This window comes from Amphiura filiformis, chromosome 14, assembly GCF_039555335.1.
Source record: "Amphiura filiformis chromosome 14, Afil_fr2py, whole genome shotgun sequence".
Lineage (NCBI taxonomy): Eukaryota > Metazoa > Echinodermata > Ophiuroidea > Amphilepidida > Amphiuridae > Amphiura > Amphiura filiformis.
Window position 1 is genome coordinate 57963881 of NC_092641.1, and position 64733 is coordinate 58028613.

Below are 64733 nucleotides of genomic sequence, written 5' to 3' on the forward strand. Positions count from 1 at the left end.
AATTCACATGATTGTTCAAAAAATAAGAGCCTTAAAAGAGGAAGGTGTTGTGTTAGAATATTGAAATGGTTGGCAATGGTTGAGGAAATTTACAATTCATCACGAGACTATATAGGTATTCAATGTTTCAAGAGGAGGGAAAAGAAGATGCGTGAATGCAGGTGGAAACTAATTCATACAACGCGGCAATTAGGAAATTATGGAAAAATTATAGTCATTAAGGACATTCAGTGTATCAATACTCAAAAATCCATAGGCGTAGATCCCGAGGAGATGGGGATAAACCCCCAATATTTTGCCAGGGGGGGTGGTCCATACAATCATCCCCCAATGTTGATGCTTGTATGTGGGTTTCTGACCAAATTAACCTCATATTTGGCCATTTTTGCCCCCAAAGTGCAAATTTTTCGCGCTTCGCACGAATTTAATCCTTTTAGGCACCACATTTCAACAGTACCATAATCCTCATTATGTCACCAAACGGTGCTAATTCAATCCGGTGTACTTCAAGACATTTTTTTCCAACCTCATCCCCCAGGGTCAAAAAGAAATCTACGCCACTGAAAAAAATCAGAAGTGCCAGTGAGGAGAAAACAACCTGGAAAATCTTGAGGAAATCAATTTAAAAGAAGAAACATAAAGCACTGAACAAGTTGTAAAAGTAAGGAAATGGACCCAAATGAACAAGAGGGTAAAAACTTAAAAAGGCAGAAATGGAGAAAACGTCAGCAAGTTAAGGAAAACAATCAATATAAATTGATTGTGGTAAAGGAATTAACAAGGAAAAGTCAGAAAAATCAGAAATGCTAGTTGCAGGACTTAGGAGACTTTGATGGATGTGGACAGTATTTTCATAACAGTGTTAGTAACTCTCTGATTCACTCAATCTAGTATACACAGAGCTCACTTTACACATGATTTTGCTCACCGAATGCAACTAGCTGAGAAAGATTTTCGAGATGCTGGACAGAAGAGTAGTGACAAAACACACAAAGCTCCCAAGATTTTGTCATCAAGTCTATCAAACTAAGATCAGATGTGCTTTCTGACATCAAATTTGGGAAGAAGTTGGAAAGGGTGGCTTGAGGCAATGGAGTAGTGCCTTGCAGGGCAGAGCCCCCTGACAAATATGAAAGAGAAAATTGGGGAAGGGGTAAGGAAAAGTAAAGGGGAAAGGAGACCGTGTCCCACCAAAATTATGTGCCAAACTAAGGTGAAATACCACATTTTTGCGCGCTACGCACGCACATCGTCCCAAAAAACCCTAGTTTGAAAGCTCCAAGACTTAACATGTAGAGTCTCTCTGAAAAAATGCTATGTTACCATTGTCGTCTTTTGAAGTGTAGAATAAAGATATGTTATGTCTGGTTATGATTGAGGAAATCTTGAGCCTAAAAACCTTGCTCCTGAGGAAGAAATCACAATTTGCACCCCTGGTAATCTGAGAAAATCTCTACTATTCCAAACAATTCCGGTATTGCTCAATCATAGTGCATTGCATAGTGTTAACTGAGGAATCCCTAAGAATATAAAGTAGATGACGTCACGGGGGAATCACCCACAGGAAGGTTTGTAATTTGACAGAATGGTCTATTAATAGATTTTGTGTTTTCTGGAGTATGAAAAGGTGGAAGCCTGGGTTTGTTCTTTGCAGAATATCATGAGAGATTGTAAACCTTCTACGTTTTGAACATAGTTGTGCTTCAAAAAGAGCATGATGCAGTCATGTCTACAGTAGAATTCACCTCGACCTTTGCAGGACTTAAACCCCATTAAAAGCTATTAAACCAAGATAACACTCATTGAAACAGCTCAACTGATTAAATCGGATCTTCTCTGGCTGTGCACATGTGTCTGTTTTATATGTGCGATATAGCAATGAGCTGCTATAATACAGCTTCAGTTGGGTAACCGATTATAAAGGAAACGCAAGGAAACAATGGTATGTAGACCTTTGTTCACGAAATGAGACAATGGCCTGCTTTTTGTTAACCAGCATTCTTGAAAATGAGCAACATAATGATTGTTGACTTAACACGGTTTGGAAATAATTTCTTCATATTTTTGGTGTTATCTGTCGTTTACATATCCTTCCTAAAACACAAAAGTGCGACCCTTTGTCAATCACCTACAGTACCCAATTTCGGCATACTATATAAGAAACTCATCATGATGATTGCCAGAGAATAGTTTAAATGTAGCTTGTACAGTTTTTTTGTGGCATCCTTCAGAAGTGAGCGGTCCGATACCAATATTTTCGGTCAAATCTCCATTCACATTCAATTAACACGGGGAGTTGGCTAGCTATGCCTTGCCCTCACTCATATTTGACAAAAGTGCGACTATTTCTGAACATCTAACCTAGCTGTAATTTTAGGTCATGTTAGAGAAATATATTTGCTAGAAGTTTGGAGAATAAGTTACATATTGGCTGGTTATTTTTCACACAGTGATGTTAACTAGGCAAGTGCCCATTCTTCCAACATACATCATTTGTAGAGGTCACGCGTCAATGGTGAGAGCACTGTGTATTGTGTATAGGAAAACGGACAGTAACTGCAGTATGGGTACATTTGGACCAATTGCATAGCCAATAATGTGCTATTTTAATACAGCAACGAAGGAGATTTCGAAAGACCTGCAGGAGTCTGGTTTATAAAACAACACATCTGTCAAATACAGTGGAGCAGTGCAGAAAGGAGCCTGTTTCCTGGAGAAAGAGTGATTGATGAAAGAAGCACCATTTTTTGAGAAAGCAGCTCAAGGAGGTAAATGTGTGGAGAAAGCAGCGCAAGGAGATCATTGTTTGGAGAAAGCAGTACCATTTTTGTGTTTTGATTTTATACGCAATTAAGGATATATATATATATATATAAAATAATGCAAGTGTAGAATGGAATTCGCTGATTATCGCAGGACAAGTGAACAACAGGATATATATCAGCCGTCAAGAACATTGTCAATGAACAAGATAATCATCAAGAAGAAGACTGTTGGTGAAGTACTGATTAGTTAAAATTGTGATTGTGTGATTATTTTTGTATTTGTTGTCATATATTGTACCAATTATATTTTACTCTCAATTAAAGACTTAGATTTTGTTAGCTGAATCAAACAGTGTATTTGTGTTGTGCATTAGTGTGAATTTGGGGAAAATGTGATTTTGGCCTTGAGTCAGTACGACTCGTAAGAATATACTGATGAGCCATTATGACTGAACGCAATGATGTGTGATGCTATAAATTGGTTCACATATAAGGCTACATAATTATATCTTTTTACAGTATTTTCATTTTGTTAAATTTGTTGATTTATTTAAAGGAAGTCTCCGGCAATCACAACATTATGCCTTATATGTTAGAAAAATAATTATCAAGCACGAATCATGTGGTTTTATTTAAAACAAACTTAAAACAAAATAAAAACAGCCGTCTCTCACCACGCGATATTCACATTTCCCGGGTACCGAAATTGCCTGTGGCAATGGCGTCTCAGTAACACAATGAAGGTTGACGACAGAGCAGCACTGTGATAGAATACAGCGCCTCCGTTTTTATTTCTTGCTGTAAAGTGGAAATAATATATGACACATATGATAAGCAAGCCAAGTGTCAATATGAAAATGAAATGATATGATGCAAATTACATTGACAACAGCAATGAAAAAATATTTCTAGGTTATGTTATAGTACTTTTTCAAACAGAACCTCATAACATAAAGTAAAGACTTCAATGTTAAAACTGATATTCGCCATTTTCAAACTTATTCCGTTTACTACCAATTAACATCTGCCCTATTAAAAAAGCTAGCAATTTAAAAGCTTTTTTAAAAGCTATCAATTAAAATTGATACTCTGCTTTAAAAATCCAATATATATATTTGTGAAACTATGATAAAAAACTGCACATATTTTCTTATTATGTTATTTATAATTGGATATATCTCAAATCAAGAAACATGGATATATGGCATTTTTTATTTGAACTCATCACTTATTGATGATAAATAAAATGGTGATGATAATATACATTTGATTTTCTTATATTTTTTAATTTTGTTTTGTTTGTTTGTGATTTACAGTACCAGATATAGGTACTCAAGCACCACCAACTGGAACAGGTATGTTTCTGCTTAATGTGTTACTCTCTCTTCTTCTCCTGCACCCATCCACTACTACCGGGACTCACAGCCACTTGTCTTTTTTTTCACACCCCTTTCCTGCATGTTTCAATGACAAAAAGATTCCATGATATAATGTCCCACAAAAGAAAAAGCCAATTCCACTCCCCCTCCCCATCCTAGATCCATTCTCCCTCTTCATCCCAGATCCACTCCCCCTCCCCATCCTTGATCTGGCAATGAGTGCGGAGGTCAGTATGCGATTCTTTGATTACAGATCAGTCCTCAAAAAATTCAAAATCCTTATCTGTGCTTACAAAATAAATTGTTGGTGTTTAGGATTATTGAAAAAATTGTGTGTCCAAAAGAACTGAAATTGTTTACACATGATTTGGGCATGTTGAGTTTGGGCTCTGTCTTACATTACAGTTCCCCTGATTGGTTAATATAATCATCTGAGTAACCAATGGAAATTGAGCTTTTATCCCCTTCAGCCCTACTGACTAATCTTACCATGTCTCTGATTGGCTCAATTAATGATACAAACCTCATTTTAACCAATCAATATAGTTCTGAGAGGCCGACTAACCTTTTCTCTTATGTGTGTACAAAAGGTGTGAAGTATGGCCGACTTTCTTTCATGCTGGAAGAAATTGATGATGTACCAGCTGTTTGGGATGATAAATATAATGATCTTACCGACCCGGATACAGTAGCACTTATCAGTGGTCTAGACCGTGAGGTGTGTAAAATAAATGATTTATTGAACACCATACATGCTGAGCCAACCACATACTAAAGAGTTCACAATTGTAGGTGACAACAAACATTTTTTTGAATATTAAAATCAGATTGTTTTGCTTAAGTTAACCAAAGTGGTTCAACACAATGCCTAAGCGTTTACAATTCCAATTATGAATAAAAATTAAACAAATTGTCACTCAAATGTAAAATATTGTTGATGTAAAATCTTGAATAAATCATGTGAAATTTTTCAAGTGTGATATCAGGCAAAAAAAAGTCAAATAAAAGTCTCCATGAACTTTCACTATCTGACCATTAGTCTGGTGCTGAAATAGGATATTTTGTCTTGACTCAAAAGTAGTATCTGCACATTGAACATACATGGTGCACTGGTAAATGAGCAATTCCAGTTGAAATCCATACACTTCCTATGAAAGACATGACTTTAATCTTCCACACAGGGGTGTGAATTTCAAATGGGATTATCTGAATGAGTCACTCCATTTGAAATCTACACCCCCTGTGTGGGAGATAAACGTGATGTCTTCTATGGGGATGTTTTTCCAACTGTTATACCATAACTAAACCATTGCCAAAGTTGTGCTTCCCCCCACCCACAATAATTGTCATTGTTTAATTTTCCACTGCAGCTCACCGATATCTTCGGCCCTGCATTCTCCAACTGCTTCCAAAACGTACGCATTGCTGACCTATTCGAAGCCCAAGGGGGCGGCATTGGTGTCGTTGCCGGTGTGGAATTTGTCAGTCGAGAATGTGGTGTGAGTTTAGAGGATATCCGTAGCGAGTTCTTTGCTAATGTTGACAATGATCAGAAGATCGGCGGTTCCATTTATGAATTGGACAAAGATTATTTGCAGGAAACCAATGTAGAAGGTGCGTAACACCAAATAGGTCTGTTGCAGTTGACATCCATATAGCTCATATTAAAGACACGTCCTTAATCTTCCACACAGGGAGTGCTAATTTTCAAATGGGTGACTCTAATTGAAATCTACCCCCCCCCCCTGTGTGGTGGGTTAAAGATTGGGATAGCCCAATAATATTGCCATATTGGATTATCAGAAATTTATTGGCAAAGACTAGAAATGCTGCCTTTGAGCTTTAGGGGTACTGAGGATTGCACATTAAACACAGAAAGCAAGCATAGAGGTTGGAAAAGTGTTTAGGCCACAACACACCTGACACTATTGTTAAAGCCATATTGTAACAAATATACCGTGCAAAAATCAAAACTTTATGTGCCGTAGTTGTGTCAAAATCCGAGATTTTGAATAAACCGTCTTAATAAGACGGTTTATAGGATAGAAATGTTAGTCGAACACGTATGCAATGTTCATAACACAGTACGTACACGGCGTGCGGGACAGTTATACACATACATCCAGGGACGGATCCAGGAATTTTCAATGGGGGGGGGGCGCCCAATTTGAGGTGTCTGAGGAAGTGAGAAACTTTTGGAAAATGAAGATCCAATTGAAGCCATTTGGTGGACTATTATTGTGTGCAATTTTAGTTTGTAAAAGCCTAAAATATGCGAAGGTATAAGGGGGAAAAGCCCCTTTGGAGATTTGTTTATATATTCATACCTTAAAGTCACCGATTTGCAGCAATTTCTGAACACAACGCCGCTTTTGTGTGCACCGAGCCACTGCCGCTGCCGCGGCTCGGTGCCCCCACCCCCTAAATCTGCCCCTGACATGAAAGGATCGTACCGTATTACGACCGCAGGAGCAACACGCATTGGCGCTGGTAGTATAATTCCAATTTTCTTTGCTTTACCCCACTTGTTCGACTCGAAATTAAAAGGGGACATCTGACAGTAACAGCTAACATTTTGTGGAAAAGAAATACTAATCTATTTTAATAGAATGTTACAATACCCTATGGCTTTATCCTTCTGGTGCACTTTGTGATTCACAGGCACACCCCGGTTGTTGCAGATTTGGATGTTTGACAAAGATATCGTCCAGTTTGTATTTGTGGGCTGTTGACACAGTAGCCTGTTTTCTTATAAAGCTTAAAAAAAATAAGCTGACTTGCCGGTATCGTCCGACCCCAAAAATCTGAAAAAAACACGGTCGCTTTTTTTTGTTTGTTTTGAAATTTGACTATAAGGAAATATCATATTTTGGTTTATAATATTCAAGTATGTGTTTTATTTATGATAAACTGCAGTATAAACGCATAAAACATCACTTTTCTTGCTGACCTAATTTCTGCATTTGTTTCCTTAATTTTGGCAGCGTAAATATACGTAAAGCGCATACTATCTATATTTCTCTAAAATTCTCTATGCGAAGTATTAGCATCAGGTTGTATTTTGCAAAATAATAGCCTAATTGTCCCCTGGCCCTTCCAGCTGTTGATAGCATTTTAAAACGAGGAAAATTGTTTAGCTGGCTACACAATCATCCTTGTTTTCAGTTTTCCGCTTCGCTAATTCCGTTAGCCGAGCCAAAACGCCATCATCAACTGGAAGGAGCCAATTATAAGAAAACGCTACATGTGTAAAATTGCCCAACTCGAACATTCAATGTCCGAATCAACGGAAATCTACAAACTAAACTTTTGTTGTTGATTGAACCATACCCTAAGAAATCAGAAGGTTATGTTAAAATCACGAAATACCCCTCACTTAGAGAGCGTGGCTTAATGGTTATGATACTTGGGTTTGAGGCACGAGGGTGGTGGAAATTTGGTGGGTATTGACTTGGGGGAGAAATCTGACATTAATTGTCAACATATCGTTATGAATTCGGCAGAGTGACGAATCGAGAATTTTGAGCAAGTTGAGTTTTTGTATGCTTATGATTATGTTTCAGGTTATCTTTTATTTCCAGCAAAAATTAATGGTAAATCTTACTCACCGACATAGTTATTGAAATTTTGATTTGGACGAATCGCGCCTAAATGCGATAAATGAATTCGGCAGAGAGACGAATCGTATACTTAGCTGTACAAATCATGTTGATCTAGAGTATTGTATAGCGGAAAACCCTGAATTTTCTATATTACTGTAGGTATCTTCTATCCAAGGATACCAAAATAAGTACAAACATTCCCCACATAATATTGCTGTGGTTTAATAATGTGAGTACGCGCCCGTGAACTTGGAAAAATCCCGGAAAATCATACGCAAAATATAAGCCAATATTGTTATTTTTGCTTTAAAATCATCCAGTTTTGCTAAATATTACAGGGATGACTATTTATAACTTATATAGCAAGTTAAGTCTACATAGCCTTAGGACAACCAGCAATTTCTACACAAATGCCCCAAATCAAAAATGCGTGCTTTGGTTTACACGTAGTTGAATACGTATTCAACCTCTCTCTGCGCAGTGATTGAGACATTTTAGATACAGCATAAAGCCGAATAGCTGTTAAAACGCGTTTAGAGGGATATATCGATTATTTCAGAACATGCAAATATTGCCAATAATTCGTGTTCATTCACTTCTATAATAAACATTTCAAATGAGTGCTCACGAATGTTCTAAATTTTTAGAAGGACCAATGGAATGGTACCAAGATTTTCAAATGCCGTTTACTCAGAACAGCAATTTTGCGTATTCGGCACTCTGCCGTGTTCATAACGATATGTTGATTAAAATGTACCATGGAGGTTTTTTGTTTTTACATTTCTGGAATTGGATGATCAACTCAAAAAGAACAAAAAAAAGGGAATACCGTCATATAGCCTATTCCCTAATCCCTAGCGTTCGCTTATCAAGCGTTGGACTTGCCCACTTCACTCGCACGGTTTAAGTTTTTTTAACGCACGTCTGTGACCCGCAGGCTTGGACGTGCATGAAATACACCGGTTAGTAAATGTATCAAGTTAAGCACATGTTGAATTTAGCCAAAATAACCAACCAAAAGTCACGAATATTTAAAAAAAAAATCGACGTAATGATAAGACAATTGTTTGGATTAATGGGCAATAAGAAGATATATTTTACATATTTTACACTCAAAAAACAATCATGAGATTGTCACTTTTGCCAAACGATTTTAGACGTGCAAGTCTTGATGAAGCTGTTGATCATGACGATAGTTTTGAGACAGAATATACCCCCTCCCCCCAAAAAAGGCCCTCCTTGGCAATTAGAAAATACTGTTGTGACATGATGCTTACATCAACGTCGCGGACGCAGTCTTAATTTTCAAATGTCGTTTATTCTTTTCAATTCAATTTAATCTCGAGATATGTTTAGTTAACAATGAAGGGGAAAATCACAATTGTGCCACTTTTAATAGGGAAGAGAGCTCTACATGTAAATCAATGATAGCATCAAGTTTATCAAGAATTCATTTGTGAAATCAAAAGAATATATTAATTCGGCACATCTTTGTGCTTCTTTCGCTGCTTGTAAGGTATCGGCAACACTGACTGAGCGAGATCGGTTGAAATGAGGTTTTGATATACACCATTTAGTAGAAACATGATTTGCGTCATAACATAATGTTTGGCCAGAAATCCAAGATGGCCCCCATTTGGTAGAGCGTAAATGTGATTTTTGAATGAGAGCAGAAGCATAAGTGTGTCATTTCCTTGTCTGTGGTTTAGACGGCCTTATCCTGGGTTTACGTTCCGTACCTGTGGCTAAGATGCCTTAACCTTAGCATATTGCAGTCTAAACCGAGATAAAGCATCTAAACCCCAGATAGTGCGCCGTAACACCAGATAAGGGACGTAGACCCCCCGATAAAGCAGCCCAAATCCCAAATAAGGCGCCTTAACCCTAAATAGGGACATAAACCCCAGATAAGGCATCTAAACCCCACATAAGGTGCCTTAACTCTAGATAAGGGTCGTTAACCCCAGATAAGGGTCGTAAACCTCAAATAAGGCATCTGAACCCAAGATAAGGCGCCTTAACCCCAGATAAGAGACGTAAACTCAAATATGGCAGTCTAAACCCCCGATAAGGCGCAGTAACCCCAGATAAGGGACGGGGGCAAGAGAGCCATAAGTGTGTCATTTCCGCCTTATCTGGGGTTCATGTCCCTTATATGGGGTTTAAACTGCCATCACTTGGGTTTACATCCCTTATTTAAGGGATAAGGCGCCTTGTCTGTGGTTTAGACGGCCTTATCCTGGGTTTACGTTCCGTACCTGTGGCTAAGATGCCTTAACCTTAGCATATTGCAGTGTAAACCGAGATAAAGCATCTAAACCCCAGATAGTGCGCCGTAACACCAGATAAGGGACGTAGACCCCCCGATAAAGCAGCCCAAATCCCAAATAAGGCGCCTTAAGCAGTCAGAACAAGTAGTGGAGACACAGATTGGTTCAAGATTGGAAGAGGCTTACGACAGGGCTGTGTGCTATCACCAAACCTATTTAACATCTACTCTGAAGACATAATGAGAACAGCTTTGGAGGGTTTGAAGGTGGAGTGAAGTTTGGCGGTACAAGAATTACTAACCTGAGGTACGCCGATGATACCACTCTTATTTGTAGCAGCAGAGTAGAGCTGATTGATCTTTTGAAGCGCATCAAAGAGGCCAGCGAAGAAAAACACCTTCTCCTGAACACAAAGAAGACAAAAATAATGGTTGTAGACAGAGAGCGGAAAAGTGATGAGTTTGTGATAGATGGACAGCAGATTGAGGAGGTGAAGCAATTTGAATATCTGGGTTCAATGATTAACAACAGTGGTGACAGCACAACTGAAATCAAGAGAAGACTGGCTATTGCAAGGACAACTGTGCAGGGCATGTCAAGCATATGGAGAAGCAGAGGCCTATCCATTGACCTCAAGGTACGCCTACTTCGTGCAACTGTGTTTTCAATTGCCACTTATGGATGCGAGTCTTGGGCTATGACCAAGAATGATAGGAAAAGAGTAGATGCTTTTGAGATGTGGTGTTACAGGAGGCTTCTACGAGTGACATGGAAAGACAGGAGAACAAATTCCTGGATCCTCGACAAGATTGGTACAAGTCTAACCATCAGAAGCGGCATAATGGAGAGAAAGCTGAAGTACTTTGGCCATATTGTCAGGAAACATGGAGGTGTAGAAAAACAGATTTTGCAAGGGGCTATGGAAGGCAAACGAGGAAGAGGACGTCCACCAACATCTTGGACTAATGACGTGAAGCTGGTTTCTAACCAGGGAATGCAAGGTGCAACGCACTTGGCATCAGATCGAGTGAGATGGCGTACTCTTGTGAAGACCACAGCAGCGCTACACAGCGCCACCTGACACAGAGAGAGAGAGAGAGAGAAGCCTAAATAGGGACATAACCCCCAGATAAGGCATCTAAACCCCACATAAGGTGCCTTAACTCTAGATAAGGGTCGTTAACCCCAGATAAGGGTCGTAAACCTCAAATAAGGCATCTGAACCCAAGATAAGGCGCCTTAACCCCAGATAAGAGACGTAAACTCAAATATGGCAGTCTAAACCCCCGATAAGGCGCAGTAACCCCAGATAAGGGACGTACACCTCAGATAAAGCACTCCCAACCCCAAATAAGGCGCCTTAACCCTAAATAAGGAACATAAATCTAAGATAAGAGAAGTAAACACCAGACCTGGCAGTCTAAACCCCAGATAAGGCGCCTTAACCCCAGATAAGGAAAGTAAACCCCAGATAAGGCATCTTAACCCCAGATAAGGCGTCTTAACTTCAGATTAGGGACGTAAACCTAGGATAAGACAGTCTAAACCCTAGATAAGGCATCTAAACCCCATATAAGGCGCCTTAACCCCAACTAAGGGACGTAAGCCCAGATAAGGCAGTCTAACCCCAAGATAAGGCGCCTTCCATCAGATAAGGAGCGTAAACCCCAGATAAGGCATCTAAACCCTAGATAAGGTGCCTTATCCTTAAATAAGGGACATAAGCCTTAAATAAGAGAAGTAAACCCCAGACCTGGCAGTCTAAACCCCAGATAAGGCATCTAAACCCTAGATAAGGTGCCTTATCCTTAATAATGGATGTAAACCCATGTTAAGGCAGTTTAAGCCCCATATAAGGGACATGAACCTCAGATAAGGCGGAAATGACACACTTATGCTTCTGCTCTCATTCAAAAATCACATTTACGCTCTACCAAATGGGGGCCATCTTGGATTTCTGGCCAAAAATTATGTTATAACGTCAAATTAATGTCAGATTCGGAATTCTTGGGGTCGACTTACCCGAAAAAGTGTCTTTGTACACGATTTTTGGTACTGTGGTTCAAAACTTTTTTTTTCAAGATGGCGTCCACGGCCGCCATCTTGGTTTTCTGGGTAAAAATGAGGTCATAATGTCAAAGTAATGTCAGATTCAAAATCCCAGTGGTCGACTAATGCAAAAAAGTGTCTTTGTACACGATTTTAGGTCCTCTGGTTCAAAACTAAATTTTTCACGATGGTGCCGGCCACCATCTTGGAATTCTGGGTGAAAATGATGCCGTAATGTCAAACTAATGTCAGAATCGGAATCTTTGTACTCGACATATCCGAAAAAGTGTCTTTGTGCATGATTATAGGTTCTCTGTTTCAAAACTTACATTTTCAAAATGGTGGCGGCGGCCACTTTGGATTTTGGCCTCTAGCGAAAAATGCCGGGATTTTCGCGAGGGACATGGATGCTATTTTGTTTCTAAATGGTCCATAGAAGTCGAATCAATCGTCAAACCTTACTAGCCAGAGAGTCACCAAATTGAGTTTTTTCACTTAACTATATATTTCTTTCTATTTTCACAGAGGTGTGTGGTAATGACTTTAGTTGTTTCAATGGAGGCTATTGTAAGCCCAGTGATACGGTATACTACAGCTCTTGCAGGTACGTAGAATTGTAGAGTGATGGTGACTTATTCTTTGGTTCGACTCAAGTTGTTCGGTAGTGACATCAATGCCGTTTTGCAGTTGGCTGAAGGGGTGCCGAAAAGGACTAGTTTGATGTCACTGTCAATCAAACTCCCAATTAGCTTTGATTGGTTAGTAGCGCATGAAAGGAAGGTTGATTCATCTGGTGGCTTCATAAGAGAAAAAATCACAAAAAATGGCCAAAAAATACAATACTTTTACAAGGCAAAAATCAACTTTTCTAGGCATTGTTGACATCTCCCTTCAGGAAAGAAAGTGTGCTATTACTAAGGCCTAACTTTTGAGCCGCTTTAAATGTTTGAAGGTGCAAAATTAACCATCAGGCACGTTACTTTACGGCCGCATTCAGAAACTCGATCATCGCACACTGAAAACATAAACTAGTCAGGCCAGGGGCTATTTTAACGTGCCTCCTGGCACGTTCGTGCAGTGAGATTAAAAATCCGTGCAGTGAGAATTCAAAATCCGTGCTTAAAATATATATACGCCATTAAGATTCAACACTGTGTTTTGGGTCAAAATAAAGTAAAATTGCTAAATTTTGCACGCTTTGCGCACACTGCTGGTCCATCAAATACCAGTTGTCACCTTTATTTTGAGCTAAATTAGTCTGAAATTGAAAATATCCCAGTAGAACTGACACAAATTATGCTCATATTTCCACTCTAAATGTTAATGCTTCAGCATCTTATTATGTTCTGGTTTGAGGCCAGAATCATGACAATTGTATTTTGGGATGCTCTTTGGACTAATAACCAGAGAGAGAAGCGTGTTATGGCTTAAATAAAGTGTAAAGCCTACGCATGAATCGCCAAAGTCGCATTTGTATAATTATCGAGAAAATCGGTCCGCGAATTAAAAAGTGGGCAGAAACATTTTTACAGCTTTGAGAGCAAGCCAAAAACAGTGAGAGCGCTGTTTACGGGCTTGTACCGGGAAAGCGAGGTGAAAGACTACCCATGCATTGCAACATAATGTTAAACTTTTATCAATTTGTAATCGACTGGTTATTATCAACTGTTTGAGATATTGCCCAAAAGGCCTCAAAACGAGCGAAGAAAACTGGCATTTTTGAGTGTATTTCAATGGGGGATTATTTTAATAATAATTATTTTTAAATAAAAGTAGTGTGTTCCCGTATAGTGTCAAAATTGACACGTTCGCTCGCTTTGCGCGCATTTGTCTTGGTAAAGTAATTTTAGTCCATGTAGCAGTACATTGTGTCGATTTGGAAATATTTTTGTGCTCCCCTTGGCCCGATGGACCGACGAGAGTAAAAAAAGCAAGGACGCAGCCTGGAATGACATGTAGGCGATAATGATATAAAGTCGGATCGATTGAGCCCATATTTATTGGTCGAACTATCATTTTAAAAATTTTGGACGAGTGGTAGCCGAGTCCAATATTTTAAAACTCATAGCGAGACCAATATATATATATATTGGGCGTAAAACATCAAATTTTATCATTATTATGTTTTGGATCAATACTTTCACACACTTGAATTCGTCAGAACATAATAATGAGGCAAATTGATAACCCCTCCGGCTCAATATCGGGAAAAAATCGATAAAACATATTTTACAGTGGATCTGGACCTCTTCTTTTAGGCCCATTTAATATGACAAACATTCACCATAATTATGGAAAACTTGGTGTGAAATAAAAAGGCTTAACAATGACAAATACGCCTTTTCTGAACTTATGCTCGAGGAAGTCTCGTCCTAAGTCCAGAGACCCTAGTGCATAATATACTGTGAAAATAGGCCAAAGGCATTCCGACAGATAGAGTTTATACAAACACCATCGATATGCATTGGGGGAATGGGGAAGGTTGAGCTCATAACCCGGTTAACCCGCCAAAGTCTGGTCTTAAGTCCAGATACCCCAGTGCACAATATACTGTGAAAATGGGCTCCGATGGTGACAATCTTGATGTTTTTCCTCAACGACACTTTTCATAGCTATATACACTAATAGTCCTGCCTGTTGCCTTACATAAAATCTGATTTAATTGTCAACTGTTCAACACGTATGTTCAAGTGCAAGGAACCACATCTGATTTCTTTATACGAAATCATTTACGGGAGATATTCATCATTTTCTACCCTGTATCCAAAGATTTTCGTCTGAATATCAAAATCGTGCATAGGACATTCACGTGTACCGATCCCGGGTATTGATTTGAGTATCTCTTGTGTACCAAGTAATTAATAGCCAGGCGATGTCGGTGTGCCAGGGTTCCCAGCCACTCAGAAAAATCAGGGTAAATGAAAATCCATTTTTCTAGACAGGGAAAACTAAAGGTATTTTAATGGTCCAAGAGGGGAATTATTATTTTTGTCATTTTGGCTTGCATTATGATATGTCTTGCACACAATCATTGGGCCATTCTAGTTGAAATCCATATGCCCCCTGTGGAAGACAGACCTTAATCACCTGCACACAGTGAGTATGAATTTATAATGGGGTTACCTGAATGGGGTTACCTGAGTCCATTTGAAGTATACACTCTATGTGTGTAATATTAATTAGGTCATCTCTTTATAGGGGATGTATGGAATTTTGCCTGTGAATGGCCCCATTTAAGGCAGGGCCGTCGCTAGACCATTTTCTCAGGGGGGTGTCGAGAAATAAATTTTGCTGGTATATAGCCTGATTTTCCTTTTGCTGGCACATGATTGCCCGGCGCTTCGTATAGAAGACACCCCTGACCCCTCCCCCACAACTGTAACCCAAGCTGCCCCCAGAATCCCTTTACCGGGAAACTAAGAGAACGAATTTTTGATAAATTGCGAGCGTAGCGCGCGAAAATTTGCTATTTCAATGCTAAAATTCAAAATGGGACCGAGCCAGGGGCAAAATTTCCAAATCGTCCCACTGATCTGCTACTAAACGAACATTATCTGGACAAATGCGCGGGAAGCGCGCGAAAAAATTGCAATTTCAATGTTAAAATGAACACAATGAGGACAATTATTGTCCTAAAATCGTGCTAAAGGAAGATGCATAGACCTTTCTTTTGGTTAATTTAGTTCCAGTATTTTGATCCAGCTCATAAGCTTTATGCTTATTCCAAGCATCAGAGGAGCTGCTACTAGCATTCATATTTTTGATTTACTTAATAGAAAGGATGGAAATATAACTGTCATTTTAAAGACTTCGTGATCGTGTTCAAGTTTGAGATGAAAAAAAGAAGGAATTTTAATGGGGTGTCTCGCAGATCTACTCACTGAATGGGTTTGCCAAAATAAATGCGAGCGAAGCGAGCAGCAATTTTGGCATTTTAATACTAACTGTTCCAAAAAAGGGCTTAATTTTAGGTCTAAAATAGACCAAAAGGGAGATGCAAATCTTTAATTTTTTCACAACATTTCTGTCGACTAAGCAGGGGAGGGGATTGACTTGTCACCCTGCCTATAGCCAGTTGTGTAATTTTCTTTTTTAAACAAGGTGGTTGGGTTGGAAAATATTTCTTGAAGTGAATCCAGCATATTCAAGCTAAACTGGTGAAGTAGACCTATGGTACAAAAGTGGAATAAATTCGCGCGGAGCGCAAAGATTGGCACTTTTTAGGTTTATATAGCCAAATATGAGGTTAATTCGGCCAGAAACCCATAATACAGGTGTCGGTGTCAACATGTTGGGGTGATTGTATGGACCATTTTGGGGGGATTTATCCCCCATCCCCCTTGGCTAATCTCCATTGCTGCCGATGAAGGGCGCGGTGCGGAGGGGTCATGGGACACATGGGACACATAATGTTGTCGATCTTGCAAAATCATTAGCTCTTTGCGCACATCATTGTAGCTAGCCTTGTAGGCCCATATACCGGCCCAATAGGGCCTATTACGAACTGAACGTAGTTTTATCCTCTCTCTCGCCTCCCCCACTCCCCCACTCTCTCTCCCCCTTTCTCCCCTCTTTCTTCCCCTTCTCTCTCCCTTTCTTTCTTCCTTTTTCTTTTTTCCTTTTTTTTTTTTTTTTGGAGGGATCGCCAGGGGGGTGTCGCACCCCAACCCCCCCCTATGGCGACGGCCCTGATTTAAGGTAGCGAACAATTTAAAAATAAATATGCTTCTTTGGTCTTCATTTACAGATGTTTGCCTAGATACAGTGGAAGTAGATGCCAGGATCTTATAGGTAAGTACTTTGGACAATTAAGTGATCGCATAATTTGGGGCAGTGGTGTGTTAGATGTCCGTTGTCAGGGGAGGGCCAAGATAACAAATTTCCTGGCACAAAGCACAGTTTTAAGAGGGACTGGACTTAGTCATTCCACTGGGCTGCTTGAAAAAGCACTTTACCAGGTGAATTTGTGCACACAAAATTTGGATCATCCTCGTTTTTAGTTTCCCGCTTCGCTAATTCTGGCCTGATTGGAGTTAGCAGAGCCAAAATGCCATCAACAACTGGAAGGGGCCGATGATAAGAAAACTTTACATGTTCAATGTCCCAATCAACTATAATTTACAAAATAATTTTTTGTTGTTGATATTGTGACGGGGCACCGAGCGGCTAGGTACGTAGCAAGTGGTTTTATAGGTGGGTTTGCCGGAGCTAGAATCCGGCTTCGCACTGGAGGAGACTGTGATGGACCTCAAAGAAAACTGCAGTGATACCTTGTTTTTACTTTAGCAATTTGCTACTTATTTATTCATAACGCGTGTCTTATCTGTATAACATACTACGGGTTTCCCACTATACTTTAGGGACGCACCATTTGATACTCAGTGGGGGAGTAGGAAGTTTTTCAAAACAACTTCCCCCACTACATGAGCAAAAAAAAAAAACTTTCCCCACCAACACTAAAAAAAAAAAAAAAACCTTCCCCACCTAACTGTGTATAAATGCATGAAATTAAAAAAAAAAAAAATTTGCCGCCTTCGGCGGCAAAAAAAAAACTTCGCCGCCTTCGGCGGCGAAAAAAAAAATCTTCCCCCTTCCCCAACTTCCTACCCCCCCCTGAGTATCTAATGGTGCGTCCCTTATCTCCACAAAGTCATAACCATCTCACATATTAATCAACACTAGCTTTTGTACTGGTCAGCAGGTGGTCTCACGTGTCTTAACAACAGGACAGCAGGTAACAGTAAACACAAGTTGCCGTACCACCAATAACACGCTACACAACAGCAACAGTCTGATTTGTAAACCCGGGCCAAATTAACATGGCTAGCTCAATAAGCTAACATACGCCACGCCGGAACCTGAAATACGCCCTAGAACGGTCCGCACCAGAGTGGAAAGAAAAATGTGTTAATATAATTATATAACATGTAAGGCCTACAAAAATCTAAGTTATTTAGTACAGAATGAAAATCTGGTCATAGTGGTCCCGTGCCAATATCAACGACACTTGCGCACGACATAGCAAGCATGTATTGGCAAGGTATCATCATAAAATCTGACAAAATACACAACTACCCATTGGCAAGCGAAAATTTGGGCAGCATGGCCCCACGCGGCGCATGCCAATAGGTATAATACATGCAAATGACATACTAGTATGCATTGGCACATATTAATGACAAATACATCTAAGTTTTTGAACGCAATTGAACATTTGCACATAGAGGCCCCCCTCTAGGTGCCGACCAGATTTTCAACAATACATAAAAGATGACATATGTATGTATCTTAATGATACATGACGTATGTATCTCTATGTACAATCACTCTTGAAATTACAACATAATAAACAATATAGATTTCAACAGACTATGTGTTATAAACAATAGCACTATACAAACCATTAGGCCCTACTATACCATTAGGCCTTGTCACTACCTCCATCACTCAGAATTTGGATTGGTCAACTACTTCCATCACTCAAAGCTCAGGCCCTCCATCACTCATAATTGGATTGGTCAACTACCTCCACCACTCAAAACTCAAGCCCTCCATCACTCAAAACTCGGATTGATCAACTCCTCTATCACCCAAACTCGGATTAGTCAAACTCCTCTACCACTCAACTCGGATTGGTTAAACTCCTCTACCACTCAACTCGGATTGGTCTAACTCGGCTTGGTCTAACTCGGATTGGTCTATCTCGGATTGGTCTAACTCGGCTCAGAATACCCGCAATACCAGGGCACCAGCCCACGTTGCACCAGGACACCAGTCCACGTAGCACCAGGACACCAGTCCACGTAGCACCAGGACACCAGTCCACGTAGCACCAGGACACCAGTCCTACCCGACGTGTTCCTCCTCTCTACTACCATTAACTCGCCAAATATCACTCTCCGCAGTATTAGGCCCCCAGACCTCCTCTCTCTCCACATTCCCCGATGATGTGTCCTGGGCTGCGCCACGCTACTGCATGGGCCCCTTGGACCTTCTCCCCTCTCATGGATCCGTGCTACTACCATTGCCTCTCTCTTTCATGCATTGAAAAGCAAACATACACGTGCACGGAACCATAACACAATGTCTGTTGAAATCACATATAATAATGATACAAATATACCATACCATCTTACCAATAACTTTCCGTGAGCACTTAATATTCACATATTACAAAAATAAAATACATGAATATTTATACTTCACACAATTCACAGGCCTAAATAAGATCATAGGCCCTGTACATGACATGTTTTGTAATAAAACCCTAATTAATCTCAAATAGTATTTGGGTGTGTCTGATCCAAATGTTAAAACCTCCATGATTTGACAAAATGTAATTTCGTTATTAAACAACTGCTTTTAGCTGAGGCTACAATGTTTGCATAATAATAAGCATGAATAATGTCAAAAGTCAGACAATATAAATAAACACATAATAAATTGTGAAAAGTGAGAAAGAGAGTGAAAGTATTATTTTCCAAACGAAAATAATACAACGCGAAAATATAATAATCCCTATTAATATTATACGCAACTCGCCATCTCTAATAATTAATCAAATCAAAGATCCAAAATACTATTCGGGGAAAACCCGAGTAATTGATGCACTTAGCGCATGTACATGTATATGTGCTACCCAGTAATGCGCTGTGCGGCACGTGTACCTTTGACCTCATTGACAATCTGCACGTCCGCCAAGCCATGTCAGCAATAATGGAAACCAAATAAATTTAATTACAAAAATAATATAAGATAGACAAACTAAGCCATTTCTCTCCTTCCGCTTTACCTAGAAAATTCTGTTATATACCAACATGAGCAGCAAGGAATACTATATTGTTTAGAAACTATGATTTTGAAATACGAACACGATAAAGCATGATTTTGGGGGTGAATTTGTGGCCAAAAACGACAAGAAATGTGCAGAGATGCTATGCTTTCCGTATACACGCACACGGAAAATAAAACAACAAAGCATTACTCGAATTGCTTGCAGAAAAATCGCTCAAACACATCCTAAAATTAATTTCACGACTCCCAAATCACCTCTACGTGTTCTATACATAATAATCTACGTTAATTGGGAATGATTTAATTACCAGAACCATTTATAATAATAAAAAGAATAAAAGAATAACGGAAGAACAAGAGAAATATAATTACCTAGAACGGTCCGCACTAGAGTGGGGAAATTTCCACCCTGGCGGGACCGCATGGTAAACAGCCAATCAGCGCGGCTCATTACCAGTTAATTGATTGATTGATAATGACGTAATGCAAAACGAATTTAAAGGCGCACTACGTGATTTGGATAGTAATATTAAAGGATACTAAATAATAATATTTAATATTTCGAATCCCGTCACAATATCTATTGAACCATACTCTAAAAAGACTATGCTAAAATCACAAAATAATACTTGCCTTCGAGGTGGGTGAAATTTGGTGGGGTATTGGGGGAGAAATCTGAAATTAATTGCCAACATCTGTAGATTCAATTCAGACTTCCACTTACACCATGACACATTTTCTTTGGAATGCTCTCGTTTTAAACGATGTGACAGGCTGTTTACATGATAATTAGTATTAGAGAATGCACGCCCCGGTCAGTCCCATGGGATTTAAAGGTTCACCTTTCACCGCCTAGGATGGATGGGATAAACGCGTATACACTCAGGACGTTAGTCAGTCACTGCCTATTGTTATACAAGACCCACTCAGTCACTTACTTAGGCACTGGAAACGATCGAATTCGGTATTAAAATGAGTAAAATTTTGATTTACACCTTTTCACTTAAAAATTGATTTTCTTGGTGAAATGAAAAGCAATAATTTTCATTTCTTCGGTAAATGTCAGAAAAACTATAATGCTTGATACTCTTTTTTTTTCAAACCCTGGTGTTAAATTTAAGTGTGAAATTTAGGCTGATGTTTTTATTTTCATAGGCTTCAACTTGCCCGATGAGCTTTTTTTTTTTTTCAACCTTTTAGCTTTAGTTAATAGTTCGCTAATGAAGGATTTTTCCCAACTCTCTAACGCACATCATAGGGGGCTAAATGTCATATAAATTTTCATTTTGATTTCACCATTTGTCACTCCGATTGAAATTTTTTTCGAAATCAACGCTAGAAATCTGAGGCGAGCAGCATTGTGAATCGATATCCCCGGGATTACGTAAGAAGATTGTGGAAAGGCTACAGTATTGCCAGAACCATGGATTTCCCATGAACCTCAAGATTGCGTCCATTACGGAGAAACCTAGGTAAAAAAACAAACAGACAAAATGGACAACATTGGGAAACCATGTAATTTGCAATTGTCAATCTCAACCATTAACCTGGGCACTCAATTGGGCTACCAAATCGCTGGTTGAGTAATCTTGCTGTCATTGAAAAAAGAACCTGTGATACCACAATGGAAATATCGATTATTTTTGCGGGTTGCTTTGGAAATAAATGTACTGAGTTGGACATTTTAGCAGTCAGGTTTACAAATCGGTGAGATCCAACCGGAAATTCTGACAAGACTATTATAGACCCGTACGATGTGCCTTATAGAGTTGGGAAAATTCTCTCTTTAGCGAACTATATTAGTTTCAAACGCTACCATCAAAAAAGCCCATGTGCGATGTTAAGGTCTATAAAAATCTTACACATAAAAAAAAAGCTTATTCAATCACTATTTTTTATGTGACATTACTGAAAAAAAAAAAAAAGTATTTTAATTTCAAAGCAAAAAGGTGTATCTCAGAACTGTGTTGATTTCAGCATGTACCGATTGACTTTCAGCACGACTATGCATCATAATAGAGGATGGTAGGTAGCGTCCTGAGTGTACACAATACGAATCTATTTTTGTATGAGGAATGGTTTTGTACATGATGCAGTCATGTCTACAGTAGAAGTCACCACGACCTTTGCAGGACTTAAACCCCATTAAAAGCTATTAAACCAAGATAACACTCATTGAAAACAGCTCAACTGATTAAATCAGATCTTCTTTGGTTAAATTCACACTACACACGTTTCTGTTTTACCTGTGCGGTATTGCAATGAACTGGTATTATAGTTTCAGTTGGGTAACCGATTATAAAGCAAACGAAAGGTAACAATACTATGTGCGCCTTTGTTCACGAAATGAGACAATAGTCTGCTTATTGTTAACCAGCATTCTTGAAAATAAGAAACATAATGGTTGTTGACTTAACACGGTTTGGAAATAATTTCTTCATATTTTTTTGTGTTATCTGTCATTTACATATCCTTCCTAAAACACAAAATTGCGAATATTTCCAAACACCTAAATTAGCTAAAAATTTAAGACATGTTACAAAACAATATTTTCTAGAATTGCAGAGAATACTTTAAATATTGGCCGGTTTTTTTTTTCACACAGTGACGTTAACTAGGCAATATCCTATACTTCTAACATACACTATTTGTAGAGGTCACGCGTCAATGGTGAGAGCACTGTGTATTGTGTATAGGAAAACGGACAGTAACTGCAGTATAGGATATACAATTATCATTAGTAAGTCAGCGCAGTTCTATGTGACGCACTTGAAGTTGTGAATTGACCTCTGTAAACATGAACATGTCTGTAGAGTGAATTGAATACGTGTTCGTCAACCCGGAACCAAACATAACAAACCGTATAATACTGATCAAAGATACGTCAGTCGCGGTATCTATATATATAATGTATTTAGGTCTCATATGTACACGATTCACGAATTTGGTGATCTCCTATGTCATTTTCTATATGCACGTGCCCTCTTACCGTTATCAAGAAGCTGGACAATCCACCTTTTTAGTAAGTGACCGCTTCGATGCGTTTGGCGGCGTTTGGCTCTGCTAACTCCAATTAGGCCGGAGTTAGCGAAGTGGAAAACTGAAAGCGAGGCCAAAGATGTAAACTATTGCTAAAAGTACTGTATCAGCGAAAAGTCTCAGTTACTCCGCCATTGTTCAGTAGTTTGGAATGAGACAATGCAGAAACTTGTTGTGTTCGTGACTATGATGATTCTCTCATACTATAATAATTGAAAACCAATGTAAATCTATTTTATGCACTATCTTCATGGATATCAAATGACTATCAAACAACTGCCTTGCTGGCAAATATAATTCGAATGACTGAGGAACCATGGGGTTTTGTTTCTGCTTGTTGAGTGCTGCAAGCTCATTAGCTTTCCAGAAATCATGCAGCCTGGTGTTCAAAGATATACACCTCGTACTAATTTCGTTCTAATAATCTTATCTGACACCCAACTTGGCGATCTATACACGGTTCACGTTTGCCATCGGCGTTCTTTTCACCTCTCTACCAGCTTCATATAGCTAAGAGTTGATTATTAAGTTCATTATCCAGGGCTTCGAATGCACTTCATAAACCAACTGGAAACATCTGTCACAACAGGTTCATGCAGGTTCCTACCATTAAACTTGAAAGAGTCTTCCTTAATGTTTCCGTTTCCAGGTAGAATTATAACCAACTTTAATATACCCGGAGAGGTAGCAGACAAATACTCCAAAATATCATGTAGCTGGTGATGGTATTGAACTATTTAGTACATTTATTAATTTGTTAGTTAGTTACACGTAGTTAGTTTGTTTATTTGTTTATTATCCCGCTAGGAGTCCAAGTTCAAATTCCTACCGGAACAAGCCCTGCAAATGAAGCTGTTTTGGTCATTAGTCTGCACATGCTATCCTGCAGAAGAGGTCCAGATGGGGCCATAGGGCTGGTAGCATGGGAACACAGTTGGCCCGGAAGTACATTAGAAATACTATATTGGTGAAGACAAGCAAGACTTGTTTATGTACTGATTTATTGGTTGATTTATTTATATATTTACTGTTACTGTTTGTGTATTATCCCATTAGGTGTCCAAGTTCAAGTTCTTATTGGACCAAGCCCCGCCAATGAAGCTGTACTAGTCAACAGTTTGTACACACTATCCTGCAGAAGAGGACCTGACGGGGCTACTGGGCTTATTGCGTGGGAACACAGTGTGCCGGGAAGTACAAATAGAAATACTATATTTATTGGTGAAGAGAAGCAAGACTTAGATCTTAGATACGACAATTTTGCTATAGATCCAGACAACCTATATGACCTAATCATCACAAATATGGCAATTGAAGATGAGGGGACTTTTTACTGTCGGAACTTAGCTGACAGTACTTCTGAAACAAGTGTAGTGAGGACTGTTGAAGGTAAGTTGACAATATAAACACAAACTAAAGTACATAATGCTGATAACATTTTGGTGACCTTATTTTGCATAATCATGTTTTTATGTATGGTTGATACAGGGTGGGGTGAGAAGTAAGTGCGTGGAATATACTTTAATATAGACTGTGTTTAATTCTTCTGCTGAATGTCAATGTTTTATTTATTTATTTATTTATTTATTTATTTATTTATTTGTTGCAGTTGCTGGGAACGCACCAGAAATGACACCACTTACTGGAGGTCATGTAAGAGTAATAGAAGGTGAAACCTCTGCGATTGTGTGTACAGCAACTGGCTACAGACCTGTGGTAACAATAGAATGGTATCATAAGATGAATGGAGGACAAGAATCACACATTACAAATGGTGTGACTCAAACAGAGGGAACTAACCCTGGTGACAGTGAATTATTTGATGTAGTGAGTACACTACAGTATACTGCAGATAGAGGATATAATAATGGAGCATTAAGATGCGTCACAACTGGCCAACAAGCTGCACCGAGTCAAGAGAAAATTGCACCACTGAATGTTCAGTGTAAGTTTAAATTTGGTTTTCATAGACAATTAATGCTTATTGGTACGATTCAGCCGTAGATGAATATCCTTGACATCGGTAATCAGAAACGTAATATAAAACAGAAACGTAATATAAAAACAAGGCCGATGTGAAATATGATATCACATGCATTTTTATAATCACGTGGTACGCTTTCATTAGAGAATAAAGGATAGGATTTTGTCTTTTGCCTATCCAATATCGTGTCATAATGGATGGGCTGGCCAATATTTTGAGTAGTGGATGCCGGCGCAGCCGGTATACACTACGATAAAAAATATTGGCCAGCCCACCTTTCTTTAATTCCCATTCTTATTCAGTTTAAGTATAATAATAAGTATAAGTAAAAGTTGTTTTTTTAAAAAAAAAAAAGCAAGTTGCTTTTGTAAGTACATCCCCGTTGTTTTAAATGAACGAAACCGTTACGAACATCTAAGCCGCCGAATCGCGTTCTTAATTCTCGCACGTGTATTACCCGAACGCATTATCGCGCGGTCATTGAGGATCTACAAGTGTGCCGCCGTTGCGTGTCGGCGCGCTCACTGTCTTAAATGACTATCCACTATCGTGACATAATGCATGGGTGAAAACCAATCAAATTGCGTGTATTCTTGACAAGACGCAACTGAATTAGAATGAGTGATCATTGACGTATTTAAGGGAAGGTCAGTGTTATCCATATGTGCAAACATAAAATTAGCAATGCATTATAGAAAGCTCACAATGCGTTGCGGAAAGTTCACAACGCGTAGAAGAAAAACAGTGTTCTGATTGGCTAAGGATAACAATGCCTTATGGAATTGTCGTAACGCATTATAGAATTTTCACAGCGCATTTATATTGAACCTTGTTGCTTGCGATATGCATTAGTTAAATGTACGTTGTGTAATGCAATCACCAAAAATGATCGTTTACACATTTGTGTTTACCTTTCATTTCATTGTAACAGATGCACCCATTACCAATGTGCAGTATGGAAGAAATGAGATCAGATGTTCATCTGATTCTAACCCTGCGGTACCAGAACCCAATGGATATCGTATCATCATCAACAACACGGATGAATACACCCCAACATGTGCAGATGGTGTATGTACCCTTCCTTTATTAGTCGATTATGACACAGATGTAAGGTGTAATGCTACTAATGAAATAGGCATAGGAACTGATACTACAGTGGCTGTAGCAGGCACAGCGTCAACACCAGGTAAATAATTAATTTTCTACAGGCAGAAAACTAACCAATATAAATACGCCCTGCAGCGAATTACGTGGCTCTGCTATCTACACCGCCAGGCGCACGTTACAAAATAAGTTGAATTTATACTCCGTCGCTGAGCGACGAGCGATTGGTCAGTGACCAATAAGGTAGCTCGCTTTTCTCAACGGAACAAAAGGAGTTCTATCTCATTGGCTAAACCCAATCGCAATCGCTCAACGATGTAGTATAAATTCACTTATAGAGTTGTCTTTCCAACCCGCCGACAGATTCAAAATTCCATTGTTGAAGGGGACAATAAGCATGTAATGTCTCACTCTCTCTATAGAATTTATAGCTCAGAGACAATAAGAGCACATTCTTAGACTATTAGGCCACATAATTGCAATGAGATGATTTGAAGTGACCGCCACTTGAGGTCATTCTGAGTATTAATTCCTAGCTATAATGTAAAAAGAGAAGCATGTAGCGGCCGACAAATCGTAACTAAAGGTCGCAGATAGGGGAAACTATACCTTATTGGATTCCTTATGACCAGACGAGTAATTTGGTATACTTTAAAAAAAATTATGTTATAATTTTGCCTCTGTGTTACCTTAATTGAACCGACCAAAATCCCTGACACTTTGAAGAGGGCAACACAAGCCAAATTAATTTTGTTCATTACCATTCAGGCATGCCAAAAACACTTTCAAACCTTGTTCCAAAGATTTGGTCTCTTACTACTTGTTATTGTGTTTGTAGGCGCTACACAAGGAGTACCCATTGCGGCAATAGCTGTTCCTCTGGCGCTCATAGCAGCAGGGTCGATTGCTTTCGCCATCATTGTATTGTTGAGGCGCAAGAAGGATCCTCAGAGCACATCAGGTATGTATTTATTTATTTATTTATTTATTTATTTATTTATTTATTTATTTATTTATTTATTTATTTATTTATTTATTTGTTTATTTAATTATTTATTTACTTATTGGTGTTTTTACAGCATTTTACTCATAGTAAGACAATCTATTTTTTGAATAATAGAGCGTTCAATCGCAAAAAGAGAGAGCGTATAAACATTCAAAGAACAGACCTTCCAGGTAGTCGTTACTCTGAGTTTCATGCTTTTAAGTAATCGTCACTGCCTATTCTGAAAGGTCTATTCTTTTAATATTTATCTATTTATTTATTTATTCATTTATAACAATATATTCCGAATTTAACTTTTATGTGTAATTCATTATAAATTGGATGTTTCCAGACTCTTTAAATAACATCTGTAAAGCAACTTTGGTTTTACTAAATACATTACAAGTAATCATCATTGACTCTTATAAGATTTTAATGATATGACTTTTCATTTTTCGTAACACTAAAATAAAAAGTTATTTTATGTTCTGTTTATTTCGATCTGTTTACTTTCACAGATGCAAATGATTCTGGTTTGGCGTAAGTACACTATTTATTTCCTGTTTCACAATTGGTGTATCAAGCAGATGTTAGTGCACAATATGGACCTTACAATTAATTCGGAATTTAACCTTTATGTGTAATTCATCATAATTTAAATGTTTAACACTTGTTACGAGTCGTACTGACTCAAGGCCAAAATCACCTTTTACCCGAACTCACACGAACGCACAACACAAACACACTGTTTGTCTTTAAGTCTTTAATGGAAAGCAAGATATGATTGGTACAATATATGAAAACAAATGCACATACAAAAAAAATCAAGTATTATTATTCTTTAAACTAATTAGTACTTAGCCAGCATTCTTCTTCTTGAAGATAACAGAGTTCTTGCAATGTTCTGGACGGCTGATGTATATATCCTTAATCACTTGTCCTGCGAAAATCAGCGAAGTCCATTGTACACTTGCATTGATAAATATCCTTGCGAATAAAATCTTTACACAAAAATGGCGTTGCTTTCTCCAAACCGTTATCTCCTTACGCTGCTTTCTCCAAACGTAACTCCTTGCGCTGCTTTTCCAAACTTAACTCCTTGCGCTGTTTTCTCCAAAAATGGTGCTATTTCCACCTTTCACACAATATCTTCAGGAAGCAGGACTGCGATGCAGTTGTCCCCACTTATTTTGACAGCTGTGTCGTATCAAAAACCATAGATCATCATATTTAGATAATCTATGCATAAACCAGACTTCAGCAAGTCGACAGAAGAATATATATTCCTTTCTTGGAAGTATTCTAGATCTTCTCCGACAACACTGGCAGGTAGTAGTGCACTGACTACATAAATTAATTCTGGTTCGCAATTTCCTTTCTTTGAAGTAATTGGACTGTAAGCATATTAGCTAGCTAGCACAGATCAACACCATAAACTGTGTCAATAATAAAGGCTATCACAGCCTGTCAGATCTGTATCCAGATGATAGTAATTGTAACCTTTTCCATAAAGTCCGACACAATCCGCAGTGAGACCATATGTCTTACTTTGGTCCATTTTCGTAGCTCCAAAATAATAACAATAATTTCAGCATGTCGTTGAGGACAAAACAATTGCCGTGTGTGCAAAAAACGGTATCCGCACTTGATGAGATCCATCTACATAATCTTCATCGCTCAAAGGCTGAACTTGTAGCACTGTAGGAATCCTCCATGGCCACACTTTGAAATACTCTCTGAGTATCCAGAATAACTGGTTAACATTAAATAATCTCTTTTTGAGAGCTATAGCTATATCCATTCACATTACAATCATATCGATACAGGTCTGCCAAGAATTACTACCAACATGGTGTTTTGTAGCCAATCTTGGATTTTCCCAATGTTCTAATAAAAGACATTAACATTTCACCTTACATCACTTCCTGTGGGTTTTTCCCGTGATGTCATTGTTTCTTTACAGTCTCAGAGATTTTCCCCTTGACATAAGTAGTCTTGATAAATGATGTTGTTATTGCATTCATCTGGGTTTTTCCCTAGATGTCATAATAAACAAACTATTGCATGATTAGAAAGGTAACTTCCCCTATTTCATGATATAGGATTAATACAGGGTACATCACACACTCCAGAATGTTTTATTTACACCTGTCAAGCAACCTTGCTTACAAATAATCACTATACTCAGTGGCGTAACTAGGGGGGAGGGGCAAGAGGGGAAATGTGCCCCGGGTGCTATCACTAGGGGGCGCCAAATCGGCCTCACCCGCGTCTAGGATATTCTCGGGTGTGTGTGTGGGGGGGGGCTACCAACCCTAGTTACACCACTGACTATACTTTACACAATACGAAAGATTTTGACCGATACCATTTTGTGACGTTCTGTAAACAATTAAACATATAGTGATTTTGATCTTTTTTTCACTTAAATTCTGTTTAAAGTTTGAGAAATACCCAACAACCAGATGCAACGGAATCTTCAGCCGGGGCTTCAGCACCTGAAACGTATACGGGTCTTGATCCACGAACACGTGAACAAAACCAGGAATATCAAGAACCACAATCTCAACTATCGGGTACACAGTCCCCTGTGTATGAGGATATTGACGGCGATACGAACACGGAAGATGGTGCATATCAGGAACTTGGTCAACCTGCACCCCCACCTGCACGTGATAATTCTCAAGCTCAAGCATACGTTAATGTGAATCAAATGCAAAAGGGCAAACGGGAAAAGCGGCGTTGATAAGGACAATTTCGATGAGAACAATTATTTAACCCTGTTAGTGTCATTCTGCCGTTATCACAAAAACACTTCTAACATTTTGTGAACTGACACCCACGTCTAAAGACACACACACGAATACATCCCCTACGTCTACCTTAAGGCTAGGGGGTGGAGGGGTTGGTGGGTGGTTACAGGAAACAGGGTACAGCAAACACACCCCTACTTGCATTTCGTACATATTCCAGGAAGCGAATTATTTTACCGTTGTTAACATTTGAATAATATGAAAAAGTTTGGCACAATATGAGCATATTTACCACACGGCAAGCATGGGAAACCCTATTGTGCTCCCCATTGTTCACTTGTTATGGCTGATCGGTTTCATCGAAAAAAATAGTTTTTGGTACTTCGCAACAAGTTTTATATCTATGGAAACATGAAAGCATGAATATTCATGTTGCGTCCGTGAAAAACAAACAAACAAAGAGCGACAGGCTGATTAGCTATGTACGTTAAACGGACGAGCCCCTCTGAATCATGCAAGAATTTGGCTACTTTCCCACAGAAACTTTTGAAGTAAAGTTTTGCTTTTAACTTTCATATCCCGAGCGTGGAGCATAAGTTTTTTGCACTGTAAACACACACTGACGAAAAGAAAACAGACGGAAGGAAATCAACAGCTGGATTGATGTGTATAAACTAGTAATTAGGCAGATGTATGAAAGTTTTATTCATATGGGGAGCCCATTTACGCAACTGTAGGCTACCCAGCAAACACAAAACGTTTTCGACATCATTCGGAAAAGGTTATAAAATGTTGTCAGAAAACGTTTAAATGTCGGGTTATATAAAGGGTATATTAAGGGTATAAAACGTTTTCATAACATTGAAAAACATTTTTTGATAATCTACTGACCAACAAGAATGTTATATTGGGGTTGAAAAAAATGTTTTGCGAAAATGTTTGCCCAAAATATTTGCAATAACGTTTTAAAAACGTTTTTATGACCTTTATATAACCCGACATTTAAATGTTTTTAAAACGTTTTGAAGAAAATATTTTAAGAACATTTCTGTGTTTGCTGGGGGAAAATGTTTTAACATAATATTATGTACGTGTTGGCAAAATATTTGGCAAAAACGTTTGCAAAAATAGTTTACAATAACATTTTTGAAAACATTTTAGAAATATTGCTCTAGTGTGTTTTCATACAAAACGTTTTAAAACGTTTTCATGACCTTTATATAACCCGACATTTTAATGTTATTAAAACGTTTTTACCTAAACCAAAAGCCAAAATATAACTTATTTAAAACGTTTTAAAAACGTTTTTGTGTTTACTGGGTATACGCGGTGTCCCGCCTATTAGGACTAGGGTTAGGTTGAGGGTTAGGTTTAGGTTTAGGGTTAGGAAACTTATATATGCATTCATTGGTAATTTGTATATTAATATTAATCAGTGAGTATAGCAGAACGGCTCGTAGCACAGTGGTATAGACTCTAGACTATGGATTTATGGTTGTTGGTTCGAACCCTTTCTAAAAAATGTTTTTCATTTTGTTAAGGGATGAGCCTATAGGAATAACGACCAAACAAAGAAATTCTTGTTTATGCCGTAATATTGTAGTCTTTCAACCCTTTCACAACTTCAGCTGTGTAACTTACAAAAATTCCCGCTAAAAAGTGGTTCTTTTAATTTTAGAAAATACATTAATAATCGCATTGGACTTTTCGTACTGATCTTACTATAAGTGACCACCAGCCTATAATGTTCTAATCACACTATAGACTTGTATTACATGTGACGTCATTGCCAGGCAATTGGTCTCTATTGTTCCTTGTCCGGAAATATGCCCCCGCAGTCAGGGACCGTGCTTTTAAAACGCCCGCCAGATCACAATAAGGCCATTGAACTGCGTAGTAGCCATACGTACTCACTGGAGTATAACGGTAGCACGTTCCCTTACCGACTCATTATTAATGTGTGGAAAGGGGTCAGGGACGTCATTCTGATCATTCTAATCCTTTCTTTTGAGGTCAATAGATAAAAGAAAGGCCTTGAACACAGGTGCAGAGTTGTAGATAATATTTAATCATCAAAGCTGATGGCATAAGAAATTTCGAGGAGGCAGCGCTTATTATTTCTTGTAAACACAATCTAATGTGGTACTCACTACATGTAGAAGGCCGGGCGGGTCTGCAAATTAGTGCATGAAGCTAGTAAAGATATAGCTTCATGTTCAGTTTAATGAATTAAAATACTATGGCTGGATATCAAAAAAATCGCGAGGCATTATTTCTTGTTATGAACGACAAGTATTAATTTTTATATTATTATGACAAAATCCAGTCCCTTCTCAATTGAATAGGCTCCGAGATTAGACTTTCCTTTCCAAAAATAAATTATATGGCCTAGAGGACATGATATAGGCCTAATCTAAATCCATATGCGGTATCCAGAAACCTTCACAGTCCGAGCGGCGCTTGCACTCGCATCGCATTAAACTAGACAAAGTTCGCTAAACTGAGGCCTGCTTCAATTGCCAACCTTTATCGTGCGTGCGTATGTACACCAGCGCCGCGCCATCGAACTCCAGCGAGTGATGCTGCGCCTAATAAAATTCGTATAGACCTTTTTCCCTCTTTCCCACCATGCACTATTCCAGGGGGGTATGAGTGTCGCAAAATACATCATCTCCCCGGGGGAGTACAGAGTTATGTTCATTGCATTCTGGAAAACGGACATTTCGGCTGGTGCCATCATCACAAAAAAGGAATCCCCGATCATCACGATAATGGCGCGCGATCACGAACACCCAAAGATGTTTTACTTTAGTAAAACCTAGATACGCTGATGCCTATACTGATGCACGGCAGTGAACGTAACCGTTCCGGCTGAAATCCAGAAATGACGTCATTTGTTCTGGTGCTGCCACTTCCGGGTAACGCGGGAGAAGAACATGCCTTTTGCAAACAAAATGGCCGACTTGTCCCGGCCCCTTTCCAGCGAAAATACAGCTTATTTAGCCAATGTGAACATGGGGTCATCGGTTATAATATTTTCCTATCATATTGGACTAACACGTCAGCTATATGGTATTTCACGATATAACAGTTATAAAAAGAAAACTGCGAACGTTCGTTCGTCGGATGTTTGACGAAGTAACCAGCTCTAATGACGTCACTATGTGAACAACAGAGAGGTATAAATAATTAATTAGGTAATACCAAATATGGAGGTATCCAAAAGTATGCTAATTAGAACAGGTCAGAAGGCACGACGAATCAGAATACGATCCTGGTATCCAATGCTATGCAAATGAGTTGAAGGAGGTTACGTGAACATGTAAACTAATGCGACTCTTAAGTATACCGACCTCTGTGCGAACACCCGGCAAGCGGCAGAGCGTTTCAACCAATGACAAGCCTTGATTGTGTCCGTTTGTCTGCAATGCGCGTGCGCCACGCCGCTCATTGCAACCGGCAGGGTAGTATGAAACCAGCTTTATACTGACGTGACCCCGGATATGACGTCACTGTCACATCAGGGTGAAATGGTATTGAACAACGCAAACCAGCCAAATTTGTCATAAGTTTAAATAGCCATTAGAACAACCGTGAATATAGTGTCAGAAAGTCTTACACATCTTAGTATAACCTTGTCGTTAGTGTGATACTGAATGCAGCGCCATATTTGGAATACATTCGTACACGGTGTGGGCAAATAGTTGGTCAAATGTAGGCTAAGTAGGCCTAAATCATGAAAATCGCTTAATCTGAATAATGCCAACCAGTAACGGACACTGAGACAGCACTACGTTTGAAGTTTAAGGTAAGTAAAGCTTTTCCTTGTTATTAAAAACAAGGAAAAGGCAGTCATTTTTATCACAACGCGATATTTAAAAAAAGTACATTTTGAGAGGGCCTACGCTGGTTCTTTTGATTCTAGTCTAAAATCTGTTCATCACATGCAGTCCGATTTGGTATCTATGGTTTCATCAAAGTCTTGAGAACTCTTTTGGATGGTATGTTGGTTAACAAAAACGATACTGTTAAAAATAGCGGTATTTATGCAAGCGACGTATCTATTGTGTAAAATGCATTGAAAATTGTCGGCTAAAGAGGGTATAAATTAAAATCGCGAAGAGTAATAGCAACAATAACTATCTACATTCCAAGCGGAAACGCTTTTCAAAAACATGCCACCTTTTTCGGGCAATCGCTGAAACCGAAATATGAAATTCCAGGCCATCTGTAAAAAAGTGCGTGAGCAGAAATGACCATGAACTTGGGTCACCGAAACAAGTGTTTATATTGGTGTCAGGCCTATCATAGTGATACAACAATTAGCCCCCAATAATGGCTTTCATTTGAACCGTTATTTGTTAAACTGCGATTTTTACTTTTTGAAAAATCAATGAATGTATCAAAAAACTTTTCGAAAGTCGATTTAAAATGGCCTAATCCGTTAATGGATCTAGAATGAGCGTTTATTGCGTTTCGACAGTATTTTTTGTGGGACATGAGAGCACCTCAGACCTATCGAATTGCATTTTGAATACGAAGCATGTCTTTCTGATATCAAATAATTTTCATTTTTTGAAATTTTATGAATATTATAAAAATTTGATATTTTTCAAATTTTTGATATATAACAGTCCTCGAAGTAAATTATATAAATCTAATGATATATTCTTAAAGTGTATGTAGCTGGGAGGAAAAGCCGACGGTCAATTGAAAATTTGGACCTTTCATATTGAAGATATGGATTTTTTTCCCAAAAAGACCTAATTTTTTTTTTTTTTTTTTTTAAAAAATCCATATCTTCAATACGAAAGGTCAAAATTTTCAATTTATCGTCCGCTTTTTATCCCACCTACATACACTTTTAAGTATAAATCATCAGATTTATAAAGTTTACTTCGAGTACTGTTAAATATCAAAAATATCAATTTTAATGATTTGCCATAAAATGTGTATTAAATTGCGAATTTCAAAAATCAAAATTATTTGATATCAGAAGGACATTCTTCGTATTCAGAATGCAATTCGATATGTCTGGTGTGCTCTAATGTCCCAAAATAAATACTGTCCAAACGTTCATACCCCTTCCCTTAAGTAAGAGGAAATAATAATGGCAATAAACTTATGTTATAAAACAGAACACCGTGGAATAACGTACATGATGTATGCGATGGTCTATTTCCCATTCCAAGTTTTCCATTTAATATTGATGGCGTAATTAATGAATGTTGAAAATATTTTCTATTCTCAAAACAAATAAACCGACTCTGATGATAAATGTCCTCATTACATTACCGCCACCAAATTTTGTTATCATTTCTGATACGCTAATTTTACATTGCAGGTAGCTGCAGGAACAGCTTACACTTTAAATTAAACTAAATTACTGGTTTTGTTATTAGAATGTCTAACTTTATTCTGTGACATTACAAACAAACCAGTTGCTTGACAGAAACTGACATTTGCTTACCATCGAAGGTCTCTCAGATTGGTATGATTTATGATGTTTAATTTCCAAATCTGTGAAGCGAATCATACCTAAATGTTACTGAATTTTAGAAATATCTATTGGCTTTCTGCCCAGGTAGAAACTTGGAATGGGTTACATTATGGTATGATTATCGTTTGCTGCCAAAACCAGTGATCCGAATCTGATTATTGTAGATAAGCTTTTGATTCTTAAAATGTGGCATCTACCCTTAGTCGGACATACAGTTATTGTGTTATGGGCAATGTAACCAAGGTAACAAACCATTTGAGATATGGCAAAGTATCCTTTGTTTTTGCAAGCGAAGTATTTAGAGGAGGGGGGGGGGGGAGGGGGTTAGCCTTATAACGAAAGGACTTTCGTTTATAGGGCTTCATCGAACTTCTGAGTTGTTCCCTTATGTGAAAGTAGTATTTCTAGTATTTGAGCGTGCACGTATTATTACTATTATCTAAAATCTATTGTTTAGCGTGCGGGTTTTAGATAATGTATTGGTTAGCGTGCAGGTTTATATAATTTGGGCTATGAAGGGTAGTTCGCGAAAATAATGCACGGGAGAAGAATACATAACGATGAATAGAAACGGGCACTAGAAGTGTATTGTACAATAAGTGGTGCAACAATTTACAGGCATTTCTTTGCTTTCAGATGCACCTCCCCCGTCTGTTTTTTGATGTGTTTATTTGTTATTGTGGTTTTTATGATGGAAAATAAATGATTATGATTTACGCGTATATTGCAATAAATATATGTGAAATCTGGTTAATAAATTAAGCAGTATGAGTCTCTTAATAGCGTCCCTGAAGGAGTCACTTTTTGAATCACATGACTCCTCGTTGGCTTTCAGTGTCTATTGGCGCTGCCGCCGTGCTGCTGTGGGAACGTTGCTATTCACCATTTGAAGACCTGAGTGCAAGAAGACTGTAAGTCCACTTTTGACGAAATTGAGTTACAGGTGGTTTTGAAGTTATTGGATGAAGACAAAAATGTTGAATGGTGAGGGGACGTGAGGGGGCAAAATGAAAAATGTAGTCAATAGACGTCAAATTACTCGTCTCATCACAACGATTACGAAAATATATAATCTATCATACATTTTGAGCTCGGTTAATGAGTTAGAGGTTCACTTCCGGTTAAAGGTCAACTGAGGTCAAATTTTAAAAGAACCTTCAAATTCAACAAACAAGGTGTCAAATTGCTCGTCTTTGCACATAGATTACCAATATGCCCAGCAAACACAAAACGTTTTCGGCATAATTCGCCAAAGGTTATAAAAGGTTGTCAGAAAACGTTTAAATGTCGGGTTATCTAAAGGGTATATTAAGAGTATAAAACGTGTTCATAACCTTAAAAAACAGTTTTTGATAATCTACTGCTCAGCAAACATAAATGTTTTACAGAAAACATTTAAATGTCGGGTTATATAAAGGGTATAAAAACGTTTTAATAACATTCCAAAAACATTCTTGAAAACTTGATACAAAACATTCTAAACAGAATGTTATTTTGGGGTTGTAAAAATATTTTGCGAAAAATGTTTGCCCAAAATATTTTCAATGACGTTTTAAAAACGTTTTCATGACCTTTTTAACCCGACATTTAAATGTTATTAAAAGGTTTTGAAAAAACATTTTAAAAACATTTTTGTGTTTGCTGGGTTCAAATATTTTAACATAATGTTATTTAAGTATTGTCACAATATTTGGCAAAAATATTTGCAAAAATAGTTTGCAATAACATTTTTTGAAAACATTTAAAAATATTGTTGTAGTGTGTTTTCATAAAAATGTTTTAAAACGTTATCATGACCTTTATATAACCCGACATTTTAATGTTATTAAAACGTTTTTACCTAAACCAAAAGCCAAAATATAACTGATTTAAAACGTTTTTAAAACGTTTTTGTGTTTGCTGGGTGGTTAAATATTTCCAGCATCTACATTCAGTTTTGAGTTATAACCTTTTGTTTCAATCCGAGCGCAAGAAGTCCAAAATTGATAAATCGATCAATATCGATCAATATTACAGATATTTACTTGGTTGATATACAAAATGATTCTCCTTGCCTATACCCATGTATCAATATTATGGCTTTTTTGGTTTCTCAAAATGCCAAATATGGACGTACGGTCTTCTTTTTCGGCGATTCACATCTATATAGAAATTGTAATTTTATTTGTATCAATTAAATGCATACCACTCTCGACTCGCCAAATGGATTCTGTAGCCATCAGCGACTTTTTTTCTTTTTTCAACAACATGAAAAATAATAATAAAGTGCTAAAGAAAAGACAATAGTATTAAATTAGGCTACTAATATTGTGTCATATAAAACTATAGCATCGTAAACAGAATTATCGATTGTTAAGATAAGATAAAAGCAACATTATTTACATATATCAAACGAGCCTGTAAAGGTGATTAGACCAATTTCAATACTACTAGCTTTCAAGGGAATTCCCCGCCATGTAACCCAGAGCTTCTGTACATCAAGATAAGCCGTGTTATTTGAAGTTCAAGTTGCACGAGTAATATTAATTATTTAATATACATGAAAGATCGTTATTTAAAAAACGAAAAAATAAAATAAAACATAGACTTGAAATTTGTAATGCTTTGTGATAATATATCAATTATAAAATGTTCTGAGATCGTCATAAAACCTGCCATAAATAACTTAAAATGACACAAATATCGAATTTTGGGAATTGGAATATTTGTCGGATACTTTCGTGGATCAATAGTATTAATTTAAATGGCACAAGTCTTTTTGCACTTAAATAAAGAATAAAATCCACCAACCATTTAGTGAATAGCGTTATATCGAGGCGTGCGATTTTTGTGTTTTAAAAAAGGAAACTTTCAGTTGATCTTTTTTCTCTTTTGGGAGTATAAGGCACTCAAGGCACTCTATAATATGATAAGTATCCCAGCAAACACAAAACATTTTAAAACTTTTTTTTACATTCTGGATTTCTGGTTTTGGTCAAAATGTTTTAATAACATTAAATGTCGTGTTCTGTAAAGGCCAAGAAAACGTTTTAAAAAGTTTTTTTATGAAAACACAGTCGTTTTTTAATGTTATGAAAACGTTTTATACCTTATTATGCCCTTTATATAACCCGACATTTAAACGTTTTCTGGCAACATTTTCTAACCTTTTGCAAATGATGTCGAAAATGTTTTATTGTTTGCTGGGATTATGATTATTAATATGATTAGTATACGCATTACAGCAGCGTAGCCAGCCTTTTGTTGTGGGGTGTGTTATTTAGTCATTTTGATGACATTTTACTCTTTGTCGTTCCCATTTATCCCAGATTTTTTGTGAGGGGGGTGTCGTCTCCGCTGGCTACGCCACTGCCGCATTATCCAAGATTTGAATCTATGTTTGCACCTCGGTACGTTACACCAACAGTCAAACTGTTTTGATCGAACTTGTCCCGAATGTCAACGGCGTTTTCCTATAATATCGTAAACAGAATTATCGATTGCGTACATAAGATAAAAGCAACATTATTTACATAACCAAACAAACCTATAAGGTGATTAGACCAATTCAATACCAGCTTTTAAGGGAATTCCCGCCATGTATCCCAAAGCTTGTTTACATCTTGTTAAGGCGTACTATTTGAGCTTGTGAATTGGCACGTGAAGGTCCATTAAGGGTACATGCCCATGAGTTTCATTCAGGGGCGTGTTTGTAAAACGGCACAGCGCATTAGTAAAAAGAATAAAAAATACTAAAATTTTCACCGGGTTTCGAACCACTGCCAATTTCACTGAATGCTAAAGATGCCTATGCTGTGCCACGGTGACTGTGGTTAACATTCGGCGATTTTCAAAGATATACATATCAACACGTTTTTAGTGTATTGAAAATCATTTTGATTTTGATTTTGGTAGGAATACGGTCATAGAAAGACATATGACTCTACTTGTCTGTTTGTTTTCATTTAATACAAATTAATTTTGATACATTGAACTGGTACAACTCTTAGCACTCGTGATAAACGACGATTAATTTAGTAATAATAAAATGAAAACGCTGGGTCATTCACGACGTCATTTGTAATTTATGTCAAAACCTGGGAGGACCACACACATCCGTGCTGCATGTATACGGGCTCAATCGATACTCAATGATCCAGACAATAGCGTTTGAATATACCGCCCTGCTTGACACATCTTGTCACTTGCGGGAAGATATACTATAGGCCTACCCTAATAGCTTACAATAGATACCCCACCGTAAATAGCTCTGTTCGTTATCTCGCTGTGCTAGTTTATACACGCAGCGTACGGACTTTTTAACCATATTTTGTTCAAAAATGATAGGAAGGGACTGTTTTCAGCTAAAATGTTGGTTATCAGCAGATACTTAATGATACCGGGAAGTGTTGCAGAAAGGTAAGCGTGCTCTTTATTTATTCAAAATATGTATATCAATAAATTTAAATTTGAAATCCAAAAAGTAAATGTCAGGTCAAAATTCTCACCTTAGAATTATTGTGAAATAAAATCAAACCAAATTTAGGCTCCGCAAACAACGTCCAATTATTCCCATTGGTGTTTGCTACACGTGCATATAATAAATTATGATTTGGGGCTAATTTGAGAAGAGTTAATGCCTCGAGTTTCAAAATACACCGAGTGATGTTTTTGATCAAAAACATCGACAATTCAAGACTCTGTAAAAACAAATCAAGAATTTTCTGGGATAATTGCAACTAAGTGCAATGAAAGTTATGATCTAAGCTACCAGATGCATCATTAATTTCCTGACTATGATATTTAGTTGTGGGAAAAGATTACTTTAATGTTTTGGCGGGATTATTTCCCGCCAAAAATTTCAACCAAAAAGATCATGTAGCCTTACTTAAGTTCCTGCTATTCACGATCCTTAGTGTTTGCCCCGGTGTTCTCATTATACCCCATATCTTCGTACATAGAATACCGTGTATCCGGTAGCTGAGATTATGTTTCTTGATTTACTTGGCTCTGTTCATGCATTGGAGGATCAAGGTCCATTACCTTTGTGGTGCTGAAATTAAATGAAAATAAATCATACAGTGCATCAAAAAGAAATGGGCTCGATCTCTTGTATTGAACAATACTTTATATTTGTAAAATATTTGGAAAAGTTTTCCAACGTGCTTTACAGGTGCTATTGAAATGCGCGAATGTACTTAACACCGAAGTTGTGGAGAAAAAAAAAACCTTAATAAAATACACCTATCATATTCTTAAAGCAGTTAAGTTAATGGCCCATTCAGTGATTTGCTCATCACAATCGTAAAAATCATCAAAATTCAGATTTTGGTACCTTTGTAATTGTCATAGATGTGCTAACATAGCCTGCAAGTGGGTCAGCTGAAAGCCGTGTACTTAAGACCAAATAAGGCATTTTACATGAATCTGTAATTTATATACTGACAGTATATAAATTACCTACATGTATTTGAATGGGACTTCAACTTCGTTGTTCAACTGTTGTTTTCTTCGTTTTTTGCCAAACTTTTCATTTCAAAAATAGGCCTACCAAATGACAATTTGAATGACTTATCCTTCACGTTTAAGCAATTTATAAACAATATTATTTTTTACACTTGCGCTGGGATCACTGAATCCCGGTCCCCGCAGTCCGTGCATCCTCGGGTATTCATGCTTGTCGGTGAACTTTAAAAACACCCCCTTTTGCATCTCATTTCACGAAGTTTTTAGGGGAAATCACCCCTTTTTTTAGCGACTTCGCGAATTATGTGCCCTTCAAAAATACCCCTATTTTCGCTAAAATACGAACGATATTTCTAATATGCCCTTTTCTGGCAAAAACGCGTAGGCTGCTCGATGAAAATACCCTTTTTTTTTAATTTCGCGAACACGTGGTTTGAAAAAACACCCCTTTTTTGTGTGTTTCGTGAATCGCGTTTCTTCATCTGAAAACACCCCTTATTTCGCGAAATTTTCGACGAGCATGAATACCCACGGATGACGGAGTGCGGGGACTGGGCACTGAATGGGCCTTTAATATGATTCTCTTGATTCTTCCAAGATGAATTTGTACAATTTTGGACAAACTTAATTTGGCAATTCGAATTAAAATTGCCTCCACATTCTTTATTTAAATTATTTTTCATTCATATTTTCACTTTAAAAAAATGGTCTGTTAGAATATGCAACAACAATTATTTTAAACAGACATTTTAACTGCGAGAAATTAATCTGCTATCTTTAATATCAGGTGGTTGACCTCGTGATATAACAAAAAAAGTTTCAAACATACCATCACCCCAGGGCCAGGGCCATCACCGTCTGGTTTCGTTGTTTTCGTTGGTTCTGGTTCTGGTGTTGTTGTTATCACTGCACCTGTGCCATACATTTCAATTAAAGGAGAGCAGAAAAATATAAAATAACAATTTTAGATGAGAAGATCAGTTCAAATCTGTCTGTTCAAATCATAAACATGGCAGTTTGGTGGTACACCATCCCGAAAGTTATGTTTGTTCCATTGTCTACTGTGATTCATATTAAGGCGGTGGGAGGAGACATTTTTTCGTGAAAAATCTGTGACTGGTTGAAAAATCGTGGAAAATCTATGTTGGATCACAGATTTGTCACAGATATTTCAAGTGATCACAGATTTTTGTCTCCTAGTGAGGGGAGCATGACTTACCGGTGTTTGGATTTAAATATTGAGACAAATAAATTTGACACAAAAGAAGAACACAAAAGAGGAATGAAATAGGTTTTATGTCATTTTCACCCCATTTGCCTGATTTTTCTCGGGATGGGGAAATGACCTAAACTATTGGTTTGTTTTTATATATTATTGGCTTAAGAACCACAAGGCCTGTGGAAATATTAATGCGATTATTGGCTTCCTTGATTAAGTTAATATTAAGAAGTGCATTGCAATTCTTTAAATAACTGAAAGATATGGATCCTGCCATCGCATTTAGGGCCTCCAAACCACTGTGTCAGAGCAATTTAACACAAAAATTTCTCAATAAGGGCACTAGGCATCAATGTAAAGTATATAGAGATCGAGATCGATAATGAAAATGTACATACCAATTCAAAATCTGTGAACATTATACCTACCTGGTCTAGCCACTGTAGTATCAGTTCCCATGCCTATACCATTGGTAGCATTACACCTTACATCTGTGTCATAATCAACTTCTAAAGGAAGAGTACAAACACCATCTACACAGGCTGGTGTTGGTGTGTATACATTTGTGTTGTTAATGATGATTTTATAGCCATAGGGCTCTGCTACTTCAGGGTTGGCATCAGATGAGCATCTGACTTCATCACTGCCATACTGCACGTTGACAATGGGTGTATCTGTTACAAAGTAATGGTGGATAAGCTAAAGGGAAGTAAATCATTGGCGCCTACCTGCATGCCTACCAAAACAAGCCGCCGGATGAGAGCAATATGGTCGAATCAACCATTTGGTCATTTTAAGGAGGTTTTGGTTTTACACGTTTTTTAATTTATTTTGTTTTTGTTTGTTTCACACAGGCTTTAATACTAAGATAATAACTAAAAATGCTAGGGCACTAAAGGACAGATGTTAAATTTCAATTTGTTAGGGATAAACAATTATTAATAGCAATAGAATTCCAAACTTAATTTAAATCCTTGAAAGATGAAAACAAAATGTCGCACGTACAAGCCGACTTTCTTGATTAGTGCAAGAAATTCATATAAACCATGGTGTGACGCATCAATCAATTAGATTCAGGGCCGCCGTTAGAGGGGATGTATGGCGGTGAGACACCCAATCTTTAATTTTGTCGGCAAAAGGTGACTTTTGTCGGCAAATCATGAGATTGTCTGCAAATTACATGAGTCATAAAAAAAATGTGCGTTTGTTATCACCTTGGGCTGCTGTTGTATACAATATTGTTTCGTAAAAGTACAAAACAAAAGTTACTGATGAAAACAATGATCCTCACCCGATCACCCCACCTCCACACACCCGCCCACACACACCCCCCACCACCCCCACACCCCACACCCCAACACACCCCACCCCCACACACACCGCCCACCCGCAAACTTTTTAGATTCTTGAAAAATATGGAATCATTCAAATTTTTATGAGGTAAGAAATATTTCCGTCGGCAAAATATGCTGTGCACCGCCCCTTCCCAATCCGATTGGCATAGCGACGCCCCGGATTAGATAAGACCACAGATCCTGGAAATAAAATGATAGGACTTACATTGAACATTCAGTGATGAAATATTCTCTTGACTTGGTGCAGCACTTTGGCCAGTTGTGATGCATTCTAATTCTCCACCATTATATTCTTTATCTGCAATATACTGTAGTGTACTCACTACATCAAATAAGTCACTGTCACCAGCGTTAGGGTCCTCTGTTTGAGTCACACCATCGGTAATCTGAGATTCTTGTCCTCCACTCTTCGTATGATACCATTCAATTGTTACCACAGGTCTGTAGCCAATTCCTGTACACACAATCGCTGAGGTGTCACCTTCTATTACTGTCACTACACCTCCCGTATGTGGTGTCATTTCTGGGGGGTTCCCAGCAACTGCAATATATACGAATATAAAATTACAGTAAGAAAATTCAATGGCAAAGAAAACGAGCAAGGTACACCAACTTGATGTGGGGAAACAAGTAAAATATAGACTAGACATTATGCAAGCGGGGTCATAAACAGACTCGGTAAACCAAACAACCAATGTAGGCACAAAAACAGGCAAAGTTCGATGGCCAAAAATGTCCAATTTCAGAGCCCACAGAAGTGTCAGCAAAACAGTACAATGAACCTGGAGCAGACAAACAAAACCAAACAGACAAACAAAAAAAAACCCGACGTTTCGAGCAGATTAACTGCTCTTCTTCAGGGACAGACAACAAAATATAAAAGCAAACAACGAAAACTACATGCTGTAGTTTTAAAAACAAATTCATGTCAAAAACTGAAGACAAGTTCAAGTAGAACTTAGTAACAAACAAGATAAGCTCAGAGCAGACTGATCAGGTAGCCTACAATAGCTTGCAGGCTATGTTCCTTTTTACAACACACACCATGTGATTTATAGCAAACACGACAATATAATCAACATCTTAATTAAGAACATGCACATACAAATTCATCTTACCTTCAACAGTCCTCACTACACTTGTTACAGAACTGCCATCAGCTAAGTTCCGACAATAAAAAGTCCCCTCATCTTCAATTGCCATATTTGTGATGATTAGGTCATAGAGGTTAGCGGGATCTATAGCAAAGTTGTCGTATCTAGGATTCAACTCTTGCTTGTCTTCGCCAATAAATAGAGTACTTCTTCCTGTACTTCCAGGCAAACTGTGTTCCCACGAAATAAGCCCAGTGGCCCCATCTGGACCTCTTCTACAGGATAGTGTGTGCATACTGTTGATCAGAACAGCTTCATCAGCAGGGCTTGGTCCGATAAGGAATTGAGCTTCAACTCCTAAAAAAATAACAATATTGTGTTCATCCTCATTGGTTTATCCACGTTTTTTTTGTGTGTGACATATTTTATATTATTAATTAGGAAGAGCAAAGTACAATGCTACCATGTTGAATTATTAATACCATACAAATAATTATTAGAGTTTTACTGATAAAAACGAAATAGTGAGGCACTACCTTCTCATTTTTTTTCGCTTACCTGCATACATTATTGAAATTAATACCCAGCAAGCAATGAGGTACATGATAAGCTCCATAGTTGAACATGAAATTATTATCACTGAAAAGAAGATAATTTTATAAAATGTCAATTGTCTACATGTTATCAAGTTCAAATGAAACTTTGCACGGTCGTAACAAAACTGTATTTACTTAATTTACTTATACGAAGTGGTCTCATCATGGACCCTCCCGCCATCATGCGCTATCCCTGAAGGTATTTCCGTCATTATCACTGAGGTGCAAAGTTCTATTCATTAGGGAAACGGATATTCCGGCTGGTGCCTTCATCGGATATAAAACTTGCTCATTTGAATGGCGTAACCCAGTAATACTGCTTTAGTATAGTATAGTATAGTATAGTATAGTATAGTATAGTATAGTATAGTATAGTATAGTATAGTATAGTACACAAATATATACTGCCATGAGAGGTTCTGGTTAAAACTATGGGCCCCGAGGTGAGATCAATAGTATTAATTGATCTCAACGAGGGACCATAGTTTTAACCAGAACTTCGAATAAAGGCAGTATATATTTGTTTTATATACTTCATTAATATGTTCTTTGTTCATTGATTGGTTAAAAGATAATTATTTGACGTTTTGACTCTCCCGCTTCTATCCTGAGTGAACAGACGACCAATTTAAGCACAACCTATATTTTGCCCTTCAAAAAAATCGAATAGGCTAAAATCACCTCTTCTACAACAACTTGATCTTGATCAACTAGTTACCCGGCGAATACTCCACCAATGCACCATGTTCTTCAAGTTCCACTACAACCTCATCAATGTCAGTTTTCCACCTTGTGTTCAGCTTCACCCACTACCAGTCAGATCAAGCCATCACCTCCGTTATCATCCAATACAAGCTTCTCGTGACACATATAAGTTCTCCTTCTTCATCCGCACCATTCCACTTTGGAATAGACTCCCGTTGGAAGCAGTGATAGCACCATCAGTCGCAGCATTCCAGGCAGCAGCCCTTCCAGCGGTGAGAGCAATGCAGCCAACCACCACCCATCATCAGCTTTAAAGATGAGGATGTTTTTACTTGCACTTCTAGTCTTCTATTCTTCGCACCCGCACATCTGCACAGCACGATTTCGTCCGTCTCCTTGGACAAGTGGAAGCTTTCTAGGAGTTAAGACATCAAGCATCAAGCATCAAGCAGCGAGAAATGACGCTATGGCAGTTTCGCGTGCGTGAATTGTTCCGTCGCATCGAATGCGCGCACGCGGAAGGCATGGTCAAAAGTACTATTTACGGCTTGGAGGTACTATTTACGGCTCATCCGGGACATTGAAAATACTATTTACGGCTTAGAGGTACTATTTACGGATAGGAGTACTGATGGTAGAACTATTTTTGATCATGTGATCCACTTTTAACCAATCAATGAACAAGAATATATTAATGAAGTATATAATATAGTATAGTATAGTATAGTATAGTATAGTATAGTATAGTATAGTATAGTATAGTATAGTAAAGTATAGTATAACATTGTTTAGTATAGTATAGTATAGTATAGTATAGTATATATTCTTAAAGAATTCAGAACGTTCCTGCAATCTTATAAAGGTATTATTTTAAGCTGCTGTCGTGCATTTATCGTCTAATATGTCACGGGCGACATCATTTTTATGGCGTAAAACAACTCGGCTTCGCCTCGTTGTTTTACTGAAAATAGTGATGTCGCCCGTGGACGAAAGATACACTCCACCGGCTAAAAACCAATACATTTCTTCTCTAATTATATTATAGTAGGTATAGTATAGTGTAGTAAAGTTATTCAAAAACACATTGCATAGTATAAAAACATCAAATAATATTAGAAACATTATAAATTTTAAAAATTTGCACACGGATAATTGCACAAAAGTAACATGAAATATCATGATGAACATCAAATAATTGCACATTAGAAATATTTAAGAACACAAAAATCAGATCATGGAGGATTGCCCAGAACAGACCAGGTAGCTGTTAAAAAATGCTTAATTTGAACATGAGGAGGCAAATTCCCCGGGGGGGCACTCAACTTAAATTTTGGTAGAGGTGTGCGGCGCGGAGCGCCGAACTTTGGGAACTAAGAACTGATTTTCGGGCAAAATAGGGGCTTGAAGAACTGAAATTAGGGCCAAATTATAGGCTGTTGAGCTAAAAATTTCTAAATTATTTCCAAATTTGAGCTTAAAGAGCTACAATTGTCAGTGTTTGAGGCTCAAAGAACTGGAGCAGATCCAAACGTGGGGCTTAAGGAACTGCCGGAGACCCTTAAGACCCTTAAGCGCCGCACATACCCGTACCACCTTAACATGTGAGTGCCCCCCCCGTGCAAATTCATCCTAGCAGACCAGTAGCTAAAAACAAAGATTGATTCTAAATATTTAAAATAACAGTACAGGTAAACAAAATCAGCTGCAAAATAAGGTTTGAATAACAAATAAAATAGGAAAAGCAAAAACCTATATGCATAATCATGGTATTGGAAATATGTATGCCAAATATATGTTAGTACACCACCCCGACCAAACACTACGGGTTGCATGGTTGATTCACAATTTGGTTTTAAGCGAAAATGTATAATTCAAATCACAACTTGTGTCATTAGGACAAGCTGTTTAGAGAACTATTAACTGATACCTCTATTTTTGAAAACCATAATGTGCAACTTTTACGAAAAACAAGCGCTCGTTTATAATTTGTGTACATTTTTGGTCTATATACATAAATGTGTGCATGCAAGTCTAGGGAAAGAGTAGTCATTGAGTCCATAATCACATTAGTTAGTTGTTATTCATAAAATGTGCACAATACCGTATGTGCTTCGAACATAAGGGTATAACGTAAAACCTCGTCTACAAGCATAGAGTGATTTTGATGAAAGCTAAATTAATCCAGACGTCATCCAGCAACAAAAATATAATATTATGGAGTTGAGCAAATTAATTACCGATACAAGCATATACCAACAAATACTATGGTAAGAACAATCTATTGTATTGGCATATTTACGGCTGTCTCGTATTAATTTAGCTTTCATCAAAACACTCTATATGCTTGTAGGCGAGGCACACCGACATCGCCCGGTTAATAATTACACTATACAGCAAGAGACACTGAAATGAATACACGGGATCGATACACGTGGATGTGCTATGCACGATTGATATTCAGACGATAAATCTTTGGATACCTGGTTTGAAAATGATGAATATCTCCCGTAAATGATTTCGTATAAAGAAACTAGATGTGGTTCCTTGCACTTGAATATATCGATTTTTAACAGATATGATAGTCGTTGGTTTGCGCTTTGAGATACTAGCTTGCGTCTTGAGTCAAAAACTAATAATTTTGATTTATATGTGCCGAATTACATAGCGCAGCGTATAGGCCAATCGTGAAGGTAGTCTAAAACCATATGACCTATGGTGTACCATGCTCGACTAACACACAGCGAGGACAGTAACCGGGCTAATCGGGGCTATTGTTAGTAGCCTTAGTCAGATGTCCTTCGGCCCATGATGCTACACAAAACTATTAAACAGGTCGATATAAAATGGCTATGCGTGGAGGTGGATTCAACCTACCATGGCGATTTCTGCCATGAAGATATCGGGGCGATGACACTGTGCGAGGTTGTACTGTACGGTATGTCATGCAATAGTTCACTAATAAGATATCCTAAAATGTACTATACCTCAATGCTATTAGAATTCACGCCAAAAATCTTACCACGAATTACAAAATCGTGAATCAGAACACACACTTATTTACTACAACTTATACACAGTTACTATTATATTATCTCTCAGACAAATCAGTCAATATATTACGTGTTTTTCTGTAGGTCTACGTGACTATCTGATCCGACTACGCACCAAACCTCTATTGCAAATGACAGTTGCAGTTGAGTTGACAAAAGATCAGAAGGATGAAGAAAAATCTGTGCAATATATATTTTATCCAGGATCAATCGTTTACAATAGAAGCATCGCTTTTAACACGAATGTTTACGATGCAAAATCACATTTACTGCGTCCACAATGATCCCTTGGTATGTATCACTCATAGATATATATCACGTATTATAAGTGTGTACTTTCGGGTTGGTTTGACGGTCGCCTCGTCCCAAACAATTCCCAATTTACGTGACTGTATAACACTGAAACTGAGAAATAGTTTTAGCGTACAAAAACAGTTACGAGGCTAAGTATAATCCGGGCGTCGCGGGTGCAAACGGGCTATTCCATTTAAAATCCACACTATCCATATGGAAGATTTTGGAAATATCTCTTCCAAGGGTAGTATGTACGTATTTCAAATAAAATTAAAATATTGAGCAGCCCCCTTTGAATTTCATACAACCTCTGAGAAAGATTCAACCTGAGGGAGGGTGAGTTTCAAATACAGTCCCACAGGGGGAGCGTGGACTTTAAATGGATTATACCACAGGCATTTCGCGCATCCAGTGTCACTGGTGGTCCACTGGATGTGACATCCAGTGTCACTCCGGTTTAGGCACATCCAGTTGACAACCAGATGTTGACATCTGGTGTGACACTAGATGTCAATATGTGGTGGACTGCTAGTATTGGAAATCAAGCGGACCACCAAAAGTGTGCATCATGTTGTCTGCTGTTTACATACATTAGGTGGCCTGCTTGTTGTGGTTATTTGGAAAGCTAACACAACAATGATGCCATATTTGGGCATACCAATTCTCATTTACAAGTCACGTGACCAAAATCTTAGCTAAAACGTCAAAAAACCATGATTTTTGTGATTTTGATGGAAATCAATGGGCAAAAAAGGTTTTAAATAAGTCTAACTCCGTTATTTTTTAAATCTTGGATCTGAAACTGCAGACATATAGCTATATATCAAGGTTGATAAAAACATACCATATAAAGTAACATAAAGTGAATCTTATATTTTCACTATCTTCTGTTGTCAATGTCATGGTAACATTTTTAAAATCCGCAGATTTGGTAAAAAATGAGTCTAACTCCGTTATTTTTAGAACCTCGGACCTGAAACTTTGCAAGTGTGTCAAGGTTGATAACAGCTAACCATATATAGTAAAATAAAGTGAAACATATATTTTCGCTATGTTCTGTTGCCATGGTAACGTGTTTAAAATCCCCAGATTTGGTAAAAAATGAGTCTAACTTCGTTATTTTAAGAAACTCGAACCTGAAACTTTGCAGGTGTGTCAAGGTTGATAAAATCTAACCATAAACAGTAGAATAAAGTGAAACACGTGTTTTCGTGATTTCCTGTTGCCATGGTAACGTGTTTAAAATCCACAGATTTGGTAAAAATGAGTCTAACTTCGTTATTTTAAGAAACTCGAACCGGAAACTTTGCAGGTGTGTCAAGGTTGATAAAAGCTAACCATATATAGTAAAATAAAGTGAAACATATATTTTCGCTATCTTCTGTTGCCATGGTAACGTGTTTAAAATCCACAGATTTGGTAAAAAATTAGTCTAACTTCGTTATTTTAAGAAACTCGAACCTGAAACTTTGCAGGTGTGTCAAGGTTGATAAAATCTAACCATAAACAGTAGAATAAAGTGAAACACGTGTTTTCGTGATTTCCTGTTGCCATGGTAACGTGTTTAAAATCCACAGATTTGGTAAAAATGAGTCTAACTTCGTTATCTTAAGAAACTCGAACCGGAAACTTTGCAGGTGTGTCAAGGTTGATAAAAGCTAACCATATATAGTAAAATAAAGTGAAACATATATTTTCGCTATCTTCTGTTGCCATGGTAACGTGTTTAAAATCCACAGATTTGGTTAAAAAATGAGTCTAACTCCATTATTTTTAGGAATTCGAGCAAGGTGCAAGGTTGATAAAAGCTATAGTAAAATAAAGTGAAACATATATTTTCGCTACTTTCTGATGCCATGCACAATGTCAACACCCTATATTATAAATATTTTTTTCAATATATACAGCTCCATTGGTGATCAATATTCTATTGTTGACACAGATAAAGAAAGTTTACATAATTATGCATTGTGACATAGACGTGTGATTGAATATATTCTATGCAACACCTGGATCTTATGTGAATGGGCTAAATGTGTTCCTTTATATAATTGTAATTCTCAAAATGAAATATATCACAATTTCAATCTGCGATTTAAAAATTGTTACGCATAAAATGCAGTAAAAATATTTCCAGAGCCAACAACAATGGCCGCTAATTAGTGTATTTAATTTCAAGTTAGTGTATTAAAAACAAAACATGGGTTTTACCTGAAAACAAATCGAATTTCCTTGTAATAGCAACACTACATGTGGTACTAGAGCATGTACGATAATATGTAGAATAGAAACTTGGTGGTATCTCATATGATAAGTCGTATGATGCTTAGCCTGAGTCGCTCGGCCTATCTCGAACAAAATCGCCATGCGTAGCTATTGAAAAACGATAGGATTCGCCGTACTATCACGGCAATTTTTGACATGAAGATATAGGGATGATGACGCTGTGCCATGGTCACGTGTTTAAAATCCACAGATTTGGTAAAAAATTAGTTTAAAAGAGGAACAAAATCAAAACGCTCATCAGAAAAGTTTGCAAGTTCTTAGAACCGAAATGTCATCGTAATCGACCAGTAGTGATTGACGAAATTGAAGCCTCATTCAAATACATGTAGCTATATTTTTTTTAAAGTAGGCCTACACGGCTTTCGGCTGAACCACTAACAGGCTATGTTAATACATCTATGGCAATGACTGTGGGCAATGACAAAGATACCAAGATTTGAATTTTGATAATTTTTACGATCATCCGGATGAGCAAATCGCTGAATGGGCCTATAAGCATTTCCATGCTTTAAAGTGATGCATGTATTAGTGCAATAAGTATGTATATGCCTACCCCGGGGTGGTGCACTATGAGTGGGGGCCAAGATATTTTGGCAGGGGAATTGGGGGGATTTTTGGCAGGTCGGTAGGGGAATTAATACGTGCTTATTGTTAACCAGCGTTCTTGAAAATGAGAAGCATGGTGGTTTGCAGACTTAACACGGTTTGTAAATAATTTCTTCATTTTTTTGGTGTCATCTGTCGTTTACATAGCCTTCCTAAAACACCAAAGTACGAATATTTTCAAACATCTAAATTAGCTAAACATTTAGGACATGTTACAAAACTATGTTATTTTTCACACAGCGACGTTAACTAGGCAAATCCCCATACTTCTAACGTACGCTATTTGTAGAGGTCACGCGTCAATGGTAAGAGCACTGTGTATTGTGTATATAGGAAAACGGACAGTAACTGCAGTATGCACGCCATAGAAATGGGGGAGGGATGGCCAGACCCTGTAGATGATGTTGAATGCTGTGTTGGTTGTGTTATTTCGTCAACCTGCTCTAAAGCCTGGTACAAATTTGGGCGGTGATGCCAGTAATCTTCCAAGGTGCTTTTGCGAGTTATCATATTGGTGATACCGTCCATCACTAAAATATCAATCTTAGACGTGTAAGAATTCTTAGGCGAGTAAAATCTTAGGCGTCTAAGATTTCATTGGTAATTAATTGAATACGCCTAAGATGATTGGTTGTTTGGGATTTCTGGTTCTGTGATTCGTTGATTTAAGTCTACCGCGAAATTCTTAAGACGCCTAAGATTGCATTTTAGACGCCTAAGAATGCATCTTAGACGTCTAAGATTGCATCTTAGACGTCTAAGGTTAGGCGTATTATCTTAGGCGTATTTTTAAGGTATCCGCCATCTATATTTACCTGGCATTCATTGATTTGACCAAGGCGTTTGTTCTTGTTAGCAGGGATGGTTTATTCAAGATGCTTCCTCAGATTGGCTGTCCATCCAAACTACTCAGCATAACTCGTTCTTTCCATGATGGGGTGATGAGTATACTGTCCAGTTTGATGGCTCAATGTCTGAAGAATTTGGTGTCAAAAGTGGAGTAAAGCAAGGCTGCGTACTCGCACCAACACTGTTTGGCATTTTCTTTCCAATACTCAAGCACGTGCATGCCTTCAAGTCATCCACAGAGGGAGTGTATCGTCACTCACGATCTGACGGTAAACTCTTTAACATTGCACGCCTGAAGGCCAAGACCAAAATAAGGGAAGTACTGATTAGAGACATGCTATTTGCTGATGATGCTGCGATAGCTGCCCACTCTGAAGTTGAGCTACAGTAACTGATGGATCATTTCGCGTCATGGGATAACATGCATATATTGGCCCAACGTTGGTTTTCGAATGCGAATCTTGGCATCGGCATTATTTTGCTGCCCATAGTGGGCCAATCTTGGCTTACCATTGGTAATCTTCATATTGGCATCACAGTGGCAGCCTAAGTTGGTCCAATATAGGCCCAATATTTGGTCCAAGCCCAATCTTGGACCAATCTTGGGCCCATGAGCAAATGATATTGGGCCATTATTGAACATACATCGGGCCACCATCGGACCAATATCGCCATGGGATAATAGCTCCACCATCAATCCACATCATCAGTGATCAGCAACTTGAGATAGTTCATCAATTCACCTACCTATAGGCTCTACTGCCACAGACAATGATCTATCTCTGGATGATGAGCTCAACATTAACAAAAGGATCGGCAAGGAGGTCTCTACTCTCTCCAGGTTATCTACTAAAAGTATGGGAGAACAGCTCACCAATACAATAAAAATGGAGGTCTACAAGGCATGTGTAATCAGCACGCTCCTCTATGGTAGTGAATCATGGACGACCTAGAAGAACGGAAGCTGCAAGTATTTCACTTGAGATGTCTACGCCGCATTCTTGAAATCTCCTGGAAACACAAGGTCACAAACAATGAAGTCATACCCAAGGCGGGTATCCCATCAATGCGGGTATCCCATCATTGCTACTATGTCAACGTCGCCTTCGAAGGCTAGGACATGTGAGTCGAATGGAAGATGGTCGCATTCCCAAGGATCTCCTCTACGGAGAACTGTCATCAGGACAAAGAAGAAAGGGTCGATCGCTACTCCGCTTCAAGGATAAGCACTTGACATGAACTGGGTCACCTGGGAATCTATTGGTAGTGTCGGGATCGGAAAAACTTGGAAGCAACATCTCTCTGATGGCCTGAAAAGGGGAGAAGACCTCATCCAGAATGCTGATGATCATGATGATGACAAACGAGCAAGGCGCAAAGCCAGTCAGTGAGAAACATTCAAACCAACCCTACCAGATGCACCAGTCTTCATATGTCAGGTCTGCAATAAAATCTGCCATTGGTCTATTCAGCCACACAAGACGATGCTTTTCAACCACCTCAGACAACGCTACTCCATAGTCTGCGAAGACTGACCGATGCCAACAACAACAAAAAACAATCTTATTATAATGTCCGTTTTATTTCAACAAGTATTCAAATTAACAAGATGTTGACCTTATTACTTGACAAGATCATCCATTTTACTTTGATAAGATTCTGTTATGTCCCCCTCTGGCAAGAATTATTCTAATTTGATTTCTTTTTTTGGTCATAGGCTTATTTGATAAGTTGGGTCATTTTTGACAAGAATCCTATTAATTTTTTAAGATGACAATTGACACGTCAAATATTAAACTTGAGTTTCTGGTCATTTTGATGAGAATGCTCAAAAATAAACATAATTTTTACCAGGTAGAAAAGGTGATACCGGCCGGGATCGAACCCACGACCTTAGGTTTACGGGACCTGTGCCTTAACCACTGGCCCAAGGGAGCTTCCTGATTAAGCAAATTGTTCGTTTTGATAAAACAATTCAAATAAGGATAGGATTGCACCATCTAAGAAGATATTTTGTTACCTAGGTAACACAGAAAAAACTTTAAACAGATTTTTTAAACTGTGAGAAATCAACCTATGAAATTGGGTAAAGTTGTTTTTGGACCACACTGTAAAGTGTACATTGTTATTGTCGTGGAATGTTTAGTTAAAAGTGTGACATTTCTTGACCTATTTTCAACATGATACACACATAGCAGCATTTTCATTTTCTGGCAACAGTAGGATTAGGCATAGGCCTATCTGTTCATAACATCCTTTATCTATGCATTACAATAAGATGCACTCTGTAGCTTTTCGAGGATTAGAAATAATTAATTTACTAAAACTATCATTTTTTTAACAATAGGCCTCATGGCCGCAGCTAGAGGGGAGATAGGGGGGCTGAGACCTCCCTTGTCAAATCTGTCAGCAAAATCGTTCCGTCGTCGGCAAATCGCAGAGGAGAGGAGAGGCTGCGCTGGCAAAATAGGCCTACATCTAGACCATTTAAAGTTTGCAATTTGGGATGGGGATTTGGGATTTGGCATGTTCAAGGGGGGGCAAGCGATTTTGGCAAGCCGTTTGGAAATTTTACCCCCCCCCCGGGGCTCAACATTATTGCACAGCCCCTAAACTATCTGTGGTCATCTTGTGACTCCCTACATTTTCGTCATCAAAAATTGTATGACGCCCCTATTTTACTTTCCAAAAATTTATGACCCCTCTGTATATTTGAGACCCCCTTCCGAAGAAAATGATAGCCCCTTAGTACTAGCTAAACAACATATAGCTTTTATAACACTGGGAACCACCCCTGGAGACTTGGAGAGCGGAAACCATCAAAAATTATTAAAATTTCCAAAATAACAATCCATGAAAACAAAGATCAATCAATGCATTAGTACGGTACCAGCTGAAAAACATGGAGCCAACAACACTGGGAACCACCCCTATATTATTAATATTTGTTCAAAAAAATAATTTGCAACATCGAGAATAACAAAATCCATTAAAACAAAGATCTAGCAATTATGCATTAGTATACCAGTTAACAACATGGAGCCAGTAACACCGGGAACCACCACTGGAACGTGGAAACCATCAAAAAGAAGATTTTTTGTTCCAAAAATAATTTGCAACATCAAAAATAACAAAATTCATGAAAAAAAGATCTTGAAGCAACGCATTATAGTACCAGCTAAACAACACGGGGCCAATAACACTGGGAACCGCTACTGAAACGTGGAAACCGTCAAAAAGTATAATTATTGATTTTAAAAAAATTGCAACATCCAAAATAACAAAAATCCATGAAAACAAAGATCAAGTAATGCATTAGTAAATAGCTAAACAACTTGGAGCCAATAAAACCGCGAACCACGAATGGAAAGTGGAAACCATCAAAAAGTAGATTTTTGCGTGACACACAGCCGTTTCGCGCATCCAGGGCGCACACCACTAAATAATCGTCCCATTGAAATACGTGTAAAAACACCAGTTTTATTTATTCGTTTTGAGGCCTTTTCGGCGCTTTCTGAGAATTTTAATGATAACCAGTCTATTGCAAATCGATGAAAGTTTAACATATGTTTCAATGTATGGGTAGTCTTCCACCTCGTTTTCCCGGTAGGAGCCGCTAAACAGCGCCCTCACTGTTTTTGACATGCTCTCATGACTGTAAACCCGTTTCTGCCCATTTTTTAATACGCGGACCTATTTTCTCGATAATTATAAAATGCGACTTTTTAGTGATTCAAATTCATGCACAGGCTTTACACTTTCATTTAAGCTACAATTCGCTACTCGTTCTGATTATTAGTCCAAAGAGCAGCCCATAATACCTCAAAAACTTTCTGTTTTTTACCGGAACTCAGTAGGGTTGCACAAATGGCGCATTGATTTAGTGGTGTGCTCCTTCAAGGGTTTTTGATGTTCATAAAATTGAGTTCTTTTATCTTTTTCTTGAAATATAAAATGCTTTGAGTAAAACACTTTAAATTTAAGTGCTCTGTGACATTCACATCAAGAGAACTAGCCTTTCAAAGTTCTATGGTGGATTCCGAAAATAGGCAAATTTTCAACATTTTGACCATTCATGCTTATTCTTCTAAATTTGCATTGAATTCCAATTCTCTAGATAGTTTTTGACCGTCTTTCTGATAAAATTCGGTTTTAAATAAGAGTAAATTACGTTTAATAATTGCAAGGGTCTACTGTTAATGATTTTATAACAATCACCCCCCCCGCCCCCTAGAAAACCAAGATTTGCAGCTTTAAAAGGCATGCACCGTTTTGTCACCTTAAGCCCAAATTGCTTAAAATCCAAGAAATCTTGTTTTCACACAATTTGTGGCAATTTCTTGAACTTTGAAGGCCTCTGAGGGAATAATCTTAGCGCGACTTGCATCTAAAACGCATTAAATATATTCACTAACATGTAAACCATCTATTTAAATCGAAAAACTGCAATTTAATCAACAGCCATTTCAATTTGGGCTGAATCTCTGAAAAGCACGGTTTTACTCCTAGGCCCTTCGAAGGGCGCACACCACTAAATAATCGTCCCATTGAAATACGTGTAAAAACACCAGTTTTATTTATTCGTTTTGAGGCCTTTTCGGCGCTTTCTGAGAATTTTAATGATAACCAGTCTATTGCAAATCGATGAAAGTTTAACATATGTTTCAATGTATGGGTAGTCTTCCACCTCGTTTTCCCGGTAGGAGCCGCTAAACAGCGCCCTCACTGTTTTTGACATGCTCTCATGACTGTAAACCCGTTTCTGCCCATTTTTTAATACGCGGACCTATTTTCTCGATAATTATAAAATGCGACTTTTTAGTGATTCAAATTCATGCACAGGCTTTACACTTTCATTTAAGCTACAATTCGCTACTTTTCTGATTATTAGTCCAAAGAGCAGCCCATAATACCTCAAAAACTTTCTGAATTTTACCGGAACTCAGTAGGGTTGCACAAATGGCGCATTGATTTAGTGGTGTGCTCCTTCAAGGGTTTTTGATGTTCATAAAATTGAGTTCTTTTATCTTTTTCTTGAAATATAAAATGCTTTGAGTAAAACACTTTAAATTTAAGTGCTCTGTGACATTCACATCAAGAGAACTAGCCTTTCAAAGTTCTATGGTGGATTCCGAAAATAGGCAAATTTTCAACATTTTGACCATTCATGCTTATTCTTCTAAATTTGCATTGAATTCCAATTCTCTAGATAGTTTTTGACCGTCTTTCTGATAAAATTCGGTTTTAAATAAGAGTAAATTACGTTTAATAATTGCAAGGGTCTACTGTTAATGATTTTATAACAATCACCCCCCCCCGCCCCCTAGAAAACCAAGATTTGCAGCTTTAAAAGGCATGCACCGTTTTGTCACCTTAAGCCCAAATTGCTTAAAATCCAAGAAATCTTGTTTTTCCCCAATTTGTGGCAATTTCTTGAACTTTGAAGGCCTCTGAGGAATAATCTTAGCGCGACTTGCATCTAAAACGCATTAAATATATTCACTAACATGTAAACCATCTATTTAAATCGAAAAAACTGCAATTTAATCAACAGCCATTTCAATTTGGGCTGAATCTCTGAAAAGCACGGTTTTACTCCTAGGCCCTTCGAAGGGCGCACACCACTAAATAATCGTCCCATTGAAATACGTGTAAAAACACCAGTTTTATTTATTCGTTTTGAGGCCTTTTCGGCGCTTTCTGAGAATTTTAATGATAACCAGTCTATTGCAAATCGATGAAAGTTTAACATATGTTTCAATGTATGGGTAGTCTTCCACCTCGTTTTCCCGGTAGGAGCCGCTAAACAGCGCCCTCACTGTTTTTGACATGCTCTCATGACTGTAAACCCGTTTCTGCCCATTTTTTAATACGCGGACCTATTTTCTCGATAATTATAAAATGCGACTTTTTAGTGATTCAAATTCATGCACAGGCTTTACACTTTCATTTAAGCTACAATTCGCTACTCATTCTGATTATTAGTCCAAAGAGCAGCCCATAATACCTCAAAAACTTTCTGAATTTTACCGGAACTCAGTAGGGTTGCACAAATGGCGCATTGATTTAGTGGTGTGCTCCCTTCAAGGGTTTTTTGATATTCATAAAATTGAGTTCTTTTATCTTTTTCTTGAAATATAAAATGCTTTGAGTAAAACACTTTAAATTTAAGTGCTCTGTGACATTCACATCAAGAGAACTAGCCTTTCAAAGTTCTATGGTGGATTCCGAAAATAGGCAAATTTTCAACATTTTGACCATTCATGCTTATTCTTCTAAATTTGCATTGAATTCCAATTCTCTAGATAGTTTTTGACCGTCTTTCTGATAAAATTCGGTTTTAAATAAGAGTAAATTACGTTTAATAATTGCAAGGGTCTACTGTTAATGATTTTATAACAATCACCCCCCGCCCCTAGAAAACCAAGATTTGCAGCTTTAAAAGGCATGCACCGTTTTGTCACCTTAAGCCCAAATTGCTTAAAATCCAAGAAATCTTGTTTTCACACAATTTGTGGCAATTTCTTGAACTTTGAAGGCCTCTGAGGGAATAATCTTAGCGCGACTTGCATCTAAAACGCATTAAATATATTCACTAACATGTAAACCATCTATTTAAATCGAAAAACTGCAATTTAATCAACAGCCATTTCAATTTGGGCTGAATCTCTGAAAAGCACGGTTTTACTCCTAGGCCTTTCGAAGGGCGCACACCACTAAATAATCGTCCCATTGAAATACGTGTAAAAACACCAGTTTTATTTATTCGTTTTGAGGCCTTTTCGGCGCTTTCTGAGAATTTTAATGATAACCAGTCTATTGCAAATCGATGAAAGTTTAACATATGTTTCAATGTATGGGTAGTCTTCCACCTCGTTTTCCCGGTAGGAGCCGCTAAACAGCGCCCTCACTGTTTTTGACATGCTCTCATGACTGTAAACCCGTTTCTGCCCATTTTTTAATACGCGGACCTATTTTCTCGATAATTATAAAAATGCGACTTTTTTAGTGATTCAAATTCATGCACAGGCTTTACACTTTCATTTAAGCTACAATTCGCTACTTTTTCTGATTATTAGTACAAAGAGCAGCCCATAATACCTCAAAAACTTTCTGAATTTTACCGAACTCAGTAGGGTTGCACAAATGGCGCATTGATTTAGTGGTAAGCCCCTCCAGTTGCCCACCAGATGTCACGACAGCCGGTGGGCAACTAGGTGCAGGGGGCACACCACTAAATCAATGCGCCATTTGTGTAACCCTAATGAGTTCCGGTAAAAACAGAAACTTTTGAGGTATTTTGGGCTGGTCTTTAGACTTATTAATCAGAAAGAGTGGCGAATTATAGCTTAAATTAAAGTGTAAAGCCTATACATAAATTTGAGTCGCCAAAAAGTCGCATTTTATAATTATTGAGAAAATAGGTCCGCGAATTAAAAAATGGCAGAATCGGGTTTGCAGTCTTGAGAGCATGTCAAAACAGTGAGGGCGCTGTTCGCGGCCTCCTAGCGGGAAAACGAGATGGAAGAACCCCCATACATTGAAACATATGTTAAACTTTCATCGATTTGCAATCGGCTGGTCATCATAAAATATTTTAAAACGAGCCCAAAAGGCCTCAAAATGAGCAAAGAAAACCGGTGTTTTTACACGCGTTTCAATGGGAAGATTATTTAGTGGTGTGCGCCCACCACTAGTTGCCCACCGGTTGCGGCAACATCTAGTGGGCGGCATTGTCCTCTAAAAAGCCCGTATAAAATAAAGACCCCCTAGCTTACTGAAAATATACGCGTATTGTACGGCGCACTCAAAGCAAAGGTCGCGCTACGACGCGCCCTGCACAGCACACCGAGCAGCGTGAATAAAAATGATTTAATAAATGATTAAATAAATAATTAAATAAATAAATAAATAAATAAATAAATAAATAAATAAATAAATAAATAAATAAATAAATAATAGGCCTAAATAAATAATAGGCCTAAATAAATAATAGGCATAAATAAATAAAATAATTTAATAAATAATTTTAAAAAAATAGAAAAAATAGCTAAATAAATGATTTAATTTTTTAAAATTCATTTAATATAATAATAAATTGCTTAATAAATTAATTAATAATTTGATTTGATAAATATTTTGATAAATACATCTAATAAATAAATATATAAATAATTTTAATAAATTCATAAATAAATAAATAAATAAATATTTTAATAAATAAATAAACAATTTAATAAATATTTAATCAATACATTTCATAAATTTTATTTATTTAATTAATATTTTAAATAAATAAAAAAATAAACTAAGTAAATATGTTTTTAAATAATTTAATAAATAAATATATGAACATGGCATTTATGCCGTTGACATATGAAACAATAATGACCATTTTCAATAACTAGCGCTTTCCAATTTAAACGGAATAAATAGCATGATTATATAAAAATTATAATTTGTCCTATAAGTATAGCATTTATTCCGTAGAATTAATAAGGACATAATTATCATAATTAGGCCTACTTCTAAGCTCAGACCTTTCAATTTCAAACGGAATAAATAGCATGATTATATAAAAATTATAATTTGTCCTAAAAGTATAGCATTTATTCCGTAGAATTAATAAGGACATAATTATCATAATTAGGCCTACTTCTAAGCTCAGACCTTTCAATTTCAAACGGAATAAATAGCATTATTATATAAAAATTATAATTTGTCCTATAAGTATAGCATTTATTCCGTAGAATTAATAAGGACATAATTATCATAATTAGGCCTACTTCTAAGCTCAGACCTTTCAATTTCAAACGGAATAAATAGCACGATTACACATTTTTATCCTATGAACATAGCATTTATTCCGTATTCCATAGGACCGTAATAATTAATTATGAAATAACATTTGATTTATTGTAGGCTTGTCCACTTCCAATTTAAATAAGTCCGTCAGAATAAATAAGTCCCCCTGGAACAAATAGGCCCGTCTGAAACAAATAGATCCGTAACCACTTCTTGCTTAACCTTCTTCCCCCCAAAACTATCCTAGCCCCTCTTTTGCTGGAAAATATATCCCCAAAAGAAATCCCTTTTCTCGTCCCTCCGGGACACGGTATTAATATAAACTTGTTTGCTATTGTATTATTTTTATTATGGTCAGACGCTATATATTAGTCCCTTAATAAGCCCGTATTGGTACTTTTTACGTGTTGAAACTCCATAGGACGGGCCTATTAAGGGACTAATATAAAGCTTGACGATATCCAACACACTTATATTAGTCCCTTAATAAGCCCGTATTGGTAGTTTTTACGTGTTGAAACTCCATAGGACGGGCCTATTAAGGGACTAATATAAAGCTTGACGATATCCAACACACTTATATTAGTCCCTTAATAAGCCCGTATTGGTGATTTTAACGTGTTGAAGCTCCATAGGATGGGCCTATTAAGGGACTAATATAAAGCTTGACGATATCCAACACACTTATATTAGTCCCTTAATAAGCCCGTATTGGTGATTTTTACGTGTTGAAGCTCCATAGGACGGGCCTATTAAGGGACTAATATATAGCGTCCGACCAAAATAAAAATAGCAAACAAGCTTAAATTAACACCCGCCCCGGAGGGGTGAGAAAAGGGGATTTCTTTTGGGGGATTTTATGACCAGCAAAAAGAGGGGCTAGGATAGTTTTGGGGGGAAGAAGGTTAAGAAAGAAGTGGTTACGGATCTATTTGTTTTAGACGGACCTATTTGTTCCAGGGGGGCTTGTTTATACAGACGAGAAAATCGCAAACTTTTGTGTAGCGAACGTAGGCTCGGGTATGCTTGAACAGCTCTGCACTCACTCGCACTGCTTGTCATGCCTATGCAAAACACGTACACAACATACACGACATAGACCGTACATGTAGAGCTCAATTCACAGCATTGCACTCTTGAACGTTGGCTCGGGTATGCTTGAAGTTGTACTACACAGCCATGACAGCTCTGCACTCAACAGCATGTGTGTACGTGCACTCATTGCTTGAGCTGTGCAGAAACATATTTTCACCGTAACCCGTATATTAGACATGCATGCATGGTAGAGTTGCTGAATGTTCTTGTACTCAACAACAAGCTGCGTGTTTGTACCATACATGTAATACCCCTTCGTGTTGATGCAGTGGCCCCGATGCATGAGTGTATTGCATATTACCCGGATATTTTATTGAAGTCCATGAGTCCACAAGCATCATATGCCTAGGCATATAACAGTAAGTGACCTATTTAATGTGATCTTCATATTTGTGTTTGTTTCAACGGAATAAATAGCATTTATTATCATTAGGGCATAAATTAGACAAAAGAGGGTAAGGCCTAGTGGCCTAGTAGGCCTATAAATGATCATTTAGGCTACCGTATACAAATGCAATTTATTCCGTGTAAATTAAGATTAGGCCGTATAAAATTAATGTTTTGGTTCTCGTCCAGAGGATTTTCATGAATTGATGAGGGAGGAGGTGTTTTTGTTTTTTTTTTTTTTTCAATGTAAAATTAGCATTGTCAGTAGTTTTCGGTCTTCTCCAACAGTGCTCGAGGAAACGATGAGGCCCTTTTTTTTTTTTCAAATGTGAGATTCTGAGGATAAACCCCTAGAGTACCACAAAAAGACTTGGAAGTGATGCTTGTTCTCTAATAAACTTATTTATATGTATGAAGATTTCATAAATCATTCCAAAGTCTTAAAATTGAAAAATCTAAAAAAAAAAAAAAAAATCTGACAAATCCCAGAAATTGAGGAAAGGAGGGACGCGAACCAAAATATTAATTTTACACGGCCTTAGGCCTTTCGATCATTATTATTTGTGTTTTCTAAAGGAATAAATAGAATGTTATGAACATTTAATGACAAATACTATTTATTCCGTCTATATTTAAGCCCAATAAAAGTTTAAGAACCAATTGTGACAAATATTTAAAAAATTATATATAATATTATTCTCATTTGCTTAGTCCTTTCCAATTTAGACGGAATAAATAGCATGATTTAATACATGGAAATTATGTTTGTCCTAAAAATATGGCATTTATTCCGTAGACTTTATTAGAAATTAATTAACTAAGCGTCTTAGGCCCATTCATTATTTTTGTTTAACGGAATTTAGGCATATAGGTCTAGACCTAGGCCTACGGTTTCATAATTTGATTTTACTTATATTTTATAACTAGGCCTGCTTTTATTTATAGGTCTATAGACCAATTTCTTTTTTTACTTTTGTTTATTGTCAAATAAAATAAAAATAAATTTAGGCCTAAATAAATTTAAATAAAATAAAAATAAAATTTCATAGGCCTATTCATACGGCGCTCGCCCGCCCGGCATTCAACCGTTCAAATTTTAACGTCATCACGTCCAGCACCCTCTGCATGAACTCGCGTACTTTTTTTCAGTAAGCTAGGGAGTGCCGCCATTTTACGGGCCTATTAAGGGGGCGCAACACTAAATCACTACGCATTTTATGTAAGAACGAAATTCGGCTAATATAGTCCATAGTGAGTATGAGATTGTAGCGACCATATCTACCGACATGTTCACTTTAAATCACTCAATATCAGCTCATATGAATTCGACAAGTGTCTTCAATGATAACATGCAGAAAAAAACCGGGCATTTTATCTCAAAAGCAATTCTCTGTGGCGGATGAAGACAACTTCCGATTTTGAAATGTGAGTGGTGAATTTAGTATATTTTTAGGCCATATTTTTTGCACCGCGAAATAGCGAAAAAGTCAACGGTCATCGATATATGCCGACAAAAGTTTTGGAATCTACAGACACAGAGCTTTAATTTGATACCAAATTTATTTCGCCAAGTATTGCAGGGATGCCAGGAATGGCGCTCGAAGTAGGCCAAAATCACACGTTATCCTATGGGACGCTTATTTAGTGTTGCGCCCCCTTGTAACGGCCGTCATTATGAACGCGTTCTTTTACATTCTTCGCGTAAAATAAGAAATGCGCG

General features: G+C 37.6%; 2 protein-coding genes across 2 annotated transcripts; one reads left to right on the plus strand and one right to left on the minus strand.

Moving 5' to 3' along the window:
- The first annotated feature begins 2893 nt into the window (after positions 1–2893).
- LOC140169528 (uncharacterized) lies at positions 2894–29792 on the plus strand. Its single transcript, XM_072192789.1, has 12 exons — positions 2894–2996; positions 4082–4120; positions 4735–4862; positions 5515–5758; positions 12591–12669; positions 16813–16856; positions 23955–24287; positions 24508–24843; positions 25814–26071; positions 26828–26950; positions 27493–27514; positions 29417–29792. The coding sequence occupies exons 1-12, from the start codon at positions 2894–2896 to the stop codon at positions 29718–29720; spliced, it is 2013 nt and encodes a 670-aa protein (XP_072048890.1). The 3' UTR covers positions 29721–29792.
- Positions 29793–42293: 12501 nt separating this feature from the next.
- Positions 42294–44908, minus strand: LOC140169530 (cell adhesion molecule 1-like). Its single transcript, XM_072192790.1, has 4 exons — positions 44899–44908; positions 44365–44697; positions 43452–43787; positions 42294–42565 (listed from the first exon to the last, which is right to left on the minus strand). Exons 1-4 carry the CDS (start codon positions 44906–44908, stop codon positions 42294–42296), a joined length of 951 nt encoding a protein of 316 aa, XP_072048891.1.
- Between the last annotated feature and the right edge of the window lie 19825 nt (positions 44909–64733).

What these genes read in the sequence shown, in the direction of transcription:
- LOC140169528 (XM_072192789.1), top strand. Translation starts at nt 2,894, where the DNA reads ATGGAATTCGCTGATTATCGCAGGACAAGTGAACAACAGGATATATAT. An exon ending in CATCAAGAAGAAGACTGTTG is followed by an intron (nt 2,997 to 4,081) that starts GTGAAGTACTGA and finishes TGTGATTTACAG; the next exon opens with TACCAGATATAGGTACTCAA. An exon ending in AGGCACAGCGTCAACACCAG is followed by an intron (nt 26,072 to 26,827) that starts GTAAATAATTAA and finishes TTGTGTTTGTAG; the next exon opens with GCGCTACACAAGGAGTACCC.
- LOC140169530 (XM_072192790.1), bottom strand. An exon ending in TGTAGTGAGGACTGTTGAAG is followed by an intron (nt 43,788 to 44,364) that starts GTAAGATGAATT and finishes TATATATTGCAG; the next exon opens with TTGCTGGGAACCCCCCAGAA. An exon ending in TTCATCACTGAATGTTCAAT is followed by an intron (nt 42,566 to 43,451) that starts GTAAGTCCTATC and finishes ACTTTGTAACAG; the next exon opens with ATACACCCATTGTCAACGTG.